Source organism: Cyrtonyx montezumae, unplaced genomic scaffold (genome assembly GCF_038088225.1).
Source record: "Cyrtonyx montezumae isolate F1298 unplaced genomic scaffold, pur_monq_1.0 scaffold_11, whole genome shotgun sequence".
In the NCBI taxonomy this organism is placed as follows: domain Eukaryota; kingdom Metazoa; phylum Chordata; class Aves; order Galliformes; family Odontophoridae; genus Cyrtonyx; species Cyrtonyx montezumae.
Window position 1 is genome coordinate 457,461 of NW_027071837.1, and position 56,674 is coordinate 514,134.

General features: G+C 53.8%; 2 protein-coding genes across 2 annotated transcripts; one reads left to right on the forward strand and one right to left on the reverse strand.

The window, feature by feature from the left end:
- Positions 1 to 694: 694 nt before the first annotated feature.
- OPHN1 (oligophrenin 1) lies at positions 695 to 46,240 on the reverse strand. The gene is made up of 24 exons (XM_065729224.1): positions 46,040 to 46,240; positions 31,959 to 32,054; positions 28,788 to 28,849; positions 27,189 to 27,260; positions 22,072 to 22,173; positions 21,447 to 21,557; positions 20,701 to 20,805; positions 19,647 to 19,776; positions 18,611 to 18,711; positions 17,385 to 17,476; positions 17,184 to 17,262; positions 15,964 to 15,997; positions 14,601 to 14,663; positions 14,091 to 14,165; positions 12,365 to 12,449; positions 12,008 to 12,066; positions 10,329 to 10,434; positions 8,935 to 9,094; positions 6,250 to 6,397; positions 4,946 to 5,215; positions 2,470 to 2,635; positions 1,861 to 1,911; positions 1,203 to 1,253; positions 695 to 992 (listed from the first exon to the last, which is right to left on the reverse strand). Exons 1-23 carry the CDS (start codon positions 46,191 to 46,193, stop codon positions 1,211 to 1,213), a joined length of 2,364 nt encoding a protein of 787 aa, XP_065585296.1. The 5' UTR covers positions 46,194 to 46,240; the 3' UTR covers positions 695 to 992; positions 1,203 to 1,210.
- Positions 46,241 to 46,758: 518 nt separating this feature from the next.
- YIPF6 (Yip1 domain family member 6) lies at positions 46,759 to 50,330 on the forward strand. The gene is made up of 7 exons (XM_065729223.1): positions 46,759 to 46,845; positions 47,323 to 47,451; positions 47,658 to 47,736; positions 48,124 to 48,166; positions 49,101 to 49,226; positions 49,313 to 49,470; positions 50,043 to 50,330. Exons 1-7 carry the CDS (start codon positions 46,759 to 46,761, stop codon positions 50,159 to 50,161), a joined length of 741 nt encoding a protein of 246 aa, XP_065585295.1. The 3' UTR covers positions 50,162 to 50,330.
- Positions 50,331 to 56,674: the final 6,344 nt, after the last annotated feature.

Genomic DNA, 56,674 nt, shown 5'->3' on the forward strand with positions numbered 1-56,674 from the left:
GAGTGCCCGGGACACGAATGGCAATGTTTGGTGACTGGGAACACTCCCAATGCACCCACAGAACGCACAGGAATCAGAGGAGCTGCCTTGGAGTGGTGACAGAAAGCAGGGAGAGCTCGTTGCCTATCTACAGGGAAATGCTACGGCCCAGTGCTGAGCTGCAGGCCTCTGTGAGGCACTGGGAGAGGTCGTGGGGTGGAGAAACACACTCCCCTTCCAGACCAAAGCATCAACACAATACTGATGCTGAGGGATAGAGACAAACCAATGTAACAAGCAAGTAGAAACTGTGTTCCTCTTAGAAAACCACCGGGCACTGACCCATCCTTTCGGAGATTCGGTTCCTCCACACCTCTGCTGCCCCAGCAGAACAACCACGGGCACTGAGACTTGCTGGGCCTGTGGGGAGCAGCTCCAGTTGCAGACAGGAGCAGGGCTGCGTTCCCTTGCTGCTCCCCAGCAGCTCCTGCTGCCCTGCCAACCCCAGTGCAAAAACACCACTGCTCCATGAGGGAGAACACAGCACGTGGGATGAGCATCTCACAGCGAGGACACAGCTTCAGTCATTCGCTCCCAGCGTCCAAGCACTGGGAACCGGTGTATCCAGCTCTGACTGTGACATCTGCCCGAGGTCACTCCTCACTGAGGTGGTCCTCAGATGTGAGCAGGAGCCCGGAGCTCCCACTGTGCTGTCCCTCAGGCTGCTGTGCTCACCCAGCAGAGCAGAGGCACCCAGGAGCATCCCCCTCCTGGGCAGAGGGCGGTGGCAGAAGGACTGGGAACACTTCCAGACAGACGTAGTAACGGCCTTCTGTCCATTTTATCTCCTTCCAATTTCTTGAGCTGCTTCTGGCAGCACACTCCGAAATTATCGTCCAGAATGATAGCTGCTCTCCAGGTCATCTGAACTGGAAAAGTCTCAGCTGTGACACGTCCATTTCACAAGCACAGAACATCTCCTTGGTCTAGCTGGGCTGAGATGGCTGCACTGTCTGAAAGAAGAAAACAAGCATGGCAGCATGAGTGGTGTGTGCCCATCAGTGCAGGCAAACCCAGAACCAGCACAAAGCTGGGGCTGGAGACCCTCAGCAAGGGAAGGGACGTTTCTCCCAATCTTTTCCCTGAGACCTCATTCCCTTCCCCGGGCTCCCACTGCCCCACGTGCTGAACTGGGGACGACCATGTGGATTTGGCACACATACCTTCAGCCTCAGCTCTCATCAGCTGGGATCCTGCCTTGTGGAGATGAAGAACTAAACGCAATGGAGGGAAAGAAAATAGAGGGAAAAAATGATTGCCAACAAACAGTGACAGGCAGCAGTCAGGACAGTGATGCATTTTTCACATTAACACTGGAAATGATCAAATTTTATCAGCTTTTCAAAGTCTGACATACAAATCCATCTGCACTTCTGGCAGAGCTCGTGATCATTAAGAGTAGGAAACCGAGGATTATTCGAGCAGATATTTTCTATATGAAACCTGCTGCCACAAACCACAGTGCCTGCAATCCACAGCCATGCATCCCCTGAGCCCGAGGGCTCCCACGTGCAGGCTGTGCCCCCCCACAGCCCACCCCCCCACAGCCCACCCAGCCCTGTGGAGCTATGCCCTGCACATTACGTGTGGGTCCCACTGCTGCTGCCACCTCCCAGCCCTCCCCATCGCTCCCAGTTCTGCCCCACTCTGCCCTACAATGTGGACTGCACCAACTTAAATCCACGCACGACGACGTGTTTACTACGTAGTGGATTTATGGTTAACTTCTCACGATGCCTCTGGAGTGGATTTGCACTCGGGGCTGTTTGCTTAGGCTGGTGCTTCAGCTGTGCCCCCAGCAGGGCTGTGCTGCAGACTCACCTGCTGGTTCTTTGGGATGCTGTCTCAAAGAACTTGGTCCTGGAGGCCACTCTGCAAACAGAACAAGAGAAGAGGTCACTCCAGTTATCTGAACTGCATCCAATTCCTCAATGGGGATCCAAGCAGGATCTCATCTTTCTTGGGAAATGTCTCATTAGAGAGACTCGTTTGAGAGCCAGGCAGGGAGGGAGCTCCAGCTGCACTGACAAAAGAAGTAACTGAGAAGATGATGGAGAGGTAAGTCAGCCCCAGAGCTGCTCTGGACAAGGCTCAGAGCTTTGTTTATCCTGCAGTGTGTTTGCTTTTGCCATGGCCATACTCCTCCCTAGCTGTGCCCTATGGCAGAGCCTGGTGCAGCTCTCACACAGCTCTTGCAGTGACTCACAGCCCTGCCATGGCAGGGAAGGGACGTGCACAGCCATCCTATACCAGCAGTGCTGGAAACCAGCAGTGTGTTTTTCCTTCTGCTCTTCCCACACCCCTGGAAGATGGCAGCAGCCCCTGCTGCCAGGTGCCCCGTGTCCCCCTGCCCTCCCCCACCCCCGGTGCCAACAGCCCCGGGCTGAGCTGTGGCCCTGCACAGTGCTGCCTGCCCAGCCCCTGGCTTACACGGAGGAAGGCATCTCCTCTGCTGTCCCTGCTATCAGGTCTGGCCTCTGCTCCAGCTTCTGTGGGACGGGAGTCCTGCACGGTGGGTCTGGAGGTCGCACAGGGGGACGTGTTATCACGGGCTTATCGCCATGGGAGCGTGGCTTGGGGACACCGTCGTACTCTCCTGCAAGGCAGAGGATTGCAGACACCGTGTGTGAAGCTTTGGCACAGGATTAGGTGTTTGTGGAGATGCACTACTGAGTCAGTGGGCTTGGTTCTGTCTGCCCATCCACCTGCTCCAGCTGCCAGCAGCCAATGCTCAGGACCAGGGACCAGCTGGGAAAACGCCGTTCCCATTCCAGACCCATCCACTTCCATTGCTCAGAACCACTGCAATGGCTGCATTCCTGACCTTCTGATTCAGACATTTCCCTGCTTGAGAGCCCTACATGATTAGAAATTACCAAATACAAGAACATTTTTTACTTTAATTAATTGTTGCAACTAGTGACCAAATCTTGGTCAACCTTTTAATTACTAAATCTCACTGTACTCTCAAACACAGAGCCACAGAATGGTGTGGCTTGGAAGGGACCTCGAGGACCACCTTCCAAGCCCCCTCCACAGGCAGGGCTGCCACCTGCTACATCAGGCACCAGATCAGGGCCCCATGCAACCCAGCCCTGAACACCTCCAGGAGTGGCAGAGCAGAGCGGGACAGTCCCCTCCCTCACCCCGCTGCCACCTCTGCTGTTGACCTCTTGGGCTGCAAGAGCACTCTGCTGCTGGCTCATGCTAAGTGCTTCATCTCCCAGGACCCCTGGGACATTCTCATCAGGACAAGTCCTCAGCCACATCTCTTCCACGCCTGCATTTGTAAATGCTGATCCTGGACTTCCTTGCTGTTACTCTGCACATCCTGATAAAAGCTCTCTTTTCTAATCCTTCCTGCTGGCTTCTCCAGTTCTTCAACATGACCCCCAAGCTGTGATACGGCGCTCCAGCACTGATTCTGAAGTGTCAGTACAGCTGCAGTATAACTGCATTACTGATTCAGCTCTCCTGTCTGTGTCCCAGGAGCAGCAGCCCGTTCTGCTGTGCTGTCTCCAGCTCACACTGTCAGCACGCTACGTGTGATAATGTGAAAACATCAAATCAGTAAGCACTAAATGTAGCTGATGTACAAGCCAATTTTAAAAGCTGTTTTCCTCTTCCAGAGGCAGACTTCCACCTACCATTTATGCAACAAATTTAAATTAAGCCAGCAGCGTTAGTCAGAGGAACTTTATGTCTGTGCTACCCAGCCAGGCCTTTGATTGTATGTGGGAGTCATCTGTCAAGCACTCAGCCCCATTCTGATTTTCTAAATAGAGGACTGTGAAGCTGTTGCAGGATGACAACATCTAAAAAGCACTGCAGAGCACACAAGTAAACCTGGCTGAGGCAGAAGCAGCAATATTTCTAGTTTATGACCATCGCTGTGAGGATCTCACCCCGCTCAGCTCCCAGCACACAGCTCCAGCACCACGTGAGCTGCGTGCTGGCACTACGCGGGACAGTGACAGCCACACAGCACAGCAGCACCTTCCTCCAGGGATGGGCAGCACCAGCTCCAGTTTGGCCCTGAACTCATTATTCACACTTATCACACAGACCTACAAAGCTCAATGAGCTGCAGAAAGGCCCCGCTCGGCCACGCTGCAGCTGTGCTGTGTGCTGCGTGTGCTGAGTGTGTGCTGAGTGTGTGCTGAGTGTGTGCTGCGTGTGCTGAGTGTGTGCTGTGGGTGTGCTGAGTGTGTGCTGTGTGTGCTGAGTGTGTGCTGTGTGTGCTGAGTGTGTGCTGAGTGTGTGCTGTGTGTGTGCTGAGTGTGCTGAGTGTGTGCTGTGGGTGTGCTGTGGGTGCTGTGTGTGTGCTGAGTGTGTGCTGAGTGTGTGCTGTGGGTGTGCTGAGTGTGTGCTGTGTGTGTGCTGAGTGTGTGCTGAGTGTGTGCTGTGGGTGTGCTGAGTGTGTGCTGAGTGTGTGCTGAGTGTGTGCTGTGTGTGTGCTGAGTGTGTGCTGTGTGCTGTGTGTGTGCTGAGTGTGTGCTGTGTGTGTGCTGAGTGTGCTGAGTGTGTGCTGTGGGTGTGCTGTGGGTGCTGTGGGTGTGCTGAGTGTGTGCTGTGTGTGCTGAGTGTGTGCTGAGTGTGTGCTGTGTGTGTGCTGAGTGTGTGCTGAGTGTGCTGTGTGTGTGCTGACTGTGTGCTGAGTGTGTGCTGAGTGTGTGCTGTGTGTGTGCTGAGTGTGTGCTGAGTGTGTGCTGAGTGTGTGCTGTGTGTGTGCTGTGTGCTGTGTGTGTGCTGAGTGTGTGCTGTGTGTGCTGTGGGTGCTGTGGGTGTGCTGTGGGTGCTGTGGGTGTGCTGTGGGTGTGCTGTGGGTGCCGTAGGTGTGCTGTGGGTGCTGTGGGTGCTGTGGGCGTGCTGTGGGTGCTGTGGGTGCTGTGGGTGTGCTGCTCACCATCTCTGCTGCCCGGCCGGGGCGCAGGTCTCCGGGCATGGAGCGTGGAGGTCCGCAGGGCAGGGCTGCCCACCACGCCGTTGGCAGCCTTGCTGGGCAGCTTCACAGCTCCGTCCTGCAGCCTGGCCACCAGCTTGCTCACCTCCAGCTCGGCTGCTGGCCGCCCCGTTTCCTCCCCGCAGGGTCGGGGCGCGGGCAGGCGGCTGCGGAGCAGTGGTCTGGGGGCCTCCATGCCGATGCTGCCATTGGGGGTCTGGCCCAGCTGGTCTGCTGTGGAGCCAAGGGACAGACAGATGGGTTAGGGACACACAGACAGGCTGGGAATGAGTGTGGACATGCAGCCAGGCGGGCTGCTCTGCCAGTGACAGAGCCTCACCCAGCGCAGCACAGGCACAGGTGGCTGACACAGCTGAGAATAAACAACACTGAATCCTTGATAGGAGAAGTTCTGTGCCACGTTTTTATGTCCCTCCAAAATCCCTCACTGCATCCCTTTCCCTGTGCTAAAGACTCATGCACAGGTGCCCCAGCATGGCAGTGAAACAGTGCACGACTCGGTGCAGCTGGAAGTTAACGCCTCTGCTCCCACTCTGCACAACATTTACAGCAAGAGAAGGAGGTGAATGCTCCAACAAGAAGCCTTGCAGCTTACAGAGCTATGTGAGTCAATCCTTTGGCCCAGTGCTGAGAGGTACACTCACAGCATTATGCCCAAAACATCATCACAGCTCTGAAAACTGCAACAGATAAAGACTCTTCTGGTGACTACGTGATCTGGGGCACAGCTTGGAACATCAATTAGGGCAACTCAGATACAGAGCGAAACACGACTTTAAATCCATGTGCCTTTAAATGTGATAATAGGGGGCTCACAACCAAATGAATCTAACAGCAGAGGTGTACTTAGTTTAGAAACCCCTCACTGGGCCCTGATTAAAGGCAGAGCTCTCTGGGGTAAGGGCTGCGGGCACAGCTCACACAGCTCACAGCACCCAGCTCTGCTCCTCGGCCGCACCTGCACTGCACCACGTCTCCCTGCGCTTCCCATGGGCAGGGAAGCTTTAGAATACAGAATGCTGCGTAATAAAAGCAAAAAAACCCCCAATGCACTTGGAGTTGTGATGCAGTGCAGCCACTGATGATTAGTTCTCACTTTCCTTTCTCACCAAACACCACAACTCACTGCGTGCCATGCTGAAGCCCTTGTAAATACAGCTCTGTTATTATTTACATCACTCCTGGAAAGGAGTTAAAAGAAATAGGAGTGAGGGAGAGTGAGGGTGCAGGAGAGCAGCTGAACTGACCTCCACTTTCTTCCACGGAAGCCCCAAAAAAGACAGGTCGTTCCCGCAGAGGACGTTTGGAAATGGTGATGGGTTTGTGCCTCCGGGCAGCCACCCTGGGGGGAGGCACTGGTGGGGCAGCGCTGTCTTCTGGGGGGCCCGAGTAGATCTGTAAGGGCAGACACATCTTCAGATGGTGCTCACCAGACCACACAGTGTTCCCAGGGCTGGAGGGAGGTGCTGCAGCCCTGCACAGTGCTGCTCCTGCTGCTGCACACAGCCTGCCACAAACCTGCCTCAGCCAACACCACAATGCTTCACACAGCAGATCACCACACGCAGAAATGTGCAGGAGCAAATGGTCTCAGAGCACATTAAGTCAGCTTTGAATCTGATATGTTCTGAGAAGCACCAAGTTTTCCACACTAACCAGGTGATACAATCTGCAGCAAGCACCCAAAAAGCTGCTGCATTGTTTGAGATTTAGCAGCAAAACACTTCGGGGCTTGGCTTACAATGAAGTATGTGGCACCCTCGAATTACCTCAGATGAAATACTGGCACAAAAACAATGCTGGTTAGCAGTTCTATCTCCTTTTCTCACTGCTCATATGACACCTATTTGGTTGGGGTTAATTTAGAGGCTTTTATTCATGCCAGACCCCTTTTTAATAGCTGGAAAAAAATAAAAATAAAGTCTGGGCACTCTCTGATGATATGAAGCAACACATTAAAGTCCCACAAACAGCAAAAGCAGTTTTCCCATGGACATTAACTGAATTCACATTGGGCCTCCAGGAGCAGAGCAGTGTGGTGGGGCAGCAGGAGCTGCTGGGAGCCCATGGCACAATGCAGCACAGCAAAACACAGCATGGCACAGCATGGCATGGCACGGCATGGCATGGCACGGCATGGCATGGCATGGCACAGCACGGCATGGCACAGCATGGCACGGCATGGCATGGCACAGCATGGCATGGCACAGCACGGCATGGCACAGCACGGCATGGCATGACATGGCATAGCATGGCACAGCACGGCATGGCACGGCACAGCACGGCCAGACCATCCCAGTGGGGTAGGCAGGAAGCAGCTCAGCCCAAGGATGAGACCCTCTGGCAGGTCTTTTGGGATGGAGGAAGCACAGATGTCTGTCCCTCGGATAAAACTCTAAAAGGACGTTCTGATTTGGTCAAAGATGTCATCTTTGTAACTAAAAGCGTTTTCCTCCTTCTGCCAGGCAGAGAACTGCTGGAAAAAACCACGAGCCCCAGAGCGCTCCAACCTCCTCCCTCCTGAGCTCTGGGCACTGTGTCCTGCAGTGGGGATGGTGCTGCCTGCTGCTCCCTGGTGCCCACAGAAGTAGCACAGACCTCTACTTTCATGCAATGCTTTTCAGTGTTTGAAAACCACGCTCAAACCCCACCAGCCTTTTTAAGATGCGAGTGCAGCTTCTCCTGATTCTGCCTTTCAAACAAAAGTCCAAGTTAAACAACCTGAAGGTACAAGAAGATATTGACTGATCCTCGCATCTAGAAAGTTTGTACAGCGAAGAGGCATTTCCAGAGGGAGCGAATGATTTAATTTAGCTGTGGCACTGATACATAAGCTGCAGGAAGAGTAATTATCCCCAAAGACTTCATGAGTAACTACTTTGTCCTCAGTCTTCATATTGCACCGTCTAAGTAATCTCTCTCTCCCTCCAGGCTCATTTGAAGTGTTTGCATATGCGTGAGCTGAAGACACTTCCTGCTCTGATGATGAACTTACAGTCTCAATGTAATAAATGTTACTAACTTCACCTTATTGCTGAAGAAATTAAAAGCAAGCAGAGAGATGTCTGCCTTAATTAAAGATTGAACTTCATCTCCTTGAAGCGGCAGAGTGCACCACGAGTTGGCTCAGCCTGAGCAGAGGTGGCACGAGAGCAACAACAGAGGCTGAGCTCGGGTCTCAGTTTGGTCTCTGACTCCACACTCACCTTCACAACAGCCCTGCTCCTGCAGCTCTGGCCTCCCCATCATTCCCCAGCAGGGACATTCCCCTCCTCCCATCTGCTGCCACCGCTGTGCAGACAGCAATCCCCTCATTCATGGATGCCATCAGACTGCCCCTCCCTTCACGACATAAGAGATTCTTCAAACTCACTATAATTTAATGCACTATAAAGGACCAAACTCACAGTGAGGAACCCAGAGCACAGTGCTGCCCTCAGCACAGCAGACCCGGGCTGGGTGCTGGACCTTTCCCCCAGAGCTCAGCCCAGCAGCAGGTCCCTCCCCAAGCCCCGTGCACAGTGCAATCATTTTCACCGAGCTTTCAACACTTTGCTGTGGTGTCTCTCCTGTTGTGATGGCAGGCAGTGCCATGCCTTGGATCGTGCCTGCCCAAAACAGCTGTGCTCTGCTCTGTCTCCTGGCTTCAGCACAAGAAAGCATCACGTCCACCACCTCCAGGCAGAGAACAGTACTTCCAACAGAGAAGCTTATCTTATTTAAAAAGAAAAGCAAGAAACCCAGCGGACTCGAGAGTTTTCCTTCGGAACTAAGTACAGGCAGTAGTGGGGAACATGCCTGTCAGGCTGCCTGTTTCCTTAGGAAGCATTTCAGAACAGCATATATTAAAAGAAAATGCCACCCCTTAAAGAGACCACAAAAGAAGGAGCCACAGCTCCGCACCAAGCGGGCAGCGCCGGCACGGCCCGTACCTTCCCAAAGTGCTCGATGAGAATCTCAACGACGATGTTCTGGAACTTGATGTTCATCATTGCTGCCACGGTGTCCTCCTGCGCCCGCATGAGGGTCGGCCCGAATATCACCCCCATGTTGGACGGTGACATCAGATTCTGTCGGCTGTGCTCACACACGCTGCGGGGAGGGGAGAAAGGAGGAATCGTTTCTATTGCTTTCATTCTTCCAACGCAATCCCATTCTAAGACATTCTGAGCATACAGCATCAATCAGCGCGTCCTCTTTCTTCATTCTGTCTCATCACATCAGTTTCCCTCCCCCAGCAGAGACCCCACGTGCCCAGAGCTGCAGCGTGAGCGCGCTCGGCCGGGACCTGTGTCTGTGAGAGCACTTCTGCTCCACCTCTTTCAAATTCTGGTTCCTAATTCTGCACACAACTGCCATCGGTGCGACACACACGAAACGAATGTCTCATTTGGAATATCCTATTTAGTCCAAACTGACTGTTGGCTTTAATTTCTCCTCTCTCCCAATAAACTTCCACAGCACCTTCCTTCTGAAGGAAGCACAGCTTTCAGAGAGCAGAGCTCCCTCTGTTCAGTTTGAGAGGAACGCACGAGCCTGCAGAGCACACCAACCACTGACCATGGCATGAACCACATCTGTGGACACGTGTTTTCAAGAGGAGTGAGGCTCTGGTGCTTTATTTTAATGAATTCTTTGCACTGTAGCTCTCCTTAGAGAGGTTTCTGTCAGCATGAAGGGGGTAAGCAGTATTTAGGCATAAGCACTCCAAAGAACAAACATAACAACCACCATTCCAGTGTTAGCTCCATCAGACTGCAAGCCAGAGCTCTCATTCAATTCCCTTTTTCCCAGTGCAGTGCTGGTCCCACCACCACCAAGAAAGTGATGCTTTCAGTTACTCACTGGCAGAAGCAAGCGGAAGCAGTGCTGCCCAGCACCAGCAAGCACCCACTGCTAGCTCACCTGTATGCTGAGGCCTTCGTGCTGCTCTAAGGGCTCAGGCCATTGAGCTGGAGATAAAACCAAAGCACAGTTCACATGCAGCCCAGGGGCACAGGTCTTACAGCCGTCCTAGACCCCAGACCTAACGTTCTTGTTAACTGGACTGAGAGGTGACGTGTTTATAGCTCTGCTCTCTCAGATGCTGTTTTCATTTTAGAATTGCTCCCTGCTTTGTGCTTGTCAGAAAGGGAACGGAAGCAGCAAGCAGAAAGAGGAGCAGCACTTAGTGCAGAGGGGTCATCATACCATTCGTGCAGTCAGAATGTAAATTCCTTGGGGGACAGTGGTGGGTACAGTTTTACAAACCTGCCACAAGAAAAGGCTTGCTCTGCTGATTCCATTATTCCTCTTAGTTTGGCTCTAGAGAAAAACGTCTGCTTACTTGACTAGGTGTCGTATGAGGAGCTCTAACATCTCTCTGTTCTTGTCAGGTAGTTTATAGACCAGGGCATGAATGGCTCCCAGCCTGTAGTCCAGGTTCTCAGATTCTGGAGAGAAGAAACACAGAGAAAAGTTTGTGCCTTTTAAAGTAAATACATAAACGAAAAGTAAAGTCAAACAAAATCTGTGGGAGCTGCTCCATCTGCAGCTCAGGGCTGGCCAAAGCCAGCGGGGGGAAGCAGAAGGAAAATGAGACTACATAGCAACACGGTCATCACTGTGAGAAACAAAGTGAAATGGAAAGAGGGAGAAATGAAGCTTGAAAGGGAGCTCAGCACCAGGCTCTTCACCCAGCACAGGGCCGGGCTGGGCACGGCGGGGTCCTGCCCACCACACTGCACCAGGGGACCCCCACGGCCCATTTGCTGGGCATCTCCTCAGCCCGGAGAGCTGCAACACAACAACATGGGAAAATGAACTGCAGAAAAATGGAGTCCTTGACCCAAAGAGGTCACTTTCATGAGCATAAATAATCAAGAAACAATAAAATACTCAACGTGAAAAGAATAGTGTGGGATCTCGGTGGCTGGGAAGCTTAATGGTGCAAGCTCTGAGGGAGGAAAGGAAGGGATTATGGTTTTGCACATACTCAGGCACCAATGGTTTAAACAGTGCTGAAACTAATAAATCTCGGGCTTGAGCACAATCAGTGGGTGGTGCAAAATTTTCCTTTACAAGAAAGAACAAGTGGTAGTAATTTTCCAAGGGTCCAAAGCGAGGAGAGGCGGGGATCTCTCCTGGCCTCCTGCTGACTTCAAGGAGACATGGGGCTGCGAAGGATGCCTTCACACAGAACGTTTCTGAGTGTGCCATGAATTTCCAAATGCCAGCACATTCCTGCTGAGAGGATGACTAACTCCCTGTATCCCTGCTCTCCACCTCAGCGTGCTGCCTCTCAGCAGCTCGAGGATGCAGCCAGCTCTGAGTATTATGGCTTATCTGAAATGGATGTAATCACAGGACAGCTGAGGACTAGCTGGGTTAGCAAAGGCTACGTCCCGTTGGCTCACCTATGCTACTTGGCTAACCTCTGTTAATACTGGCTGTGACTCAGTGCAGAATGAAAACATATTTCTTGCACCAGTAGATGCTTTGGATTCAACATCCCAGGCCAAATTTCAGGAACTAAAAGGATCACCTAACTCTGCTTGGCAACAACACATCACATTCCCTCACTGCTTTTAAAAGAAATATCCCGATACTTAGAAACAGTTCTTCTGGAGCACTTGTGATCAGCAGCTCTCAGGTTCGTTGGCATGCCCTGGCTCCCCAGACCCTCTGAAAGGACACAGCCCTGTCACAGAGAAGTGCACTGCGATAGCAAGTGGCAGACTCCCCTGGTGCAGCCTGGCAGAGCAGTCTCAACTCATTTGAAATGCACACTGGCTCTGAGCATGGTAACACCAGGCAGGCACGTTGCAGTGCTGTGCCCCATGTAATGGAGGTCACAGTGTGTTTGCCATGGGTCCCTCTGCAGACACTCACATCACTCCTCCCAGGAGCTGCCGGAGCCCCAGTGCCCACCGGGACACACCCAGGGGTGCCTGGAGCCACAGAGCCCTCTGTGCCCTGCAGAGATCAGCACTGGGGTCAGCTGGGGGCTGCTGGCAGTGTACTTACTGGCAGCCAGGACCAACTCCTTGTGCAGCTTGTACGTCATGACGGGCTCCGACAGGTTCCTGCAACCAGAAAGAAAACGGAGCTCTGGGAGGACAGCATGACCAGCTCACACCTGATCTCCAAGGAGTGGGGGCGGATCTGCTCACCCACCAGCCTGCTGCTTCCCGGTGGCATCTCCCCCAGATGCACTGCAGGATATGGCACTGCCACAACAGGCATAAAGAGAAAAGGAAAAAGGATCCATTCCCCTTCCAAACGCCTTTGCTGCTGCTTTCCCCTTTCCTTTGTCCAGATGCTCGCACCTAGCAGTTCTCTTTGCACCCAAACCACCCAGAGCAGTGGGGTCTGCAGCATTACCTGAGATAAAACTTCAGCGAGCTGGTAATGGTCTTGATATCCCATTCACTGCTTTGGAGATCCACATCCCCTGGGCATTTAGGATCTGGAAGAAGAACAAAATAGCTTTAAAATAAGACCCTTCTCGAAGCTGTTATAAAAAACAAATTCAGGGAGGGCACTGCCTGAGATGAGCTAAGGTAAAGCAGCAGCAGAACAACAGTGCCAGTGGCAGAGAGGCTGTCACTCAGGATGAAAGGATCAGCACTAACCAGGGGCACAGGAGGAAGCAGCAGGCAGGATCTGGTGGAGAACAGTCAGCGAGGGCACATTCCCTGCAGTTTGTTTTCTTCTAGTCAAGACTGGCAGAAACTGCACTCCCACAGAGCCAAGATCAGGTTTTTGTACCCTTATAACCCAGCTGTCTGCTCCGGCCCCTCACCCCAAGGGCTCCCCCCCTCAATGGGGAGGAGGGGGCAGGAGGGGAAGGCAAAGCTGAGCACACCCCCCCAAGTTCCATCCACCCACACGGACCAACCCCACTGTTCTGTTACGAATGGGTGGAGGGGGCAGCTGGCATAAGGAAACAGACAGAAATGGGACTGCAGGCAGAAGATGGAGCTCCTCACTCAGATTCAGGAAGAAGGTGCTCAGCAGCAGCTATTTCTGCTCAGCATTGTTGGGTTTTGCATCGTGAGTTTGAACTCAGCAGGGTGGCAAGTGGTCAACCTGAGCAGTGAATATTAAACAAAATGAAAAGCCACGCACAGCTGGGGGTCAGAAGGGAAAAACACAGTGCTGCTTGCAGGGAGGGTGAGAATCCAGGAGCAATAAAATCTGAGGCTAAGTAATTAGTCATCGGGCAAGTGTAACTGAATAGCTGTCTGAAGTGGCTCCATGGGAATTGAGTACAGCTTGGTGACAGCACAAAGCAGATTTAATAAACAACAATAGTAAATGCAGAAACAGCCTTTGAATGCTACATTAATATCAGATGTCTGCACAGGATGCTGACAGCAGCTGGCATGTGCCCGAGGCACACAGATACAACACAAACACACGTCCTGCTCTGCTCTGCAGCCCTCCCAGCACCGCTGTGTGGGGCACAGGGCCGGGCCCACCTGCACAGGACAGCAGCCACAGCTCTGGGCAGCCCCCAGGAGCACCCAGCTGGGAGAAGCAGTGCTGAGCTCCAGCCACCACTGACCTCAAGTGTGACAACCAGCCAGCAATTAACACACCTGCATGAAAGTTTGCTACGTAAGTACATAGGATGACTGGTCCATGGAAAGAATCAGTCCCCTCTGCAGCCACTCAGGAGTGCTCAGCAGGTCCCTGCACTGGCCTACCCAGGTCAGTGCATCCCAGCAGTGGTGGTGAGGCACACGGGCAGCTGGTACTGCAGCACCACGGCCGTCCCTGCCACTCTGGGGAGCAGTGGCTTGGAGAACAGCCCCCCACTGCCCATCTGCTGGGGCTTCTGCAAGAGGAGGGGATAAGGCACATCCCCACCGTGCAGGGGTCACTGCTGCCATCACCTCCTGCAGCTTCCAGCACCTGCAGCCAATGCGGTGCAAAGGGAGAGAGGAGGTGGGTGCAGAGACAGCTCTGAAAAGCAGGAGAGATGCTGCAGGAGCCGGTCACTGCTCTCCACTGATTCAACTCAGTGTGAAAGCCCATTCCCTTTGCCCTGCTCAAACAACACATAAACAGGACAATATAACCACGTGGAATAATCAATTCTTACCAAAAAAGGCATTCAGCAATTTCTGCACCTGAATATTGCTGCCAACGGTTCGGTAGACGCCCTCTGTAGAGATCCCTGAGAACAACAGAGCAGTGTTAGCCAAAGCCAGTCCAAAAGCACCATCTGCTGGAGCCAGCACACAGATACCCAGCTCTGTGCTGCATGCACAGCCTGCCCCAACCCGCACAGCTCTGTGCTGCATGCACAGCCTGCCCCAACCTGCACAGCTCTGTGCTGTGTGAACAGCCTGCCCCAACCTGCACAGCTCTGTGCTGCATGCACAGCCTGCCCCAACCCGCACAGCTCTGTGCTGCATGCACAGCCTGCCCCAACCCGCACAGCTCTGTGCTGCATGCACAGCCTGCCCCAACCTGCACAGCTCTGTGCTGCATGCACAGCCTGCCCCAACCTGCACAGCTCTGTGCTGCATGCACAGCCTGCCCCAACCCGCACAGCTCTGTGCTGCATGCACAGCCTGCCTGCACTCAGATGCTGCTGTGGGTTCCTCACCTTTTGTCTCCACCGCGTTGATGCACTTCCGCACAAACTTGAAGCCGACCTCGTTCAGCTCCACTGTTAAAAGGAGGGAAGGGGTGTCACTCACAGTCCCCACGGGAGCCCTGACAGCCCACAGCCCCAGCACACATCTGGCTGTGCCTCTGTGGAGCAAGCACGGATGAGGAATCATTCGGTCTCCCTGACTTTAATTATAGAAGCGAGATTCAGTCCTGCCACGTGTGGATCTGTGGCTTGCAATGAGCTGATTGTTTTCCAAATATCTGCCATTACAACCCTTCCACATGACAAGATCATGCCATTTTTACTCATCTGCTTCATGACATCAAAAAGACAAAAGTATAAAGGACAGCAAAGTTGTAGATGAAAACTCTGCATTCAAACTCTTGTGGTCGAAAAATCAGTACCACTTTACCTGGGTTTCAAACTAAATTTTGGCTGCAAACATTGGCTTTCAGGTAACGTTTGGGAGTGAAAACAGAACACTCCCTACAGACAGACTGAAGTCTAATCTCTTTTTTTTCCACACTAAAGCACAGTGAGATTTCTCTTCGAACTCTCCTGTGGAAGGCCCAATACTTGGTGCCTGTTTGCTTTAAATAAAACAACTTTTTATTGGAAGAAATGGCTGCAGGTGGAACAACTCCAGTCCCAGCAAGGCCTGGCGAGGCCTCTGACATCACTGTGCTCTCATTAAGCCCTTTTAGGATGGCTGTCTCCTGTTCTGGCAATGAGGACAGCTCAGACGGATCTCAGCACAGCCCTGCTGTGCAGCAGGATGTGACCTGAAGCCTCTCCAGCCCTGTCTGCTGACAACAGAGCACTCTCACCTTTGTGACAGCTCTACTTTGCAGGTGTATCATACAAACACCTCCAAACAGCTTTAGGGCTTATGTCTCCAGTAATGCGAACTACAATAATCCAAGTAAAGCCAATCAAGTGTGGTAACAGCAGGCCCTGAGCTCCACGCAGCACACAAAGCACCGTGCACTGACGGGGGACATGGAGCCAGGGAGCTGCAGCCACCCTGGGCACTGCCAGAGCCTCTCATGGAAGGTGCCCTCAGCATCCCTCTCTGATCTTCTGTTCAGGGGCTTGCAGGTACACATGGAGCTCTGCATCCCTCTGGCTTTTGGGAAATAATACCTGCACGTTGCTGTCAGTATCTTTACTGCTGCAGCTCACACTTATCTGCCCTTGGTATCAGGCACCGTGATGGACAGGAAAGAAATGACAAGTTCTGGGAATTACACAGCCCAGTGCAGAAAGCAAAGATGAGTGTGCCTGTGGGGAAAGGCACTGCATGACCTCAGGACAGCTTCAATGCATCAGAGGAATAGAAATGGAAATAACTCACTCTCTTCCTGTTTCGTGATGGGACTGTGGTAGATCTGAAAAAGTGAAGAAAGAAACAAACATAATGCAATGCCATTTGGTACAAAAATACAGCACCTCCAAAGTCATCACCAAGAGCAAGACAATGTCCCAGGGGAAATCACCCTGCAGTGAAGCAAGGTGCCATGACGGATGCAATAGATGAGCCTGCTGACTCCCTGTGTGTCACTGGAGCACCTGTTTCAATGGAAGGGGTCCTCCAAACCTGGAAGGAGAACCCCCCCGTGTCCTGCAGGTGCCCCGTGAAGGCAGCACGTGGGCAGTGTGGCACGTGGGGTCTCCTGCTCGTTTGTTCCTTAGTGTTACTTCAGATGCCAACACATTCCTTCTTCACCTCATACAAAATCGCCTCTCGTGCTTTTTTTAAGGACAGGAGATCATAGAAAATGAAGAATCCTCTGCACTCAGTAAGGCGTGTAAAATGAGTGAGCATCAGACACATGCTAAACGACAGCTGCCTCTGAGCACACCGGCCCTCCCCACCATTCCAGGCTGCCTTCTGCCCACAGCAGCAGGCACAGAGCAGTGCTGGGCGCACCCATATCCCACCTCACTGCCCCCACATCCCACAGCAGCCAGCACTCAGCAGCAGGGCAGCCTCTGCCAGCCCTCCCCCAGGGAAAGGCCGCTTGCAAAAGCCGGGGGGAGGCGGCAGGAACCGTGTTTTCCCACAGTGCACATCACACCACAGGAAACTCAGTAAAATGCAGGAATCTGTGCTTTGCTCACATTAAAGGAAGGAAATAACTGCAGCCACAGGAACGCTGCTGAGCTCTGCGGGGCGGCTGCTCCCACCCTCTGCTCCCACCCTCTGCAAACACTGCAGGTATAAATCAGAACGCTGACACGCACATTTGGGAGTGAGCTTTAACAGAAGTGCTGTTTGTTTCAGGCACAGAGAGGCCACAGTTTTCAGGGAGTCTGGAAACTGCAGTTAAACAGAGAAACGTACCAAAGCTTAAAAGGGGGAAATCAGCATCCCCACTGCAAGCGGAGCTGAGACCAGACAGCATGAAATCCAATTTCAGACGTGCAGTGGCTGAACTGGTGCCCCGAGTTATAGGTCAGCAACAGCAGTTGAAGAGAGAACTGTAAAACTGAGCTTGCTAATTTTTCCTGATCTTCCTCCCACCAGCAGAGGACACTGCTCCACAGCAGTGGTGTGTAACCCTGAACACATACCGGCTCCTTTCCATCCATGGCTTCCATCCACAGCCTTCGGTTAGCTTCAGAGAGTGCTTGCAGAGTGATGGTCCCAGACCTGCGCAGTTACCCAGGGGCAGAAGGAAAACATGAAGCAAGGATCGATTTTTAATAAACAGCATTTCTCCAGATTTATAGGGCTGATCTTCCTGGACACCGTTTAAACATGAAGCTCCTCACCTTTCATTAGTTTCAATGTCAAAACAAAACCTTTTGTCTATTGAGTCAGTCTTTCTCCTTACACAGGATTTCAGTGTGAGGTCCAAGGTGCCCTGGAAAAGAAAATTGAAGCCAAACTTGGGAGAGAGAACCACGGGAGAGGATGGAAGGTTCCTCAGCACCCTGAGTGCAGCCTGGCCACACTGCAGCGAGGCCCTGGGCACAGCCACGTGCTGGCAGCACAGACACTGGAGGCACTGCCACCTCCAGCAGTGCCAGTGCCCACGGCCTCGAACCCACGCAGGTGGGCAGAGCCAGGAGCAGATCCTGCCCCACACCATGCCTGCTCTGTGCACAGCCATGTCACCTGTTGGCTGTGCTGTGTGCGTGCCCTTGTTTGGCTTTGTACTTTAAGAGCTCTCTTTGTTGTTGTGGCACATGAAGTTGTGCTCAGCTGTGACCTGGAGGTGCAAGCTGCCGGACTGCAGGAAGATAGGAAGGATGAATCCAGGGTAAGCCCCGACCCACAGCAACAGGCCTCAGCAAACACACTTATAGCACACACAATAGGTCTCTCCAGTGCATATTCTGGACATCTCTTTGCCCTCTACCAAGAGCTTTCAAAACCCACATTTCATTTAATTGCTGCACTGATGGGCTGCCAAGAACACAGCCCATGAGCTCACGCGCTGGAGAGAGCGTGCATGACTCGGGGCTCCCAGGGGATGCTGCTCCATGGCAGAGGACGGGCGGACCACGCTGTACTCGCTGTGCTCAGAGCTGCAGCTCCATCCAAGTGCCCTGCCCTTCCCCAGCACTGCGAGGAGCTGTGGGGAACTCCCACACACATCCCTTGCTGGTGGAAAACAAAGTATGGTGTGAAAGAACCGGGTTCTTCAGCTGCTGTACTCTACTGCTCAGAGCAACAACTTCTGCCCTCTCCTCTCCTAACGTATCCTCACCAGTTTGTACAAATCAGAATTGCAAATCAGTGACAGTGCAAATATGCAAAGGCAAAGAAAGAGTGCTTTTAGGAGTGCTCAGCTAATGACTGCAGGCAGCTGTGTGCATGCCAGGCTGCAGGCTAAGGCCTGTTAGCATGGCACATACAGAAGTCACACAGACATGCACAGCCTCCAGCCCTGTCTGGAGGGCTCTGCTCTAGCTGTGCTCTCTCTGCTTACAGAAGGAGATGGAATGAATTGACTGAAGGTAAAAGCTTGGTGCTGTGTCAGGAAAGCACTCACCTGCTTAGCACCAGGCTTCTGGTCCATGGGGGTCATTCTTAAGGTTTTTGCCTCTTTTTCATACTGGCAGTAATACTTCACCCAGGAGATGCCCAGTGCCCCTGTGGACACACAAGGAAGCAGGAGTCCTTCAACACAGGTTGCATCCATAAATATATATATATAAATACATTTGTATATATAATTAAAAAAAATAACTGCTCACAGAGTAGGTTGACTCAAGAGGCCACAAGCCTGCACATAGGCTTTTGTCCTGAGTGTTCATGCCTGTGCAGCCAACAGACACTGCTAAGAGACCGAATCTGATTGAATTCAGTACCAAACCACAGCTCCCACGGGCAGCACTTAACCTTCATCACTGCACAGCACTTCAGCTCTGCCCACGAGTGCTCAGAGTCACTGTCTGAGCCACTACATATACACACAGTGCAGAAGGTGGCATCTTTTTGATGCCCAGACTGACTTCCAGGGACAAGCTCAAACACAGTCACTCTTCCAGTGCCTCCTCACTGCCTGGACCAGGGAGAAAGGATGGCTGCAGAGAAGGTGTAGGCTGAAGGCCCATGGCTCTGTGAAACCAGCCCCAGGAGAGCCGGCTCACTGCAAGAGCATGCACCTCACCTGAGCTGAGCTACACAGGACAATAAAGAGCAACATTTCAGCATCCAGCATGTCACCCTGAAAGCAAGCAGTGCAGTACTAATAGCTGCAAGCAGCAGGCCTGCAATCACTCGGGAGCTGCACACTGAGGTGGGCTATAAATGAAGTCCTTATCAGAGAGGGGAAGCTGGACAGGACAGCATGTTCATTCTGATAGATTGCAGACAAGGTGCAATGTGCCAGAGCTCTGACTCTGACTAGAATGGAATCAAGGACTTCATTTATTCCTAGTGCAGGCAATTAGCTCCTTGCTTACAGGGCTGGCACAGCCTGTGCCACCACCAGGACAGCTGTCAGCCGCCACGGGGCACAGCCCACAGACTCCCCATGGGCTCAGTGTTCTCTGCAGCATCCTTAGCACAGATAAAGCCGTTACATTTCTCCTGAGTGTACAGATAGCCCTCGATGGTTGGCTGCCCAGGGAGCTTGCACGTCAGGGGAGCTTCCTTCATCCTTTTCTTCAGGTCTTCCAGCTCCTCCCGTGTGCTGGAAAAATGATTCCTTGTCTGGAAGGGGAAAACACGAGGAAAAAAGTCACGTATCTCTGATTGAAATTTCAGCCTCAAACATTAGGTGCTCTGGCAGAAATGCAGCTGTCCCCAACTCCACAAATTCACATGAAAGTTCAAGCTATAAGAACATGGGGCTTCCAAAGATGGTTGCAGGGACAGGGTTTAACATCATACACTGAAACAGCAGTGAACAGTCATCACTGGAGGGCACTTGTTCTTTCAGTACAAGAAACTTGGAGCTTTTTAAGGCTGAGTGGAGGAGGAGGAAGCACCTGAACTCCGCACTGTTCCTTAGGGAACAGGTGTATTCTCCTACGAACTTAGGGTCTGATTCCTCAAAAGATCACGCTACACTGCTTGGCATGATTTCTAAGGAGTTGTGTCAGTGCAGGCACAGACTGAGGCGTTTTTACAGAACACCACTCACACCAATCAATGAGCCAGCAGCAAGCTCGGCGTAGCTCACACCTATGGCTGCTGCTCCATGGGAACAAGGGCCAGCCACAAGGGACTGAGGATAAAAGGACCACGACACAGATCCTTTATCCCATGAGTACACTTTGTGAGCACAGGAGGTTACGGGAGCATTTAGTAAGCTGCTGTCATTAACATGAAAACTGAAGGCCTTTTTAGAATGTACAATTTCAATCTCATGAAGCTGGAAGGAGTTCTCAGGCTTGTTCATGCACGGGGTGAAATGACACAATTTTGACAGCCTCCTCTGGAGCACTTGCAGACTGTCCTGTGCAGGAGAGCAGATGATGTGTGTGAAGTAAGGAGGAGATAACTGTCTCTCCACTTCCCAGAATGCAAACATAGAGTGCATTCTGCATGGAAAATACTTCCTAAAAGTTATAAGATACAAATGAGAACAGAAGTCACATGCAAAAAAAATATTCCAGCTGGGCAGGAACATACATTCTGCAGGCTGAGCTGGAGCTGCTGCTTGTAAGGGAGGAAATCCTGCGTGAGCTCAACCGTCAGGTTGTTGTAAGTAAAGAGGCTGTGAAGAAAAGCCAGCACCTGCAAAGGAGGGAAAGGATACAGATGACACTGATCTTCTTCAGTTTCTAATCAGAGGGAAGTCTGGCAGGATGCAGCTTTGAGAAATTACGTACACAAATGTTTCTTTCTTGTAGTTTTGGAGGGATGTAAATTGACTTACTGACCACAGCATCTCTAATGCCTAACTCTGTCCCCCACAAATATACTGCCTTGGTGAAACACAACCCCAAATGAAAGGCACTGCTCAGGAAGCAGAAGCAGACCTGCAGAGAGCTTGTCTGTAAGGCCAGCACCAGGCAGAGCCCTGGGCACAGCCAGGAGCTGGCAGTGCTGCAGCCTGGGCTGACAGAGGGACAGACCTCTGAAGTTTGCTTACCAAAAACAAGGCATCCAAGACTATTAAGAACAAGTCCTGCCTACAGCGCACTTACTGACCCACTCTTGGGATTGACAGACAGACCTGAGAAACAAGTCTGTGGCTTCACAGGGCTCCAGCAAACACCACTTATGGAGGCTACGGAGCAGCAGCAGCCCCAGCGTGCAGCTCCACCACAAGAATCCCCAGGACTGCCTTCAGTCTGGTAGCTCACCCCTTTCTGTGACTGTCAGGAAGACCTGAGCATCCAACAACAGCTGCTGAAAGTAAAAGGAGCTCCTACCGGTTCCACAATACTGAATTTCTTGCTCTCTTGTACTTCCTGGATCTGGTACACATACTCAAGGGAGGACTCAAAGAAATTGTGCCTCTCTTTGTCAACCTGAAGGTCGGCCTGAAAGAAAAAGGGTAGGTAGGTAGAAAAAAATCAATCACATCCATCCAGTATTTGAGCAGTGTCTCTCTCAGCCCAGAAGCAGTCCTGCCCTCACTGCAGGCAGAGCTGCACAACGTGTTCTGCTCTGGATTTCAGCACTGTGCACAGAACCAGAAAACTCCAACACTGGCTGTCGTTCTCAGACCTACACTTCCCTGGCTCCCCCACATTTACAGATCAGAACTTCACAGCACTCAGTAAGAACTATGCTTTCCCTATGCACATTAGTTGTTCCAACATAAGCTCCTTCTCCACCCACAGCCCTGCTGGTGAGGACAACAGTGGCCTGCCCTCCGTCCCAATTCCTGCTAGGACCTGAAACCAGCAACTCCAGAGCTGTGGCACAAGGTGGGACACTGTGGCATGCAAAGTTACCACACCTTACACAAATTTTGCCTAGCAGAGGTGTTTGTAACTTGATCAAAGTGGTGATACTGCTTCTAGACCTGACTGAAGAAAACCCCAAACACACCTCCTGTAACTGAGACTCCTTCTTTTTAGAAGAGAGATGCAAATGGCGATCCAGCATGGAGTAAAACTTCTCACCATCCTTCTCAAACTTCTTCTTTCTTTCCTGTAAGGCAAGAGTTGAAGCAGGACCAGTTACTGTGTGTCTCAAAGAAGAACATGCAACAGTACCAACTTCTTCACTGCCACTCAGTATTCCCATGGAAAAGTTCTGGTGGGATCAGAACAAAGGTCACTTCTCACTCGATGCTTTCCACGGGTATTTGCTTACATTGCATTTAGTTATACTGTGTGACAAGCTCTGGCAACACTTTATGGCACAGACACTCTAAATATTTTCTCAAGTCAACACTGTGGCAAAAGCCCCATAGAAGAGGTACTGTTCCCCTCCTCAATCACTTCAGTGTCAGGTAAACGTGAGACGCCCCAACGCACCAAAAACATATTCACAATCCGCTCTTGTGCTGCTCACATAATTCAAAAACAACTGGGTAAGCACTTCAATCCCAAGGACATGTCCAGGATAAGAAAAGATTCATTAGGAGCCTGGCACTCTTCCATTTTGAAGCTTTTATCATCTGCTTCTGAAATGTATGAGAATGAAAGCAGAAGAGTGGATGGGCGACACGAGGGGGTGAAGTCATCACCTCTTCATCAGCAGTGGTGGAAAAAGAGATCAGAAACCACGAGGTCAAAACTTACACAGATTTTGGTGTGTAGAGCTTTGCCTGAATACAGCCCAGGGAATGCTGCATGGAGCCTCACAATGATCAGACTCCACCTCCTGGGAGTCCACTGCAGACAGCCTGGTTCTTATTGACCTATTTCACATCTCAAACATGCAAAGCACAGGCATGCAAACATGTAGTGTGAACTGATCTGTTAAGAAGGACTCTACGAAGGAAGCACTGGAAGAACAAGATTTGCTTGTTTGGACAAATCCTAAGAGGTAAATGTCTGGAACAAGAAGAGAAAGAAAACAGAATGAAACCCTGAGAGGACCTGGAGACAAGCTGGGCCGAGGAACGTGTCTGCTTGCTGAAGCCTCACAGTGACTGCCAGTAATCAAGAATCAACCATCAGCAGAAGCCAGGTTAAAAAATACCCATATAAGAAGGCTAACCATCTTCTGAAAGCTCAGAAAGTGCAAAGTGGAGTTAGGACACCTCACCCTATTGTGGAATTAACGGTATCTTCCAACAACTAATTGCTAAAAGCCCTGAAATGCTGTTCCCTTGCGACATTTCAGCAAACACACCAGCAGCACCGAGCAACAGGCCATGAAATAACAGGCAGTTTGCTCATGAATTCAGTAGTGCTTGAGTTTTGGGATGTGCTTCTCAATGAAGTTCTTCTTCTCCCTGTGGTTAGTTCTGCTGTGATGTTGTGCTTCCCTGTTCCACCTGCACAGATTATTACATGGGATGCCCTGTGCAGTGGGAGGGCCCTTGCCTAACTTTCTGTTTTCTGGGCCCTTTGCTCACAGTGGCTGCTGCTGTGTTATAGAAGTGCTATGTTGTGGTGGGCACACACACTCAGTTGTTCACTGGAGCATATGAACCTTGTACGCCCTGGGAGGCAGCACATGGTCCCCCATGTCACCCTCTGTGGATAGCATCTGTTGGGGATGGGCAGAGGCACTCACATTCAGCAGCCAGGCCAGGGCTGGCAGCAGCTCCCTGCAGCCTCCAGCACTCAGGCTCATGGCAGTGGGCACAGTTCCTTACAACAACCTCAGACAAAGGCTGGACAAGCACTCCTGCTGGCTGCCTTCCTCAGGAGTGGAATTCTCACCTCACAAGCATCCTGTTTCCCCATTCCTTGCACACTGCTATTTGACCATTAGCAGAATGCAGGAACACTTGCAGAGGCACCAGCCTGAGAATTCCTGCTTACGTTCAACTGCTCAGAGCAGAGCGGGCAGGACCAGCAAACCCTTTTACTTGTAACTGCACCTCCTGCATGCCAGACATGCTGAGATGGTGAGGCCCATGGCCAGGACTGGGTATCTCTTCTGGTATCATCCCCTGCACACCCAGCTCTGTGTTTGTAATGTATGCCTCACAGTGAGGAGACTCAGCCATGAAAACCAGAGAAGAGTGCAAAACCCAATGTGAGAAGTGCTGAGCTGAGCAGCCAGTGCCAGGAAGGAGTCAGAATAAAACAACACCCTCACAGCTAATGCTGGCCAGGAGCAAATCCAAAGCCAGACAGAAGCAAAAGCTGCTGTGAAGCAGAAAGTGTCACTTCTGTGAAGTCTCACCTCAGAACTGTCTGCCATTGGGTGCCGTGTCTAACAAAGCCAGGAACATAAGATTACTTTCATTTTAGTAACAAGGAGTCACAGAGTCCCGTGGTGCCTTGCAGCACGTGCATTAAACCAGAGCTGCACCCCATGCCCACGCTGGTCAGAGCAGCACGGCCGGCTCACGGCTCGTTGCATGGACCCAGACCCACTGGTGATGGTGAGCTGACCCCACGCTGTGATGGGAGGTGCCTGGGAGGCCTGGGTGAGATGCAGAGCTCCTGCAGCAGCAGCCCTTTGGGAGCAGCCACGTGGGCTGCCAGGCATCTTGTGCTCTGGATAATTAACATACAACTGAAAAGCAGGAGGATGTACTACAAATCCCTCCTGATTTCCAAGCCAAGGATTCTAAGAGCTTGTTGGCTGCTGAACAGAGTAAGCCAAGACAAAAGGGAAAAAAAAATAGAAAGAGCACAACAAAAGAACCAGCCAGACTGGAGCACAATCCTGAGAGATGAGCACAAATTGATTCCTCATGAATATTCAGCAAAGGGCAGCATTATTCCCCACTGACACTTGCCAGCGCTGGAATCCAAGAAGCCACCCTACTCTGATCTGCTCATGGCAGAGGGGATCCCACCCGAAGGCAGCCAGCACAAAGCAGCACACCTTGGGAGTGGTAAGGGCACAAGGGGACTCACCATCATCTATTTGCTGACTGTGAACAAAGGCACAGCACAGAGCCTGCCCACAGACAGATGGCACTGGGTTCCCTTTGGTGGCTCCGGGCCACAACCACTCACAATTTCCCTCTCCATCTTCCCATTTGCAGCAAGCACATCTCTAACGACCTCTCGTTCCTTCCTGAGAGCTCCACCATCCCAGCTACCAAGGCCACACATCAAAATAATCTCATTTTCCAGCATCACTGCTTCTCCCAGCACTGCTGGCACTCAAAGAGCTTCTGATGAAGAGGAGATGGCACGTGGCAGGTCACAAAATCCACTGAGTTCCTAAAATGGGCGTAGTGCAGCCTCCAAGAACGTGAGCGCAGGCAGTCCCACGCTCACCCTCCCTCACCCGGGGCCTGCACCCCTCTGACACCAGCTGTGCCCTTCCCAGTGCCGCCCTTCTATTTGCTGCTTCATTTTGAGCAGAACGAGGTGCCAGGCCAGGGCTGGGAGATGGGTGAGCTCCGGCTGTCCTTGGCTCCTACGCAAAACCAGCAACTCACACAGCTGGAGTGACAGCCCCGCGGGGCACGAGGCCCCAGTGAGCACCCGGGAGCTGCCCCCAGCACCTCACATGGCAGGAGGAAGCTGCTCGTCCCCAGGAAAATGGGTTAACGTAGGCTCAGATGTCTCAGTCAGCCTGCCTGGCTTCTCTCCAGCCACAGTCATTACAAAGACTCGATTCAAATGCTCTTCCTATCTGGCTTCAGCATCTTGCACAAAGAACAGAAAACATTTCACATGAGGCGCCTCTGCCAAAATGTGGGAGACGAATCCGAGGGCACAAGCCATGCCCGCCGCACCCGCGGCCTGCACGACAGCTGCGCGGCCTCCTGCATGCCGCGGGGGGCTGAGGCCACGGCATGGCAGTCTGGGGATGGAGGGGAGGGCCCCGCCTGCCCTGGCCTTGCTGCAGGGGACGCGAGCAGCCTGAGCCCCGTGTGCTCTCTGAGCTCTGCAAGCCCTGAGCCCCGTGTGCCCTAAGCCCTCCCTGCAGTGGGGAGGGAGCACAGCTCTGGAGGAGAGCTCCAGGTCACAGGCAAAGTGACACTGGCCCAAGCAGAAACAGCCTAAGAGCCATGTTAACACTGTCATCTTAACATCTGTAGGCTGTTACCCTCTTGACTTAAGTGCTGCATAAACATGAAGGGAGAAAAAGCTTGACCTTGTCCCCCCAGATCCTCCCCATGACTCTCTGTAAACACTCGGGCTCACTGCTAACGCAGGCAGGTCAGTCAGAGGGAGGCTGCTCTCAGCCCCGTGTGTTTGTGATGCAGGTTCACAGCCCATGAGCCCAGAGGAGCTCTGTGAGCCACACCAGTGGCCGTGCTGCTGTGCTGCGATGCTCCTGCTGCTGCGAGGCACGTCTCACAAACAGCAGTTGTATGGGGGGATTCTGAAGGGCAGGATGGTGATCAAGTACCATTTCTTAAATCCTGTATTTATACAACGTCAAAGACTCCAGATGGGCTGGGCTGAATCCAAGCCCCAAGTGTTCTCCAAAACATCTCCGTTTCTGAGCTGGTTTGGAGCCAGCTCCATTGCAAGCTGCCGCAGGGTAACGTGGAACCTGGACTGCTCCATAGAAGACGAGGGAAAAATAATCTTTCCTGCTCAACATATGCACTATTTGATTTTTATAGTTTGTTTCTTTAAAAGTTTCATCCATCTGAAAGACTCATTAGAAGTTTCGCTTTAATATTTCATAACAAAAGCTCTCAAGTTTTGCTTGCTGGCCCCTGCTGCTCATCTCCCCCCTTCTCACTCCAGGACACGTCTAGCAGGGTGAAGGATTTCATTTTCAGTAGCATTAAATGAACAGAAGGGAGAAAAGGGAAGATACAGGGAATCATTTTTAAACCCACTTCGAAGCAAGCATTCCTCACTCAGGACAGAGGCAGAGCTGGAATTACACCAGAAGAGAACCCAAAGAATTCAGGGAAAGGTTTTGGAGCTTCTACAGTTGAAAAATCAGACTAAAAGTCACTGCAGCATTGAAGCATTAGACAAGGAAGATTCTGAAGGCATGAAGCCTACATGTGGTGCAACAACTGCCTGCTTTTACAGAACAAAAAGCAGGAAGAGAAAGGAATTCAGACAAGAAAACAAATCCGCTTAAATTCAAGAGGAACAAGTCAGTCTTACCTTGGTGAACCCTATTTGCTCCTTCCGAAAATTTTCCAAAGGTTTGATCAGCAAATCACTAGCATTCTGCACCTAACACACAGAGAAACACAGTAAGGACAGGACACACATTCATTTTCTCCAAAACAGAGGCTGAGCAGGGCTGGACGCCAAGAACTCCTCGATCTTTTCTAAATGCCTCTGGCTCCAAACTTGTGCTCTGTCCACAGGTGAAGTCACTTAACCTCCTGTATCCGCACGTTCCCATTAGCAATGGACAGAAAACATGAAGCACAGCCCATGAGGCTTTGTGGAACTCAGGGAACTAACAGAAGGGTTTCCCCTCGCCTGCCATGGGCACCGTCACGTGGTGACCCAGATCTCTCTCTCCCAAATTCCCCGTTACTCCCATAAAATCCCCAGGGCCAACCTGCTGGAGCTGGAGCCCGTCAGGATGTGCACGGTGCTGGCTGCAGGCACGTGGCCAAGGCAGGCTTTGCTCCTGGTGCCCCTGCAGGCCCAGCCCCAGAACCAGGCTGGGAGCCCTCCGCTCACACAGCACAGCTGTGCTCCCTCTTGCTGGCCCAGCAAGCTGCTGTACTAGCCCTGCCTCCACGACAGCACCACGGCTGCTGCACGTCAAGCTGGGAAAAAAGGAAAGCCTGCCCTTGTCTCCCATACTTTACGGAAGAGAGAAGGGTCATGACCCTGCACTGGTGCAGTCCTTTCAGGCAGCATAATGCTGGTGAACATGACAACGGTATGAAACATCCTGAGAGAACTACTGCAAAGAGACCAGTCCTGCAAGTGGAAGGCAAAGCCAAAATAACTGGAAAAGTCAGCTAAGCTCTGTGAAAGCACCAAAGATTGCTGAAACTATCCCTTCTACTCACTTACCCATTGCAAAAGGAGCCACGGCCTGGGCTGTAAATAATACAGAATATCATGCTGCCCTCCTCCAGCCTCTTACTGCCCTCCTCCCATTGCCTTCCCTGCCCACGGACACGCGGGGCATTGCAGCAGTGTCCCTCCAGCACTGCCAGCCCTGCGGTGTCAGCCCAGCCTGCCTGCCTGGCGTGGGCTCCCACTGCTGCACGAGGCAGGAGCAAACAGTGCCAAGCAGCTCATTCCTGGCATGCAGTAAAAACTCTCTTCCGAGCCTAACCTTCGTGTTTTTCCTGGAATTAGGAGTGAAATGGGAAGCCAACACTCGCTCTGTATCGAGGAGTTTTGGAGATGAAGAGGGCACATGACAGCAGCGAGCAAATCTTCCTGCAGAGCTGCGTGCAGGGAGGGCAGTGGCACAGCACACACTGTCACTGGGGAGAATGAAGCTAGAAATACACCCAGAGTGAGCCCTGCACTGCTGGGCCATGCAGCGGAGCAACTGCGTGGCATGCAGAAGTTCTGGTGCTGGAGTGGGATTGCCCATCCCCATCCCAGCCAGCACCCTTCCCCCTGCTACTCAGGACGTGGGCTGCAAACACAGTGTCCCACAGCTGCAGCTCCTGCATGACAAGAAGCTTTACACCGAGCTGCATTCTGCAGCTGGGCCATGATTTAGCATTTACACATTACAACCAGGCAGCAATTACCAGGATGCAGTCAGGATCCTCTTACCATCATTGACCTCTCGAGCTCTACCTCCTGGAGAAGCTCTGCGAACTCCTTGAAGGACTCAGCTGCAGGGAGAACAGAGGCACAGTTAGCATGGCAGAGCTGGACGTGCTGCTGGAAGATCTGTGCTGGGCCATCCCCGGAGCTCTGCACTGCCAGACAGTGAGGAGCCACGAGCACTGCCCAGGGCTGTGTGCTGGGAGAGCTGCGGGGGCTTTGCTGGGCCAGGACAAGGTGTAAAAGTACCCAAACAGCCGAGATTATGTATAGCAACAGAAAGCACAAAGTCACTGTGCTTAGGAAGGAAGGGCAGCAGCTGCTGAAAAGGTTATAGGTGCTGACAGAGCTCCACACAATGTTCAACAATGAAACAGAAAGAATCTTGGGCAGCAGTATTTTTCTTGGAGTCCAACTGAAACAAAAATAGTTATGAAACCTTTCCTTTAGCAAACTGAAAAAGCAAGATTTGTTCAGTCTGGTGGAAAAAAGAGAGCAGGTGGGAGCAGCAGGGCTCCTTCCAGGAAAAGGGGCGATCACGGAGCAGAACATCCAGCCGTGCTCCCTGCCCCAGAGGCCAGAGCACAGAAAGCAGCTGAACTGCTAACGGGGCAGACTGCAGCCAGATGCCATGGAAAATCCTTCCCACCATGAGAGCAGTAACACCACTGAAATGAGAAGCGCAGAAGCCGCGGCTCTGGGCAGCCATCCATGTACCTGCACACAGCACGGAGGTGTGCGGAGCCCCGGGGCTCCTCCAGCTGCACAGCAGAGCTGGGAACTGCGTGGGAGAAGGGATGGGTGCAGGGCTGTGCTGCTGGGGGATGTTCCCATGCACAGCCCCCAGCTCCAGGAGCAGCAGCAGCACCTGCAGGCAGCACACAGCGGGGCTTTCTCTCTAACATCTACTGGAATCCCTTGCTCGCAGTTCCGAGCAGTTCAAATACCCGAGAACTAACCAGGACGCCTGGCAGAGCGGCCTGCAGCACAGCTCAGAGGGCTCTCAGCAGGGACAGCCACGGGGGAACAAACCACACACACAGTGAGGCACACACAGCAACAGCTTGTGCCGCAGACAAAGGCACAGGATGCAGACTGCCATATCTGCAAGCTGAGGGCTCCACAGCCACAGGGAAGGCCTTTGGAAAAGCACCTGTCCTGCTGAAAGCAGTCGTAATGCTGCTGTGCAGTGAGCCAGCGTGAAACTGCACTTACAGAACTCACTCTGCAGCTGCTGAGGCAGACACAAAGCAGAGAAACCACAGCCTCGTGATGCAGGCACTCAGCTGGCACCATCCACCCACAGCACAGCCTTCCTGATGACTCAGTGCTTTTGGAGCTCTGCTGCACGCTGAAGGACTCAGAGCCCCACACAGCAGCGTCCCTGCAGGGCTGCCGGGCTGACCTCCCTCTGCTCACTCACAACTCGTGAAATCCAAGGTGTGCACACAGGCACTGGGACCCAAGTGCAGGGAGCTGAGCTAGCAAAGGAGTTCACGCAGGGTGGAAAAAGCCTCCAGCTCTGGAGTTATAGGGAAAATGTCAGTGCCTAGAAATTTTGCTGGCTGTGCTTTTCTTCCCCTCCAGGAAGAACACAGGCACACGAGGCCTGGCTGCAGCCACAGAGCAGCCCCTGAATGTGACCCCGCACCGCAGGGCCAGCGATGGAGCCCCAGCTCACAGTGCTCACAGCCACCACTGCGGGTGCATGGCTGTCAGCTCAGCCTCTGCCTCCAGGAGAAGGAGGAACTGCAGCACTGGTTGTATTTGCAGATGAAACACGTTCCCTGACGTGTGATAAGAGCTCAGCTGTGTTTTGCTTAATTCCCATCTCCTGTGCATCAGATCAGCTCCTGCGCTCACACACATCTGTACTCTTCAGAAGTCTGACAGCTCCTGGAGCTGTGATGGAGATGCCAACACCCTGCTCATGGTTTGGGAACGAGAAAGACTTGCAGAGCAGCTCAGGCCTGAGCAGATACTGCAGGCTTGCTGCAAGAGGGGGAACACAACATGGACATTTTCATACCGGGTGATCCAGGCCCTTCTCTCAAAAAAGCAAAACAAATATGTCCCAGCGAAAACAGAAATAGGGAAAAACGCTTGTTTTGCCCCTGTAAGTGTTTCACATCTCTCCTCTCCTCTCTGCTCCCCCACACAGCTGCTTGCTTTAAACCCCTCTGCTCCCCCAGGGTTCTTTACAATGCAACAACTCTCCCTGCATTACCCAGATGTGTTTAGAAATGCAGCACCTCTATTTCCATTACATTTGGAGGCTGACACACTTCCCGTAGACTTCACCTAGCAGCTTTCCATAAAGGGAATTGGACTTTGAAGGGCACGCCGTAATCTGCTTTGAACAGCTTTAAATAACACAACCAGCAGAGCAGGCTCCACTTCCTTCCCCCTCCAGCGACAGCTGAGACCTGACATCAGCATGTCCCACTTGCAGCCCCCAGCAGCCTGGCAGAAGCTGCCAATATTTCAGAAGTGCACCACAGCCTCCACTGCAGTGGGAGATGTCCTGCTGCCCCAGCATGCCCCCTGCTGCCCCAGCCCCCCGGAGCTCAGCCAGCAGTAGGAGCACTCTGAAACACAGCGTGCTCCCTGCACTCCCCGGGTGCAGCTGGCAGCTGTGCAATGTGTACAGCATCTGCTGGGCACGCAGAGGGGAAATAATCTGGATTGTTAATCCCAAACCAGATGTGTGGGGAGCAGCAAGACACACGTGCCACAGGCTTCCCTTCCATGCAGACACTGACTGGGGACTATTTCCCATACAACAACACATCCAGCAGTACACTCGTAATGGCAGTCTGGAGCCTGGTGCCTTTCGCAAAGCAGCACGGGGCTGCTCTGTGCTTGCAGGATACCTGCAGCACAGCCAAGCAGCGAGAGCAGCAGCACCCACCAGGCTCAGGACATGAGGCCAAGCACATCGTGCTCCCTCTGCACTGGGGACATGGGATGAGCCTCACGACCAACAAGGGAGGGGACAGCAGGGAGCTCCCTGCAGCACACTGTGCCAGTGCTGGCTGGGCACAGTGGGGCCATGGAGAGACAATGGGCTGAGGAACCTGGTCCTGGCTCTGCTCAGAAGCCATCAGTATGGGCAGGCTCCTAAAGAGAGAGACTTTGTCAGTAAGTGAAAGTTTGCGTCAAAAGATGAAAACTTACCAATATTGATCTCATCGTCTGTTAGGGTGTCACCAATAAAGTCAAACTGAAAGGACTGCAGAGTCTGGGAGAACTTCTGCACTGCCGAGGAGTAACCTGGAAAAGGGAGAGAGAGGGCTGTGTTCCTGCAGTGGTTATACAGAACCCTTAGGAAATTTACTCAATGGAAAAACACAGCATACACTGACGTGGTTAAAAACAACCCGGTGTCACCAGGAATTTGCCTTTGTTTGCTTTGTGTAGAGACAGAAACTGTCACAAGGAAAGTGCAGGGCCCAAACCAAGAGCCCGCGGGGTCAGACAGCGCAGCAGCTGCCGAGGGAGCTCCGGCCCGAGGCAGAGACACTTCCTGAGGTGCTGCAGCTCAGCCCCAATTATTTTTGGACTTTGCAGAGACATTTCTAGCCAAAGGGATCCTTTGTGTCTTCGCATCCTGTGTGGCTGCTCCGCAGCTTTCTGAGTGGCTCTTTGTTTACATCGCTCCGACTACATTGGCAGAAGCGCTCCGCCAGGGCTGGGGTGGCATGAATTCAGGGCAGCCCAAAGGTGGGGGCAGGGGGGGATGGCACCCACCAGTGTGGGCAGCGTGGGCTTCCTCCAGCAGCAAACACCTGAGGCACAGAGCGGCACACCGCACCTTGCACACAGCCAGCAGGGTGCACGCACCGACACAAAGCAAATGAGTCACTTCAGACTTCAGTCTACGCTGCTGTTTTGGGCTGCACAGCCCCAGAACAGACTCCTCGATGGAGGAGCATCGGGGCCGGAGCTCTGAGAAACTCAGCAAGTTACAAACGTGGAAGGGGTGAGGGAGCAGATGTCAGTGCAGAATGGCCAAAAATGAAGGTTCTGCAGAAAAAGCAATATCAATCAGTGAGGAGCTGCCCTTGCTTAAGTCCGAGCTACTACTTGCATTTCTGTCCCGAAGAGAGGAAGGGGATGCAGAGCTGGAGGCACAGCACAGCCCCAGGACACTGCTGCTCTCAGCAGCTCCCTCGGAGGGGCCAAAGCGCTGCCCTTCCACGGGCACACTCAAGCCTGAATGTGGCTATTTACAACCAGCTGCCAGGAGAGCACCAGCGTCAATGGGTGAGCTCTCACTCAGAATGATGTCATTAATTGGTGGAAAACCTCTGCAAATAATTCACTTTCAGAGCGCGCAGTGCTCAGTGCATTCACACGCTCCAGGCTGAGCCTCCTATTCACCCCTCACTCAGGCACAGCTTTGTTCCTCCCTGCTGACCATACCTCACTGCAGCCCTGACCGCCTTCCACTGCTCCCCACACCTTGCTGGGCTCTGATAGCCCTAACCCTAACCCTGACCCTAATACCAACCCCAGACCTAACTTGGATTGAGGGACACTTTTCCCTCGTGGTGTCAGCACAGCACTTCTCCCCGCCATCACTGTTCCTCGGGCAGCTGCTTCCCCTTGTTTCTTTCTTTATAGGAATGGAGTAAGGCAAGAGCAGAGGATTTCAAAAAGCCAAATCCAATACATTTTAAACCAGAAAAAAAAACTCAACTGTATAACTGATTTAAGTTACATTTTCCTTTCAGAAAGCTGTCTGCCATGGAGCTTCACTTGCCAAGTTCCGAGCTGAAGCAAAGCCATGTGGACATGCTATAAACCACATCTCACGTTAGCTTAATGGCAAAAAAAGGCCAGAGCCCCTTAATGGGTCTGGCACCGTTCGGTTTCATTCGGCACAGGAATTTCTTCTCTTTTTGGAGGGATGCCCTCATCCTCACTGCTGGCCCAGGCCCCAGCTCCAGCACTGCCTCCTCGGTCCTCATCCCAACCACACCTCAGAGTTCACGGCTCCCAGCAGCTCCTAGCAGCAACTGATCTCCTTCCCACGGTAGAGGAGCAAAGGCAGCACAGTGCTTCAAGAACAACCACAGCCTCAGGGCCCATTCCCATTCTCTTCCCTTCTTTGTGTATAGGGATTGCTGTACAGCACCATTTATTTCCATTAAAAACAGTTTTGGTGGCTTTCCACCCCCGCTGAACACTCCCCAGCACAAACACAGCCAGGTTGCTGCTGCAATCCACTCGGAATCCGCACAGTGAAAGCCAGTGCAAGAACAAGGGCAGTGGTGGCTGTCAGCACGTCCCCAGCACGTGCTGCCATCACAGGGAGCTGCCACCTGGGCAAGGCTCCATGCACGGGCATGTTTTCTCAAGACAAGATGAGTGGTGCCCAGGGAACAGCCCTGGAGGTGCCCTGGACAGAGCACAAGCACAAGGCCAGGGAGGCAGGAGGTGCCTGGTGCTTGCAGATAGATTCTGCACAGAGAGCAGTCACACCACATCTAGGGTTAGGAAGGAACTGAATCAGCTGGAGGGAGAAGCGGTGCTGTTAAGGTCTGGGATGGCTCTCAGAGATCACTTAATGGAAACCAGATTCCTAAGGACCAACATTACACGCCTTTGCACACGTACAGAGCCTTGGCTGAACACTGATTTCTGACAAATCCTATATATACACTACAAAGACAGCACTGGGCACTCCTTTAGTAAGAAGACCACTATTGCTAGGATGGGAGTGTGTTGGCAAGTGAAAGCAGGGACGGTTCTGGCACCTGCCCCAGCTGCAGAAGTGCCTGCTGGCAGCCAGCCGCAGCAGGAGCAGCATGAGGGCTGTACCCGTGATGCACAACGGCCCCCAGGCACAGCATGTGCATTTTCCCTCATTTTCCTCCCTCTGATGCAAACACACGGCTGCCAGGCGTGCAGCCCCTGCCCACTCCCAGCCCTACACACACACAGTGCAGAGCTGGGAGCAGCAGCCCCAGGCTCTGCTCAGCTCCAGCAGCATGCAGGGCACAGAGAGGTGCAGGATCACAGTGCTCTAATTGCAAGCCAGGAAAGCACATCAGAACGCAGGCACAGCTCATCCAGTCCAATACCAGAACATCTGATGGCTTCATGTCAGCACTAAGGGCTCAGCACGGCTTGTTTCCATGGAAATGCAGCAAAATGAATTTGATCGGAAATCCTTTCAGACTCCTCTTCCTTGCAGTGTTCAGCACACAGTGCTGCCCTTCATGGCCTGTGGCCACAGGAACCTGCTCTCCCAGGAAAGATGAGGTCCAACCTTTCAGCAGAGGACAGCGCTGACCAACGGCATCCGGCAAAGGGAGGGAATGAGGTGGCAGTGGGACTTGAAGATAAACGCTGGGAAAAACAACCGCCCCAACCTGCTGTGCAGAGGCTGCAGAGCACTCACACCTCAGCACCTGCACAGCTGCTTGCCACTGCCCAAAACTTATGCAGATCAAAGACACAAGGCACTCCATTTTTCTATCCCGCTTTCTTCTTCTCCAGATTGAAAACAGAAGCATCACAACGAAGTGCATTTATATAGGTAGATATATATTTGAATTCTGGCAATCAGTTTTTCAGGCAATCAGTTTTTCAGCTGGGGATGCACCCACATTCTTCCTCTGCTTTGGATACTTCCCAACTTTTTGTACCACACTGCACAGAGCTGAGCAATGGGATATGCAGAACACGAGAGACTCCACTTCTGCTCTGCCACGAGGAGAGGCCTGAAGGGGAGAGAATGTCTCCATTGTTAGCAACTCCCACTGAGTCATTTTGCAGGGAGTTGCAGTATGAAGAAGTTCATCCACACTGCAGTCCATGAGCAGAGGTTTCCTGCGTGTGCCCGGCCCCGCTGACCGCTGCCCCGCTGACCGAGCAGTGCCTGCAGCACAGCCTTGCCAGGCAGCACACAGCACAGGGCTGGGGCTGCTGCACTCACAGTGTGCACTGACTCCACCAAATCCCCAGACATCGTCCCACCAACATACCTCAACTCTGAAATCAATGGAGCTGCCCTGGCTGCACACAGATGTGTCATTAAGGCAGTGAGTAATCAGCCCTGACTCAGTGCCGTCAGGAACAGTGCTCTCCAGCTGCCTGAACACAAAAACATGTTGATTTTCTCAGATGGGAAGAAGAAATAAAAATCTTCCGGTTGTCCCTGCAGGCGGTCCCGGAGCCACAGCAGTGCCCTGCCATGGGAGCAGTGCCTTGGCATGGGAGCAGTGCCATGCCATGGGAGCAGTGCCATGCCATGGGAGCAGTGCCCTGCCATGGGAGCAGTGCTCTGCCATGGGAGCAGTGCCCTGCCATGGGAGCAGTGCCCTGCCATGGGAGCAGTGCCCTGCCATGGGAGCAGTGCCATGCCAGGGGAGCAGTGCCTTGCCAGGGGAGCAGTGCCTTGCCAGGGGAGCAGTGCCATGCCAGGGGAGCAGTGCCCTGCCATGGGAGCAGTGCCATGCCAGGGAAGCAGTGCCTTGGCAGGGGAGCAGTGCCTTGCCATGGGAGCAGTGCCTTGCCATGGGAGCAGTGCCTTGGCAGGGGAGCAGTGCCTTGCCATGGGAGCAGTGCCATGCCATGGGAGCAGTGCCTTGGCAGGCTCGGTGCACGAGGGATGCTCCTTGTCAGGTACCTACAGACAGCCCATTTCTGAGCAGGCAGTGCTCTGCTTTAACCCCAGCAGGTTCTCCGCAAGTGCCCCACAGTCCTTTGGATCTGTGGGGATTCAGGAACACATTTCATGAAGGCCGTTCTTCCAATGCTGATTTGGGTTTTCCTTTGGCCACAAACAAACAGCCAGCATGAGCCAAAGCCAGCACAGCAGCTCTGCCAGCTGCCACGGCCCCAGGGCCGCTCCCAAGGAGCCCCCCAGCCTTCCCCAGCCGCCAGCTCCGATGCGGGCAACGGGTCAGCTCAAGCAATGAAAGTAAAGAAAGAACAAAAGCCCCCCAAACTGCAAATGAGCACAGGATGCTCTGCAGCCCAGCAGGCAGGGCATGGGCACGGGCACCTATGGCTGTGCCCACAGAGCTGCACCACAGCATCACTGCTGCTGCAAAGTTCCCTCTGCTGCACTAGCACCACTCGTGAACCAACGCTGCTCTCCACGAGCAAGAGGCAGAACTCGGCTCTGAACGCTCGATGCCTGAAAGAACAGCGTTTCACCTCTGCCATTTCCATGGCACTTTGACCTGACCCAATGGTTCTGCAAAGCTGGAGCAGTTCCTTCAGCAAAACAGGAAAAAGGCAGAAGGCAGCCAGGGCAGAGCGCACGGCTCACTGAGCGCAGGTCAGAAACGGCGAGCAGCCCAGAGACCAGCAGAAATGCTGAGATGTGAGTTAAGAAACGCTACCACTGCAGCTTATGTCAATCCTGTACGTTCAGATGCTCATCCAGCATGGCAGAGGGAAACTACCACGTCTTCTTCGTTCATTTTCACTCCAGGTTTACACAAGGGCTGCATTCAGGATGAGCTCCTATGGCCCCAGAGGATCACAGGAGCTGCCCGCTCCGCCCAGTGCTTCATCCCAACCAAACCCACACAGCACAAAAGCCCCAGGTCACAACTCAGCTCCAGCAGAGCCTGACTGCAGAGGCAACACATCTCTTTCGTCTTTCACCTGAGTTGCAGTGATGTGAAGGAAAACGTTTCATGGTGCACCAAAGGGCTGCGGCCATGTTTCTTTCTCAGTGGGGTCTTCTCCTTAGGCCTGCAGAAATTTCAGACTACCCACCACCTAAAGCAAAGAACCAGTGGAAGAGAAAACTATTCATCACCTCCCTGGAGTTTATTAAACTCGAGTGATGAAAGAGAGCCTTTTGAGAGCCTGAACATGTGAGGAATGCTGCCCCACTGCTGCTCAGCAGGCACGGAGCTCGAGATGAAGGTGGAGTGGTGTTTCTGCAATGAGGAGAACAGCAAATCCCAACCGTGGTGCAGAGGGGCTGGCAGTGCCCGGGGCAGTGCCTGGCTGCCTGGGCTGTGCAGGCAGGTGGGGCAGGCTGCTGGCCCCCCCGGGTGTACGTACACACTGACTGATGCAGGCATTTCTCTGAGCATCGCACTGCTGCTGCCATCCCTTCCTAAGCCCTCCCTAGCCACACAGACATCATGATGCTGAGCAGCCACTCTGCAGGGAACACACTGAGCCAGGGTGAGCAGATGGTGTTTTAGGAAGGGCAAAATGAAGGGAGATGGCCCTGCAGACACCGGGCAGGGCCACGCAGGATAGGCCTGGCAGTGGGCAGCAGGAGGGTGTGCTCTGCAGGCCGCAGCTCCCTGCAGCTCCCGGCTGTACAGGCAATACAAGAACAGTGAAAACAAACACGAAAACAAGAGGCTCTTTTCCGGGGCAGAGCGCGAGCAGTCCCCACAGGGAGGTCTCATGATCGGCAGCGCGGCCGAGCCATTCCAGCCCAAGCTCTGCGGATGGGGGCACGAAGCGGCTCAGAGCTGCCTCCCATCACAGCACAGCTCAGCAGGGACTGCAGAGCTCCCCGAGGAGGGCCAGGCAGGAGCACAGGGACTCACACGGGATGGCCGAGGGCGGAAGATCTCACTCTGTCTGCAGGCTGCACCCCACATCACCATGCCCTCAGCGTGCTGCTGCGGGCGGCCAGGCACCAGCCACAAACAGCGGCCTGCCCTGCGATGCCGGGGAATCAGCCAGGTCCTGGCAGCAATGGGGCTCCTCTGAGCACTGCCCCATCACAGAGGGGACAGTCCTCGGCTGGGCACCACAGGCTGAGCAGAATGCCTGCATGGCCGGGCTGGCAGCACCAGCACCCTGCACACCCCCACCCCTCCCATGGCTGCGCACCATTCCTGGGACCCACTTGGGGCCGGTGCTGTGCAGGGTCCCCACTGGGCAGCATGACAGCACAGCAGCAGGTCCTCTTTGTCATTCCTTGTTTTCACAGCTGCACTGTTCAGTAAGATTAACAAAATTATTCTTGTTTAAAAAAGTTGTAGGCTCAGCACTTTGTAATCAGCCCTGGCTGGAGGAACAGAAACCAGACACAAACGGAGGGGGAACGCTGCAGCGAGCGGCTTGGAGCCTGCTATGAAGCTACTTTCCGTTTAGAAGCTTTATCTCAGACTATCCAACTGCTCTTATCACCACTTAAACTGCACATGACAATGACTGTACCTTTACCTGAACGGAGAACCTGGTGACAAAATGACACCAGCTACAAGGGGTCTTTCTGACGTGTCCCAGAAACACAAAGCCAGCAGGAGCTGCAGGACAGCATCTCTCTGCAGAGGGATCCTGACAGCAGCTCAGAGCAAAAGCACACACAGCTCCACGCCACCAAAAGGAGAAGTTCCCAAAGGCTTACACCTCACAGTTCCCAGCTGCTCCTATGGAACATTTGTTTAGTGTTTAGCAATCGTTGCCTGCTGAACTTCACCAGCAGTTTCCTTTTGGCATGCTCAAAATTCGTAAAATGGAGCGAGTTGTTCATAGCAAAAACTCTGCCATCCTTCTTCTTTGAACATCAGGGTTCACACTGCACAGAAACTTGGTAACTCTCAAGACCAAGTGCTGAGCAGCACTCATTTTGGGGACAGACACCCACGGTCAGCTGGTCCGTGCAGGCAGCAGCTCCTGCTGGACGCAGCCCAGATGCACAGCCCGGGGCTCGGGGCTGTGCCAGAGGGCAGCGTGGAGCTCAGCTCTGCTGCAGCACAGCTCGGCACAGCATGGCACAGCACCCTGCCACGCTGCTCCAGCACGCACAGCACTGCAGAAGCACCCGCACACAGCTGGGGGCTGAACGAGGCAGCCACATCTGCAGTTAGCAGTGTGCTACCAACAGAATTATTAACCAAAGAATTCAAAGCATTTCTCAAGGAAAAAGGCAGAAGAGCTGAGTCTTCCCGTGGTGACTCAAGAGGAAACGCTTTAGTCAGCAGCAGTGCTGCTGCGAGCTGTGGATTTTGAGACACGCTACAAAACATGGATAACACCCACATCCTTCCAGGGAGCACGCCAAGAAGGCAACAGAAGATGGAAGAAAAGCTGTGTGCAAGTCTCATGTGTGGCAGAAGAGCAAACGTGCTTAAACACATGAAAGCTCCGCCGTGCTGTGACACTGCCCACGTGATGCACGCAGCCCATCTCAGGGCTCTCACCCTACACCCATCCGCACCCGCCCGAGGTTACCCAAGCAAAGCAGACAGCTCTGTGCCCACTGCCATGGGTGCTGCCTCCCTCCTCAGGCACAGTGGTGGGAATCAGATGGGGGTGCAGACCTGGGCTGGGAAAATCCCCCCCAAAATACCGCATTTCAGCTTGTTCTAAGCGGGATGACACCGGACCACAGCACACCCCAACAGCATCTGTGCTGCATCAGCAGGGGATGGGGAGAGGCAGGAAGAGCTGCCCGGTGCTTCCCACCCCAATCCCTCCCCAGGATGGGCTGGAGCAGCTGCAGCCAGCAGAGCTGGCCCTGCCCAGAGCATCGTGTGGGCACACAGCTGCCCGGCTCGTCCCGCAGTGCTCAGCACCAAAGCTCCCTCTAACAAATGCACAGCGAGGAGCTCTGGCACAAGGGAAAGTCCAGCCCCACTCCTGGGCTATGCAGATACTGTGCATGCTCCTTTTCCTTCCTGCCTGCCTCTGCAGATTAGGTTTTGGGGGTGGCTTGCTTTATTTAATTTGTCAGTTAGTTGGTTTCTGATTAAGGCATATGTGTTTTAGATTTCCACCAACTTGGGACCTCCAATTCTGAGCACAGAGCCTAAACAACAGGAAAATGAGTTTCTCTGCTGCTGCCAGGCTGCGGGCAATCCCCCTCCTTCACCTGTCCAAGCACCGTGGGAGCAGGGAGGGCTGGCAGTGGCACACAGACACACACAGTACTCTGAAGCTGAGCACTGCTTCAGCACTGCACGAGGGCTGGAGCTCCACTGCCCTCAGGAAGGCAGAGAGAGGTCACAGGGAAAGGCTCCTCAGTGAGAGGAACCATGTGCAGTGGGAATCTTTATGCACACGCAACCACGTCGGTAACCCAAAGCTGGAGCACCTTCAGTCCCCTGCTCATACCAGCACTGCTGAGCACTGTGGTTCCTCCATGCAGACATGCAGGCATGAGCTAGCTGGGGATGTGCTGAGCTCTGTGCTGCCCCACCATGCAGCAGGAGGGTGCAGACAGCCGTGCCCAGTGCTGCTGCAGGGAGATGCTCAGGAGCACACAGCTCCCTTCCAAGAGACGTGAAGGCTCTCGTCCTGCTCCTGTGTTCTTGGCAGAGGACATACGTGGTAAAAGAATGGTTCTTGGCTAACGGAGTATGTCCTCAACACCCTTAATTTATAGAGTGTAAACGGCTTGATTGAAGAGATGTTCCATATGCAATTTATTGCTTTAAAGTTGGTTTGCTATATTTTCAGACAATAAAAGCTGAGACATTAAGAGAAATAAATTAGAGTTGTCAATAGTAACTCCATGTGCTCCTGAAAATCTTCCTATAAGGGCTAGGACAAGCATTGGAAAGCAGTGGCTGCAACAGCCAAGCAAGGAAGGAAGGAATTTTCAGCACGTGCCAGTGGACATCCAAGCAGCTGCAGAAGAGCAGCAAGGAGCAGGAAAATGTAAGCAGATATTATTGCTAGAGGGGAGTGCTGTATTTTCCAGCAAGTCATTTTCCCCCTGCTGAAGTCCAGGAACGACTTAACACCAACTGCTATATGGTAACTCACTCCAGGAAAGATGAGGAAAGGTGTCCCCGAGGCAGCTCGCTGCTTCAGTAACAGCCCAGAGAGAAAGCACTGGGGGCAAATGGCAGCTTCGTGCCTGTGGAGCTTTCCAGAACCCCCTACTTCCCATGGGCAGTGAAGCGGCATAGGTCTGGACACGGGGCTGAGCACAGCTCCAGTTCCTGCAGGAGCACTCAGAGCCGCCTGCTCTGTGCGCAGCTCCAGACAGACTCCCCGCAGTGCTCTGCATCCCAAACATTCCTTGGAAGCTGCTTTTATCACTCCTGATAACGCTGCCCTGCGCTGCTGCAGTGACAACTGCCACCTCCAGACACAGGGAAGGCAGACAGGCCAGGCTGAGCAGGGCCAGTCCATGCTCCCCGTGCCCTGCCCATCACTCCAGGTCTGGTCCTGCACAGCTCCGTGCACAGCTCAGGTGCTGAGTGCTGCCTGAGCACAGAGAAGAGCAAGGACAGACGTGGAGGAGAGCACAGGGCTGTGTTTAAGCAGTACCACGATCCCGGACACACGGCAGCTCCTCACACTCATCTAACGTGTTTACACAAACAGTGCATCCACACGGATGAGCTCTGCAAACCCCCACAGAAGGGCCCTGCACATCCCATGCAGGCAGCACACGCTGCCTCAGGCTTTGTGCAGAGCATCTCACTGCCAGCACCTCCGTGTCTGCCCACTCAGCTCCAGCGCTCTGTGTGCCAGCAGCTGAGGGGCACCTGGGGCACGGAGCACCCTCCTCTTCCTCCCTGCTGCAGAGGAGCTTCAGCCTTGTTCACACATGGGCAAAAAACAGTGAAACAGTGCCTGGATCTAAGACACCACGCCGACAGCCAGAAATCTCAGCACGAGGGTTTCAGGCCTTTGTCTACAGACTTCACATGACATAGCACACCGGGTTCTGCAGGAATCAGGCAGGCACTCCAGGGCTGCTTTAATCTCACCGAAGTATTTCATATTCTTGACATGCTGCTTTCTGCTCTGCAAAGCACTGAATCCTCGAGCACTGTCCCTTATGGCAGCACACGGATCTGCTGTGAGCTCTGATGGCACAGAGCTGAGCAGCGCTGCTGGGGCTGCTGCGTGGTGCCGATGGGTGTGAGCAGCTGCTCTGTGCACAGAAACGCCTGTCTGTTCTCTTCTGTTGCAGACAGCCACGCAGTTTGCAGGCACAGACACCTCTGTGCATTCCCTTATAGTGCCTCTCACACTGCCTGGAGAAGCTGGCATGCAAATTCAGAAGCAATCTGCAAAATTACACACCGTGCAGTAATGGAGTTCAAAAGCATGTATGCAACATCTGCGTGAGATCTCACAGCTCTTCAGCTTCAAAAGCTAGCTCAGACCTTTGTAGAGCTCACAATTAATAAAAACAGCCTCAACTTGACATTTATCAAACTCCACTTGATATGTAATTGTATGGGAAGATCAAAGACCAGGGAAGATGGATGCTTCTGCATAAATAACCACAAGCCCAACAGAAAGCAGCAAGCCCCACCAAAACAACAACGAAAAGCAAAACAAGGCAGCACCCAGAGCCACGGAAAGAAAGCGACGCATCGTAAGACAGCAGCAGTGCCCTGCTGAGTGCCCCACGACACAGCGTGCTGCCAGGGCTGCTGCTGCAAGGAAGAGGTGCACGGCCACCACGCGTGGTTCCCTGCCTGTCACACCTGCACGGTGAGCACGACTGCACCTTGTACCCGCTGGGAGCAGTGACATGGCACTCCCTGGGAGGAGGAAGGCAGGCGGTGCACCCGGAGCTCCTCGCCCTTCCTCCTGCCCCATGGGGACGTGGCCATGGCAGTGCAGGGCCTCCCGCTGCGCTGCGCTGTGGGGCACGGGACTGGAACGGTCACTTGGCACCTCCAGCAGCTCTGAGCACTTCTGGCACGAACAGGGAAGGATACGGCCAACTCTGCAACAAAAATCTCTCTTATTTTGTCTCAGTGTAACTTTTTTGCTATCTGTGAAGTCCAAGACCATTACATTACAGTTGCCCAACATTTCGCTTTGCTTTAGTTAGTTCTATTTATTTGGCACCACCTCCTACTTTGCCACCTCAGGGCGTCCTGTGTACAGACAACTCCCTCTTTTTTCCAGCTGAGAAAGCAGCACAGCAGCAGCAAAGTGGTGTAACCAGGGAAGGAACACACACCGGGACGTGGGGCTGCACAGCACTCATGGGGTTCCACACACGGCACTGCAAGGAGGAGCAGACAGTCCTGGATGGGGGAAAACACCCACACACTCAGATCTGTTCCCTGCAGAGGCTGCAGGAGCTCCGTGCACCGAGCACCACGATCACACCAGCGTCCCCAGCCCCTCGGTGTCATGCTGCATCCTGCAGCAGGACAGGGATGTGAGCACCAGCAGCAGGGAGCTCGTTTAGGGCTGCACACCCACAGCCAGGATAGCCCTGCTGGAGGCATCCAACCCAGCACACTCAGTCATGTTGTGAACAATCCAAACACCCCAAATGGAGGTCACTGAAACAGCACTTCTCAGGCACTGGAGGCTCAGCCTGTGCAGTGACACCAGGCAGGATTCTCATTTAGATTCTGCCAGAACATATTGAACATCTCCTTACTTAGCTGGTGGGCCAATGCAACTTCAGCTCGCCACATGCTCCTACAAAGAAAGCAACCAAGGAGAGGACATCTGTGCACCGGGTACCAGGACAGCCCAACGCAGCAGCGCCTAAAGCAGGGATCTGCAGAACCTCACGCAGAGTCACACTCACTTGATCTTCCTATGACTTGGCAAATGGAAAACAAACCACAGCTGCGGGCAGTTTGAGGGCTTTGGGTCACACAGAAGCCCAGCAGACCCTCACGGGGCAGCGTGCCTTTCTCTGCACACAGCATGTGGATGCTGCCATGTGCATAACGCAGGGGATGTCCACGCAGACAGGTGTGCTGCTCGCGGGGTGCTGTGCTGCAAGGAGGTCCATCTGCCTTATGTCTTGCTCCAGTTATTTGCTGATTGAGTCAGCAAACACGCAGATCTGATCCTTGCAGGTGTGCAGAGCTCAGCCCTCGGTGGGGTGGATCAATACCCGGCCTGTGGCACGGCGTGATGCACAGGGAACTGCAGCCCACGTCCCACACTGCACTCCTGCTCTCAAGTCCCCTCCCACCTTTTCCCGAGCCCCACCCTAACCACCACTTTCTTCTTTACATTTCAGTATCAGCTGTCAACTACTGACAAGAGAAAACCTGTTACCTTTCAGGGTAAATATTAACTGTGAGGCTGTGGTGACTGCTAACAACCGTTCCCAAACAAAACCAAAATAGCTCAGAGCCTTCAGATAGCAGGCAGGTCTGACAAGAGCAGACAGGTTTTGATTTGTTGTTGTTTTTTTTTACCTAGTCCAAGCAGAGATCTTTAGTTTCCTCTGCAGGACATCAGCACCCCACCAAGCTGTGAGCTGCTGTTTAGGCCACACCAGCCTTTGTCACAGCCATTTTCCAGATGGGCACACATGGGCTATGCCAGACACAGGCCCAGGAACACAGAGCCCTGAGCTGCTCTAAACAAAAGGACAGCAGCTAAACCTGCTAACACAAACCCAAACCAAGCAGACAAGGAAAGCAGCACACAAGCACACCCTGCATGGCAGGATCTCATCATCCCTCGGCCTGACGCACACGCAGCACTAATAGCAGCATCCAGTGCTACGTTTTAACAGATGTGATGTGAGAGGCAGCACAGGGAAAGTACATGCACAGCTCCTGGAGGGAAAAGCGCAGACAAAGGGCGGGACGTGTGGGGCTGGGGCACAGGGCTCGGTGGCAGTGGGTGAAAGACCCGCCCCGTGGATCCGAGGGCATCAGCGCTTCTGAGCAAGCGGCTCCTTTAGAGCCGGCTCTACGTCCGCGTGTGCTCAGATACCATTCTCTAACAAAGAGAAAAACAAAGACACACACGTACACAAAGAGAAGAACTGCAGGCTGCTTCTGGCCCGAGCTCTTCGCAGATCTACAGTTCTCTGGCTCTGAAGCAGCTGGCCGTCCCGGTGGGGCCCCATGCAGGTACCTGTGTGACCCGGCCGGGAAGGACACAGAGTGCCTTCATCGTGCACAGCTCTGCTGTCCTTAGAACAACGCAGTGCGTGGGAGCTCAGCAGCCCTGCGTGGTGCCTGGGAGCCCTGCGTGGTGCCGGGAGCCCTGCGTGGTGCCTGGGAGCCCTGCGTGGTGCCTGGGAGCCCTGCGTGGTGCCTGGGAGCCCTGCGTGGTGCCTGGGAGCCCTGCCCGCAGCCCCTGCGTGGGCACCAGCACACAGCAGGCACAGCACTCCTAAAGGCACCGCGGGCAGAGCAGGAAATACACTATCCAGAAACAGCTACGCGCAACTACACCCTCCCAAAAAAGCACTCTCGTTTAGAGCATTTCTAAAAGAAAAAATAACATCCATTGTCCTATTGTTCCCCGCTCCCATCGCAGCACCGCAGGCACAGAGGCGTCCGGCAGCACCGCGGGGCACAACCCGGGCTCGGGCAGAGCCCCCCCCGCCGCCCCCGGCCGGGACTCACTGCGGATGGCGGCGATGAGCGCGTTGCCGTCCTTGATCACGTCCTTGATGAACTTGTTGGTGCGCTCCAGCTCCTGCTCGTAGCACTTGAGCCGCTCTCGGAAGTCGGGGCTGTCCAGGTAGCAGTCGCTGAACTCCAGCGGCGGGTGCCCCATGGCTGCGCGGGGCCGCTCCGCGCCGGGCACGGCCGGGATCCCTCTGCGGGAGGAGGCGGGCTGCGGGGCGGGCGGGCTACGGCAGCCTCCCCCCGCCGCGGGGACCCCGCACCGCGGCCGTGCCCCGCCCGAGCTCCCGCCCCGGCCCCGCCCGGCCCCGCCCCGCTCTGCTCCGCGTCCCCGCACCGCTCCGCACAGCGACCCCCGCTTCCGGGCGGGGCGCGGCGCTGGGGGTGCAGTTCCGGGGGCGCGGGGTCGGGCGCAGCAGAACCCCGGGAGCTGAGGGGCGGGCAGGGACGGGCACCGCTCCGCTCCGCACCGCACCGCACCGCCGTGAGGAGGAACTCCCAACGCCCGCAACGCCTCCACGCGGAGCCGCCCCCGCGGGGCCCGAGCGCTGCAGAGCCCCTCCCGGGGCCGCTCCCGGCGCCGCCGCCCCCCGCCCCCCGCCCCGGCCCTCTGTGCGCGGCAGCGGCGCCCCCTGGCGGCCGGGAGGCGCCGCGCGCGGGGCCGCGTTGCTACGGACGCTCCGGCGGCACGTGACGCTGAGGCGCCGCGCGCGGTGATGACGTCATCGCGGCGCCACGTCGGCTCTGCGGCCAAGATGGCGGCGGCGGAGGGCAGCGCCGCGGGGGCGGCGGCGGAGCCCATGGTGAGCGCGGGGCGGGCGGCCCGGTGCCCAGAGCGGCGCGGGGAGAGCTGGGGGGGGCGGGAATTCCCTCTCCCTCTGAGGCAGGAGCAGCCGCGGTGCGGGCCGTGCGCGGTGCGGGCCGCGGTGAGCCCGGCTGCGGCTCTGAGCTGCGCGGTTTCCCCGTGACTCCGTGTGCTCGGAGCCGCGGCTGTATGGGTCGCTTGTGGGGACGTGAACGAGGTTTCTGTTTGCTTCGGTTACCGCTGGTTGAGTAGGGAAGGGGAAGCAGGTCATGGCGGTACTGGGCAGAGCAGGAACGGTTGGTTTGCCCGCGGGCTGCGCGTGTTTGGCGGTCACTGCGCTCCGCCGTTGCATTATGAAGGTGGCACCTTCAGGCTCTGAGCAGCGGCTTTCACCCGATTCCATTGAAAAAGCACCGGGACTGAACGCGAGCTGCCCCGCTTTTCCCTCGTTCTGAAGGTTTCCCACAACGTGCAGTTCGCAGGTCTCGCGGATGTGTCGATATCTGAGGACATCCCGGTGGAAGGGGAGATCACTGTTCCCGTGGGGTCCCACTCCCCCGAGGAAGATTACTCCACGCTGGATGAACCTGTCAGGGAGACCATTGTGAGTCTGTGTTCTGTGCCTCTGTGATGAAATGGGGTTTGCACTTTGGCCAACTGCTGTGCAAAACCTGTTCTTTGTGCAGCTGAACTCAGCTAGTACTTCTACTTGGATGGGTGCTGTATTTATTTACTACAAATACCGCTTTACTTTTTATCTTTCTGGCTGAGATCTGTGACTTTTACATAAAAATGACTTCTCTATTTCAGCTGAGGGATCTAAAGGCTGTTGGGAAGAAATTCATCCATGTCATGTATCCGAAGAAGAGCAGCGCGCTCCTCAGGGACTGTACGTATGAGATGTCTCCCGGGTGTTTGAGGAGGGGCTTTGCCAGCATGCTGTGTGTGTGCTCGGGAAGGAGGGGCTCACTGGAATGGGGATTCAGAAGTGTCTGCTCTGTGTTCTCTCTGTTCTCTTAGAGGGCTGAATAGCAGAAAAATCAGAGGGTTAGCAAAGCTGGTTTGAAGTGGAGTATGTGTCAGAATGTGTGGAACAAGTGGCTTTAATGGTTAGCAGGCCTTAGATAAGTTCTGCAACAGTGTATGGCTTAAGATGCTAAATAGTGAAGTTGTAAGGAGATGTAATGAAAATGGTGCAGTGGCAGTTGGGAAAGGGTGTGCAACTGCTCACGTAAAAATGTCTTTCTCATATGTACGATTCTTTCTTTACCTGCAGGGGATCTTTGGGGACCCTTGGTGCTTTGTGTCTCACTTGCTCTGTAAGTAACTATAGTGACTGGATTTTTTTGTATTTGTTCTACTAATTTACACTGGGAGTATGAGAACCTCAGAACTCCTTTTTACGTGTGTCAGGATCAAGCTCTTTGCTTCTCTGGACTTCTACAAACAGTGCCTATTTCAACTTGTATATCAAATACATCTTGGACATTTGTAGCCCCGTAGGAGCTCTTAAGAAAGATCTTACCAAGAGGGATTCTGAGTCACACTGCTCTTGATTTGAGTGCATCTGTCCAACTTTAACCCTAACCTGCAGGACAGAACTTGTGTTTAAGAGAAGAACTTAGAGAGACATAGAGAGAACTGATGGGAACGAGGGGCTGTTGTAATGACTCACTGTTGGGAGATGACTGTGGCTCTCAGGAGTTTTTTGGTGCTCTGTTAAACTGTGTGTGCCTGGGGTGAGGTAGAAACTTTGACATCTGTCATCTGGGTAAAGGGTGCCCACATGCTCAGTGAGGAAACATTCAGTAAGATACTTTATCAGGAATGTGCAGTATAATTTGAATCTTCAAATCTACACATGCTTACTTTTCCGGGCACTGTGTTGTGTTGCTTGCATCCTGTTCCTGCCACAAGCTTTCCTTAAGGCAGAACGCTTTTCTCATGCGGTGCTCTCTTTGAGGGGCTTCTGTACTTGTGGTGTGCATCTTCTTGGCTTGTATCTGTGACTTTCTCTGATGCGTGTTTACACAGTCCTCAAAACAAGTGCACAAATGGACCAAAGTGCCTTCAGTTGGGCAGCAATTGTTTTCATTTCCTGTACAAAACTGAGGATACCAAAATGAAAAAAATAAAATCGGTCAGTAGTCTGACTGGGAATCAGCGTCTGCAGTTTGCCGTGGTCCTCTGCTCCAGGTCTGCAAAAACTCAGTCATCGTTTGCGATTGAGTCCTTGTGTCTGTTGTACGACAGGATGCTGCAGGGGGGATCTGCAGACAGCAAGGAGGACGGGGGGCCGCAGTTCGCAGAGGTCTTTGTCATCATCTGGTTCGGTGCAGTCGTCATCACGCTGAACTCAAAGCTCCTTGGAGGAACTATGTGAGTGCTGCTGCAGGAGCAGTTGCGGTGCTTCGTGTATGGATGTAAAGAAATGCTGCGGTCTGACTCTTCTCCTTGTGTTGTAGATCGTTCTTTCAGAGCCTGTGTGTGCTGGGGTACTGCGTGCTGCCGCTGGCGGTGGCGATGCTGCTGTGCAGGCTGGTGCTGCTGGCGGGCGCAGGGACGGGCAGCTTCGTGCTGCGCCTCGTTGTGGTGCTCGCTATGTTTGCGTGGTCCACGTTAGGTGAGCACCCATGGCTGTTACAGCACTGCTGCGTGCTCTGATGCTTAAAGGAGTAGCTCTGCCTGCGTTCTGCTGGATGGAGCAGGGGGGTTTCTGTCGTTTCAGGTGTTCCCTAGGCTGCTGCAGTACTGCAGAAGTAATCTTGCAGCCGTGTGCTGGCAGAGGCCTTTGACTGCACTCCTATTGATTTTCATAGTGATATACAAATTGCCACTGGAGGAAGGGCAGTAATTAATATCAGACTGTGTCAGATGCTAGGTATTCCATTCCATCATCAGTTATGAATACCCTTTAAAGAACATTCATTTCATACAGGTGTGTTTGAATTATTTCCTTGTTGTTAATCTGTCAGTCTGAATTTTACTACAGAATGTTAATTAGCATCTGTTTTTTATGTGACAAAATCTTAATTTGCAATTGGAGACCGTTGTTAATGAGCTGTGGTCTACTTTGTCTTCTGTCCTTCATCTTAATTCTAATCGGGATCTTAATTAAAACATAGCAGCTGCAGTGGATCTTAATCTTTCAGTTTTATGCCATTTCATGTGGTTTTTCTTCTCCTCTGTCACCAGCATCCACAGCCTTCCTGGCAGACAGCCAGCCACCGCACCGCAAGGCCCTCGTTGTGTACCCCATCTTCCTCTTCTACTTCGTTATCAGCTGGATGATCCTCACCTTTACACCTCAGTGATGTCAGATCAGAAGGGACTGTGGTACAGACTGAAGTTTTCCGTGGATGCTGCAGTTAACCGTTGGCTTTATCTCTTGTTCATTGGTAACAAAGGCTGGTCGTGGGATAAAGCCAGGGAGCTGCAAGGCTGATGGCGTGTTCTTGAAAGATACAGAAGTCTGGCTACTGAGTTTTTGTTTAATTAGCCCTGCTCTTTTGTTGTGTTGAACAAGAAGTGCACACTGTGACAGGGATGATTCTGCCTGAGGGATAGAGGGAGAGGTCTTGGGACTTCAGGAGTGTGATAGGTGAAGTTACAGGATCGCAGCACCTGGCAGGATTCCTGCTTTTGCTTGGATTCTTGCTCAGGATGAACATGCCTTACATTGCTGTTATGTGTTGGGTAGGGAAGATTGTGTTTGATTCCTGTTCTCTTTCGTTCACTGACAGAGTGGTGAAATGTGTATAAAATGCATCATAGGACTGTAAGCTTTCACTTTGAAATCAGATCTCAGCAAAAAATAAGTTGGGTTCCATTTGCTGTTAAGTAGAGCTGTGCAGAGGGGGCTGCCACTGCTCCCATTCATTAAGGGACTCTGTATTTATGTTTTGCCCATCTCAATGTCAAGAAAGTGCGTTTTAGCCAAAAGTTTCCAGCTCTGTGGCTATGCTGACTAATCCATACATCCAATGGGAGGGGGTGCTTGAGTAGACAGTTACAAATCTCTTATTACCAGATCTTAAAAGTCCTGGAACAACAGTGAAGGCTGCTTTGCTGTAGGAGCATACCTGGTACTCTGCAGATCGATTAAAAATGGAAATAGAGATGTCTGGAGAGTACAAAGTGTATCTCTTAAAATAATAATAATAATTGAGACAATGAGATTTTGGTAGGCAGTGTTCAGATGCTAACAAACCAAACCAGGTCATGGGTCCAAAGGTTTTAAAATGGGTTTAGAGGGAGGAAGGTAAATGATGAAGAAGGTGGCGGCTGTTATGAGGTGGGTACAGATTCTGATGGCTTGTATGTGACCTTTGGTTGTTTACATGGTTGGTGTTTCAGTGTGAATGCAAGCATGTTTGCATCTTGTTTCTTTGTACCTAAAATGAAATGTGAGGAATTTTTCTAAATTTTCTTTCCCAACACTTTTTATAAAAGGAGAGGGGGAGGTTTTCTTCTCCTGTAGTACATCTTCTGCCTGGAGAGCTGCACAGATGTAAGTGTGGGATTTGTATTTCAGCTTAGGGATGAAGTGAGACCCAGCACACTGCTCGCTGAAGACTGCACAGAAATCGTTTCTGTTGCCTGCTGTTCTCACAAGCACTCTGAGGGAGAACCTGGGGATGCTTTGGGGGTGGAAAAGCTGCTGTTGAAATGTCTTTTTTTTTTTTTTCTTTCTGAAAATGAGCTTTGGGTTTTCTTTCTCCTGTACTAATGCAAACAGACCTGAAAGTGATGTAAGTGGGTCCTGTTCAAGTGTAAATACACCTAATTTATATTCACAGAGAAAGTGCCGCTTCTGCTGTGAGCACTGGGAGTGCTTTGGTGTTTGGGAGGGAGCTGGGCAGGCTGGCATGGCAGGGTGGAGGAGAGGAGAGGAGGAAATTGGTCACCGCGGAGTGCTGGGTTGGTGCAGTGCCACGTGTGGGGCTGAGCACGGCCGTGCAGCTCCTGGAGTGTGAGTGAGTGTGAGTGTGCACTGCACGGCCGTGTCCCCAGCAGTGGGTGTCTGATGGAGGAGGGAATGTTTTGCACGCCCATTAAATGATTGCTGTTAAGGGATGTGATCCTCTTCTTTACAGAGTGCTGCTTTGCACTCGTTTAAATGTTGGCCCAGCTCTCTGCAGCTGGAGAGGACTGTTGAGAAGGATGACACTGCAGCTGTTGACGACTCGTTGGATTCCTTGAGGAGAAACTCCCATTTCAGCACAGGAATTTAACCATACTGCTGCAGCAGTCCTTGGGATTCGGTGTCTGGGGCACTAGCCACCCATTGGATTAATGTGGTGTTATATCACAAGGATAATCGGGGGTGCGTTTGATCGGCATCTTTATGGAAGAAAGGGAAATGATTTTAAGGAGGAATTAAACAAGATCCCAACTTTATCTCTGTTCGTTTTTGACTTGGGTGGAGGCCTGCAGTGGTTTGGTAGCAGAGCTTTTGGCTCATACAAGAAGTTGTTTTGGGATTAACTAGAGCTACTTTCCAGCTGATGGCTATGGACTTCAGTTGAGAGGTGTGCTAAACCTCAAGGGATGAGCAAAGGGAGAAAGGTGATGTGGAGGTTTGGTTTTTAGCTCACAATAGTCCTATAGTAAAGCTGTGAAAGTGGGACTTGTGCAGCGGCAGAGCTGTAGCTGGGGGGGCAGGCAGGGGGCTGGGTCATCCCGAGCTCCGTGTGTCTGGTTGAATGAAGTTATATCCCATGGTTGGAGCATTTAATGGCTCTCTCAGCAGGAGATGGGGGATGTGATGCTCTCAGCTGGGGGCCTGCTTGCTGCAGCGCACTGCCAGCCTGACCCCACGCTGCTCCAAAGCGTTTTGGGCAAGGGGATCGTAAATAATTTGCCCCTACACTGCTGTAATAATCACTTCTGGAAGAGCTCTGCTGGGAGTGGTTGGGTTAGGGTTAGACCCCCAGCAGGCAGGTGGGTCCCGCAGCGAAGCGTGGGGGGTGCACTGCAGCACGAGTGGGACGAGTGCTGTCGCTCCGCGCGACCGCGGGTGCCGGGGACACGCGTGGGAGCCTCCAGGGGCCGCTGTGGGAAGGGCTGAACGTGGAAGGCCGTTCCTCAGCTGTGTGCACGGGCTCGGTCTGGGCCAGAAGGACGGCGGGGCTCACACGTGGGTGAGGCAGAGCTCGCTCACGGCGTGGCGTGGGGCCAGGAGGGCCCGGAGGACAAACGCGTCCCTGTTCCTGCCGCGTGGCACTCGGCTGCTCTCGGTGCTGGGGGCCGTAGGCAGAGTGCAGGCGGTGCAGCCCTGGCTGCTGCTGCTAACCACGGGCACCACTGCTCTGCTCACAGCGAGGTGAACAGCACAGCACTGCAGCGACGTTCCTGAGAGGAAGGGGATCCTCCTGGAGAGTGGCACTTCTGCCGTGTACAAACGCTGCCCGTGTGCGCTGTGGGTGCTTCTCCTTCTGAGCCCTTCTCCTGTGGGGATCTGCTGCAGCCTGAACGGTTCCTGGCTGATTGCTGCTCTGTTTCTGCTGAAATGAGGCAGGAGAACAGCCCAGGTTGTGCACAGTCACACCAACACCGCTGAGAGGACTTCCAGTGATGCCATCTCCAATTTAGCAGAGCTGGGAGCTTTGCAGCTCTGTGAGGATCAGTCCTCCAAAGATTTATTTGGCTTTTGTGTATATGCTGAACTGAGTGTAAACATCAGCCAAGGCATTCAGCAATCACAACCCTTTGCAGGAAGCACAAAGGCCCGGGCAGCTGTGGGGGTCCCAAGAGCAGTGAGGTGATGCTCAGTGCTCAGCCTGGCACGGGGGCCGTGTGCCTGTGCCCCGCTGGCCGTGGCTGTGCAGTGTCAGCCCGGCCATGCTGAGCTGGGAGCTGCCACGTACAGGGGGCCGTGGAACCTGAGCTGCAGGAGAAGGGCATTCCCTCTGGCTCTGCTCGCAGCACGCACCCTTGTGCTGTATTAATAGCTCACCCGGCCTTCCTTAAAGCAGAAGCAGCAGCCGCCCTGCTGCAAATAACTCGCCTCCATCAAACACACCGTCGCCAAATGGTGCTTTTGTTGGTGTGTGTCCGTGTCAGGGCTGTCGTGTTGGATGTCACTGCTGAGCCGGGCTGGATGTGCCCACGTGTAATGGTGCCAAAACTGTGCTGCACTGACCATCAGTTGAGCTTTTGGTTCAGGGCAGCCCCATCCCCAGCACTGAGCCCCAGGGCAGCAGGGTCCCCCACGGGGCTGGAGCTGCTGCTGGGGGTGCAGACACCTCCGTGCAACCAGAGATGCTGCGGACAGCAGCACCTCCCCTGCCCAGCACAGCCCCTGCAGCTCTCCAGCACCCACCTATCAATTCAGCATTACTGAAATAAATGAGTTATTCTTCCCACTGTGCTAACAGGGCAAATGTCTGCTCTGCAAGCAGCTGCTCTCCTCCTAAACTCTGACAAATGCCTGCACACAGCAGAAAGTGGAAAATCACTGCGTGGCAATGACGTGCTGGCTGCTCACATCCCACTCCCACCTCCTGGTGCTCTGTGAGCAGCAGCGGGGGCTCCTGCAGTCATTGGGCACTGCTGGGGGCTGCTGGCCTGTGCCCATTCGTGCTTAACCACTCACTGATGGGATGGGAACAGCCCCGGCATGGGCATGCTCCCATATGGCTTACAGTGACAGAATCACAGGGAAATAATAGAAATCATGTTTGTTTTTCCCAACGTATGAGGGTACCAAAGGAGTGGTAAATGTTGGGAAGAGGTGAAGGTGTCGGTGCACCCATGTGCCAGCACTGCTCCCATGTTCCCTGGTGCTGACCAAGGCTGACGCCGTGCTGCAGCGCAGAAGGGTCCCAGATTTAACATTGCTTGGATGCTTTGGGGATGACTGGATCAAAAGGAGCTGCACAAGTATGCGGCACACGCTGCGGTTTGTCTGCTGGGCCCCGGGAAGGAGACAGCCATCCTTCTGCTGTGCAGCCGGGGTTGGCTGCAGCCCCCAGCCGGGTCCCCCCCCCAGCAGCCCACGGGCACCCCCCGGCCCCGGCTGACGCTCGGCGGGGGCTCAGCTGCCCGCAGCACCTGCTGGGTCTGCTATAAACAGCGCTGGGGGGACGGCCCCCACCGACACGGGGGGTGCTCCTGGTGTGCGATGGGGTGGCCTGGCCCTGCTGCCACCGCTTCTTCTGAAACGATCTCCCGAACCACCGTTGGGTGTTTCGGTTCTGAAGCAGCCCAATTCCGGCCCGGGGGCTGCGTGTGCAACGCCCACCGCCCGCACAGGGTTCTGGCGCTGCCCTTTGCTGTGGGCTCTCTTGCAAACTAACGCTACGTTTGCAGAATTGTTTGCAGGGGGAGGATAAGGAGCTGCGGACAGAGGCACAGTAAATGCTGGGCTGGGATTGGTGACTCTTTCCCTCGCGTTTCTCTCTGGGGGGGTCACTGCGTGGGGCTGTGCGGGGCCGGGGGCACACGGGGGCACACGGGGGCACACGGGGCCGCAGCTCAGCAGAGCCTGGGAGCACTGGGAGCCCTCTGCGACCGCTGCTGAGCTGCAGTGGGGCCGCAGGGAAATGCAAACCATCCGGGCTTGGGTTTCCAGCGCCCTCAGCGCTCCTTTGACACTGAGCTCCTGTGCCCTGCGGGTCTCTCTTTTCCTGCGCTCTTTCCAGCTGCCTGGGAATGGGGCCGCGGCGCAGAGGGGGCAGGAAGGGGAGCTGCCGCTTTTGAAAACGCGCGATCTTCAGGGAATTCCGACTGCAATCCAAACCCGCTCCCGACCAACTGCGTAACGGTGCAGCCTTTGAATCCCGTCCCGCCCCGCGGGCAGGGCTCGCCGCCGGCCCTCCCTCCTCCACCGCCGCTCGGCGCTCCCCGCAGCGCCCATGGGTGCGCGGAGCCGGGTTCCCCCCCCCCCCCACGGCGTAGTGCCGCGCTGCGCCCACCGCCCATCATGCCGCTGCTCGGCTTCGTCTGGGCGTGCTTCAGGAGAGCCAAGGTGAGGAGCTGCGTGTTTAAAGCACGCCGGGACGCCGTGCTCGGTCCCACCCTGCGCGGCCGCGGTCACGCGGCGCCGCGGGGACACCGCGCGCGTCTGTGTGCGTGGAAGGGGCTGAGCTGATGGGCTCTGTGCGCGTGGCACGAGTGCGTGCATGAGTGCGTGTGTGTCTGCGTGCTGCTGGGGCTGGAGGAGAGCTCTGCTGCGGGCAGGACGTGGCAGCGCGGGGCCTGGGAGCCGCGCTGCTCTCCCCACACGCCCTTTGCAAATCACTGGCAGCGACAAGTAGTGCCCCTGCTGCCCTGGGCAGGCACTCCCCTGCTGTGCAGAGGCAGCTGCTTCCTGGTTGTTTCTCATAACGGCCCAGATCTCTCCCTTCTCGCTACCTGAGCACCCACAGCCAGAGACCCGGAGACCTCCCCCGGCCCCGAGCACACTGCGTGCTGCAGTGGGGACACCTGGACCCCGGGTCACGCCGGGCAGCAGCTCTGGTTGTGCCGCGGCCATAGCACGCAGTGGGGGTGGCTGTGGGGGTGGAGGAGCGGTGCAGACCGTGGGCTGTGGGGTTTTTAATTTCCTGCAGCAGTTGTTCTCGTGGCATTGGGTATTTTTCATTTGGGTTTGGCGTGCACCTCCCCAAGCCCACGCTGTCTGCTGTGGTGGGGTCGTTGCACTGCGGGTGAGTGGGGTGGGTTGGGTTGGGGTGGGTTTGGGCAGCGTCAGCCCACGAGAAGCACTGCAGCTGCTCTGCAGCCAACGCTGCACACGGGGCTGTGTCAGGCGTGGGTCTGCGTGCTGAGCGCCGGAGGAATGCGCTCTTCCCTGGGGCTTCCAATGCAAGGCTCAAAATAGTTGT

What these genes read in the sequence shown, in the direction of transcription:
- OPHN1 (XM_065729224.1), bottom strand. Translation starts at nt 46,193, where the DNA reads ATGGGGCACCCGCCGCTGGAGTTCAGCGACTGCTACCTGGACAGCCCC. An exon ending in AGAAGCCTGGTGCTAAGCAG is followed by an intron (nt 17,477 to 18,610) that starts GTGAGTGCTTTC and finishes TTTCTTTTCCAG; the next exon opens with GGCACCTTGGACCTCACACT. An exon ending in CAACGCGGTGGAGACAAAAG is followed by an intron (nt 14,166 to 14,600) that starts GTGAGGAACCCA and finishes TGTTGTTCTCAG; the next exon opens with GGATCTCTACAGAGGGCGTC.
- YIPF6 (XM_065729223.1), top strand. Translation starts at nt 46,759, where the DNA reads ATGACGTCATCGCGGCGCCACGTCGGCTCTGCGGCCAAGATGGCGGCG. An exon ending in AACCTGTCAGGGAGACCATT is followed by an intron (nt 47,452 to 47,657) that starts GTGAGTCTGTGT and finishes TCTCTATTTCAG; the next exon opens with CTGAGGGATCTAAAGGCTGT. An exon ending in GTTTGCGTGGTCCACGTTAG is followed by an intron (nt 49,471 to 50,042) that starts GTGAGCACCCAT and finishes CTCTGTCACCAG; the next exon opens with CATCCACAGCCTTCCTGGCA.